General features: G+C 40.5%; 2 long non-coding RNA genes across 2 annotated transcripts; both read right to left on the bottom strand.

The window, feature by feature from the left end:
• Positions 1–25,258: 25,258 nt before the first annotated feature.
• On the bottom strand, positions 25,259–36,148 carry LOC117947870. The gene is made up of 3 exons (XR_004657343.1): positions 36,138–36,148; positions 33,191–33,196; positions 25,259–25,358 (listed from the first exon to the last, which is right to left on the bottom strand). It is a non-coding gene; the product is annotated as an uncharacterized LOC117947870 (long non-coding RNA).
• Positions 36,149–48,304: 12,156 nt separating this feature from the next.
• On the bottom strand, positions 48,305–56,278 carry LOC117947949. Its single transcript, XR_004657367.1, has 3 exons — positions 56,268–56,278; positions 53,312–53,430; positions 48,305–48,316 (listed from the first exon to the last, which is right to left on the bottom strand). It is a non-coding gene; the product is annotated as an uncharacterized LOC117947949 (long non-coding RNA).
• Between the last annotated feature and the right edge of the window lie 15,811 nt (positions 56,279–72,089).

Below are 72,089 nucleotides of genomic sequence, written 5' to 3'. Positions count from 1 at the left end.
GATGCGTTTCATGCTTTTCCTGGAGGAAAAACATAAGGCTTCATCAATTTAGTCATGTGCACCTTTTACAGTGGGGAGAACAAGTATTTGGTACACTGCTGATTTTGCAGGTTTTCCTACTTACAAAGCATGTAGAGGTCTGTTATTTTTGTCATAGGTCCACTTCAACAGTGAGAGACAAAAATCCAGAAAATCCAATTGTATGATTTTAAATAATTAATTTGCATTTTATTGCGTGACATAAGTATTTGATACATCAGAAAAGCAGAAGTTAATATTTGGTAAAGAAACCTTTGTTTGCAATTACAGAGATGATATGTTTCAGTTTCCTATAGTTCTTAAACAGCTTATTTACTGATCTGCCAACACTCTAGTGCAGTCAACATCCTGTGCTACAGTATTAAACTCTCCAGATGGATGAATGCCCTTTTTTTTTTCCAGATGATCACCTGTCGTGGCATAGTTCAGTTTGACACTGACAGGCTTTACCTTCATTGCCCTTCTAACGCTCCAGGAGTATTGTGCTGATGTTGTCCCAGGAGACTGCAGTTGTAGGAAGTCAACATGTTAAATATTTGTGAGGTTCTATATCTATAAGGTCAAAAAGACTTTGAAGAAAGAAAAAAAAAACATCATTATTCACAGCTGTGGTTGCAGGGCCATGCTATCAAGGAGCAATGAGTTGAAAGCAGCCATGTGAAAAGTAAGGACTCTTCACATTTACATCTATACCCCCCTATTTTCCAGGCCCAATGAGGAATTCATGCCCTGCGAGCAATTGAACATATCTGTACAAATGTGAAGAGACTTTGCGTTGCACTACCAGCAAGGTTATGTAAAAAGCAGAGGGTGGGTAATGCAGACACAATTTGTTACTGATGTGCCACATTTACGAGCAACGTCAAGATAATGAAGAAGCCCCCCACCCTCACATATGCGCGCGCGCACACACACACACACACACACACACACACACACACACACACACACACACACACACACACGTCTAATACAGCATGTCAACGCTCGAGCTGTCATGAATGTAGACAGCCAGGCAGTGGCATCCATTCACAATCAATTCAAAAATGTCCCTGCCACGTTTATTGAATTTCCCATCAACAGAAGGGACAATTAAGATGAGTTTTGGTGGGCGGACAGTTAAAGAAAACCATGCCCACCAGGCAAACTGTCCCTCTACAGTGTGCAATGCCTGATGGGAAGGGCTGTGTGGGATTGCATTCGTAGGTGGTATAAACAGTAGCGCTGTGCAAAAAATGAGATTATTTACTTTTAAGATTTTTTGGGGCATTTTTAGGCCTTTATCGAAGACATGAAAGAGCAGAAGAGGGAGAATGACATGCAACAAAGGTCCGCAGGCCGGAATCAAACCCGTAGCCGCAGTGGCAAGGATTGAGCCTCTGTACTTGGGGCACGGACTCAATGAGGTAAGCTGCCCAGGCGCCAACAAACAATCAAATTTTGATCGTGATTGTGGCTCAACCGCCCCCCTCCCAAAAAAAAAACACTGTTTCCACTGTTAAACGGTTTTTGAAGTTCAATAAAATATATTTCCAAAAGTCAATGAGTAATTGTGTTCAATGATTGTGATTTCAACATTAAAAAAAAATGTTTTGCGATTGTTTTTTTCCCATAAGCGAGCAGCCCAATGGACAGTGTACTGTCCAATATAGATGCTTATGTTGTTGCCTCACAGTGAAAGTGTGAGCCCGATCAGGTGGTGTGTATTGATCGTTTTAAAGGAGACTAGTCCTGTGTGAAGAAGAGACCCTTGTCCCTTTCTGTGAATAACAAGAACTGATGGCAGCACAAAAACAGAAGAAAACTAAAACAAGTGCTATGAGACTTTTAACTGGCGCACCTAAATATGAGCACATTACCCCCGTTTTAGCTTCGCTCCACTGGCTGCCCGTATATTTTAGGATCCACTTTCAAATGAACTTACTTGTGTTTAAATCCCTAAATGGTCTTGCCCCATCCTACCTGTCCGAGCTGCTTCACCCCTACACAGCGACCTGCTCACTCAGGCCAGCCGAACAACTGCGCCTGAGTGTCCTTAATAACGAAGCGGAGCCTTAAAGGGGATCGGGCCGTTGCTGTGGCAGCTCCAAAAATATGGAATGACCTACTTCTGCCTATTAGACAGGCTTCCTCACAAGCTGAGTTTCCATCCACTTCGGTTAAAAAATACTCGTGAACAAAGCTGGTGAAAGAGCTTTTTGTGTTTTTCTATCGGCTTTAAAGGCAATAAAAACATGTGCGTATTGACGTCACAGCCACACATAATGTTTTGTGATCAAATTGGTGTATATCAAATTTATTTGAGACATTTTAAGATATTTCCAGTTTTTCTAGACAAAACGGAATGCGCCGTCTACTAACACATGATCAATAATGGACAAGTTATCGTGCCTATGTGCCAGCTGATAGGACATATCAAGCTATAAATAGAATCCTACGAGAAAATCAACATTCCTTAAATTGTCCCTCCGGCACCGCTGCAAGAGTAACTCTTTTTTGAGACATGTCTCCCTGTTTGAGCGTCTTCCATTTACCCACTCTGTCCCACGGCTTTTCCTAACCTTTGCTGGCCATTTGCTTCGCGAGTTCATGATAAATTAAATTAAAAAAGTCTCATCTCCTCGTCCGTCCACTTATTTCTGTCTTTGTTGACACCCGCTAGGTGTGCAGACAAAGCGGAAAAACTGGGTGGAAATTAACTAAAACTTCTTCTTTTGTAGCAGGTTGCAATCACAAAATGACAACCGCAATTCATTATTTATAATTTTCATTACTTATCAGTTTATTGCATAAAAATCCGATGAGTCCGAACGTATTTCCTTTGAGTCGATATTAATGAAATTCCATCAAATTTTACTGTTTCCATAAGGCTTTTTTAAATTTGACATCACTTAATTTGGAAAGAAACGTGTGGATGGAAACATAGCTAGTGTCTAATTTTAAATTTCTTCTTAAAACCCTCCTTTTCCTTACTGAGGGTGACATTTTTTGTGCAATTTGTTTTTACTGTGATACTATTTCATGTTTTAAATGTTTTAAATGTTCTAGTTTGTTCTGTACAGTACCTTGTGCAACGTTGGTTGCTATTAAAGTGATTTCTAAATACATTTTGATTGATTGACTGATGTTGAGACCTGAAACAAAGCTACTTATCTGTGATGGGATTTCACTTCATCATTCCACAGACTTGAACTATTGTGCAGAACATTTACACAACAGCAGCAATTTCACCACTATTTTCTTTCCACTCTGCCTGTATGCGCTTTGTTCTTCGTGTTGAAATGTTTTGTGAAAAAATCCAACAGGGAGAGTAACATTTTGCAAACATTTGCATAATATTGTGCACGCCTTCTGTGGCGCAATTAAAAAATATGCATCCACAACAAAAATAAGAAGGGAATACATGCGTGGGAAATGAGAGCTAGGGAAACTGGCAGTGTGGAAAAGAGACAGCTGTCAATTTACAGGGAGATGAAAACAAAGTCAAAGTCCACTTTGATCATAGCTGTACATAATAAAACAACATGAATGCACTGTTCTTCAAGCGGATTACAGTAGTTTAAACCCACTGCCTGTAACATTGACCTTTCAATAAATCAAAACCCTTATTGGACAACAAACACTCATCTAGTGCAGATCTCTAAGAATACATTAGATTGGAGTAGGGCGCTTCAATAGCAGAGTTACACTTATATCATGTTTCAACTGGTTGTTATGTCAACGAGGAAAATGGAGGACACAGGGAGGCAGCCAACAAATGCAGTGACACAAACATAAAGTGCTAGTCTTGCTTTTATGGTTCGCCCATGAATAGCCGGAGAAAATGGCAACGTAAGAGGCAGTTAAGTGACTTCTCTCTCTCTGCAAGCCTGGGGCAGAGACACAGCGGCAGAACAGTGAAAAACAAAGTTCTTATCCTGAAACGTGGATGTCTGTGGCCAAAGGACAACTCCTGGCCTCAGGGCCTTGATTTTACTCCATTAGGTGAAGTGACCTGGACAAGATCGGGGCAAACATGCTGAAGAAATGCTCTGAGAAAGACAGAGGAGAAAAGAAAAAGAAAGTGCAATCCCCTACACAAAGGCTGCTGGCCGATGGGCTGGTCCAAAGGGAAAACATTGTGTATGTGTGTATATGCGTGTGATTATTTCTGTCTTTTGAGGCTTGTTGTCAGAGATGTGTGACAGAGCTTGAAATGCCCCCCGCCCCTCCAAAAAAAAAGCAAAGGCCATGTTGGACATGACAAACAGAGATAAAAAAAACAACAAAGTGGAACATACTTTGTACAACAAAGATCTTGTCTCTGTGGCACATGACAGTGATCTTTTTTTCACGTTGCTGTGTTTGTTGTGCCATGCATGTGCAGGACACACATGTGTGCGGTTGTAAATAGATTCTAATCACTGTTGCATCCTCTTTGTGCACTCTGTGGTTGAGTGGCCGAGTGTGACAGACACAGCTGCGAGGGTGTCAGTGGGTGTCTTGGACGAGTGTGAAGCAGGAGGACAGGGCAGCTAAGGGGCCTGCTTAATACACAGCACTGGGATGATATCTCCCCCCCCCCCCTCCACTTCTGTCTCTCCCATTTGCTAGCCAAGCCTCTAGCCTTTTCACCCCGCTCAGATTAATGAGTCTCGTCAGGTACCGTCCGTTGGCACTCACACCAATTAAGACATTACGCATTTCCACATGGCATCCTGCTCTTAAACAAACAGCAGGACCGCCGGGTCCATCCTCTCTCTCTTGCTCTCGGCAGGCACAACGTCTCTCGCCCAATCAGTGTCCTGCTGACCCAGCGGGAGCCACTCTTGTCCTCATTGGGGAGGACAGGCAGAGAAACGGATTTGAACTGGGCCTGTTAGCCTCCGACAGTGGAACCCGGTGCAGGAAAAAAAATGGAGCAATCAAAGCCGAGTGTCAAACAATCCCTGTGTGACAGACAACCCTCCACAGAGATCTCTTCCTGCACTCTGCAGGACGCCCCTGCAGGACAACGACGGGTCTGAACCAAAGTCTTAATTGGATCGACCACTAACTGGCTTACGAGTGCAACACGGGGGGAAGGCAAAGTACTTGTCGGACCACCAATTGAAAGTTAATTGTCTCTGACCCTCTGCAGACCATGTCAAGAAACTCTCCAAACCTTGATTGAATACATTATCCTCCCTCTGAAGTGGACAATGAAGCGTTGTCCTTGACGATGGAGTGTCTTGTGTTTGTGTAATCAAGGCTAATACCTCGTCAGTGCAGCTTCCATGCAAACCTGTCCCCTGCTCTGTGACATACCCTGATGAGATTAGCCATGGATATTGGCTCGTCATGTTATTAAGTACTGGAGAGAGGGACAAAGATGAGCTCTTAATGTGCAGTGATTCGTTCTGTGTGTCCAAGCGGGTTTCTGTGTGTCGAGGCCGGGGCTGCACGCCTGCGGTCTTTATGTTTCTTTGCCTGTGGTGTTTGTAGCAATCGCCTCACGTTAGAATGCCAGTCAATCAAATGGCGGCGGGGGGGGGGGGGCCTGTCTCTCATCAAGGTGCCATGCGTGATTGCCAATGCTTGGATGCGCAGAAATTTGCACCTCCCCGGAGAGAGTCCCCGCTGAGAGGGAAAAGGACTCATCTGTCACGCAGACCGCCGTACCAATCCACAATGACAGATGTGCAGGCTGACTCAAACGGATGACAGCACAGTACAGGAGGCTAAACAGTGAATATATGCGGGGACACTGACATACATCTGGCATGTCATGTTGGTCTACATGTATGGTGATCATACATAATCAGGATACACAAAGTGGAACACTGAGGTATGTATAGTGATTCATTTATATTTGCCATTTTGTGTTTAAAAGTAGATTAATGATCGTTTTCAAATCATAATGAATGAAAATTAGCATTTTATTCACAATAATCAAGTAGGGAACAGTGCAGGTATTCTGCAAAGCAGTGCAGAAGAAAAAAAGGCTTTTCACCTTGATCCGAACCAAAACGGCAGGTGAAACTTCTCACAGACCACAGTTCAGACCAAGCAGCCGAAATTTGGGCCAGCCAAAAGAGGTAGTCTCGGTCAGGATCAAACTGAACCGTGGTCCGGTTCATTTTTTTTGGAAGGTTCGGACTTTCGGACCAAATACAGGAAGTTCTGGCAGGCGTGACAAGGCCCTAGCTTTCTTTTAGAGCTTGCATGACACGTGCAAAACAGCTACAGTTTTACGCATTATATTTTCAGAAAAATATACTGGCTGCTATTTATCTTCCCTGTCTGTTACAATTTACCTTTGTTAAAACCAGTCACATTTCCATCCATTTTGTTAGCGCCATAAGGCTTTTGGAACTTTGTCAAGTCTTTTGACCTGTAACAGAATGAAGAGGCGGAAGGCAGTCAATGCAGCACTTAGGACCAGGAAAATTAGCAGACAGAGGGAGGGAGCGGGAAATGGAAGGAGGGATAGAGCGATGGAGGAAAGAAGGGGGGAGGAGGAGGAAGGGGGTGGGGGGAGGGGGATGGTCTAGGTCACCGCAGTCCCATATTGTCCCCAGAAAATGTCACTCTGCCCTTGGGAGGCGGCGCTGCGAGGCGAGGCTCATCTGTCTGAGCGCATTTACCGAGATGTTCTGTGGCCACATCCAGAGGAGGCTGGGAGGCGTCCCACTGCACTTTGTCTGCCCACCAACACCCCTCACACTGATTGTTTGCCACATAACTTACAACAGAGCCTTTAATAGTATTTCTTTTGGAACTATATCATGTATTTTAAATCATTTATATTTCTAGGCACAACAGCAGGAAACCATAGATGTACACTTATTGGGAAAGTCAAAAGTGTGTTGTACATCTAAAATACCGGTTTTTAAAGGCACCCAGATAGCTCAGTGAGTAGAGCGGGTGCCCATATACAGAGGTTTGCTCCTTGACGCAGCGGGCCAGGGTTCGAATCCAGCCTGCGGCCCTTTGCTGCATGTCTCTCCCCCTTTCACATCTTGGGATGTCCTCTCTGACCAATAAAGGGACAAAACCCTGAAAAAATAACTTTAAAATACCAGTTTGTAAAAGGGGAAAGAAAGGAAAAGAAACAATGAACATATGATGAGAAGGCTGTCAAAACTATTTGACTAAAGTCTAAATGTAAATTTCATGCACTGTAATACCTTTCTCAACTGAAGTTAGCCTGTATATGTGGGGTTTTAAATGCTGGTAAACCTGCTGAAAAATAGCCAATAAACTCTTTCCAATCTCGTCAGTGGACAAGTATGCCTTTCTGATTTGTTTTCTGGTGTGTCACGTTCGACGTCACCTTGTCTCAAATGCACCAGAAAGCAGGGTTAGTAAACCGTAGAAAGCAGCAGGAAGCCTATTTACATGCTAAGGTGGTTGTTTTTTTATATCAGTCACTATTCAGTTTATCTTTCAAACTTGAAGTGAAGACTAATTTGGAACGTTGCACAAGCTTTGCAGATGCGACAGAAGTAATTGACGAAGGCGGCGTGTGCGCCATAGAATTGTGCCATAAAAAGAGCCAAAAATTAGCATGTCCACCCGGGTGTCATGTTCCCATCATTGCTGATGGGAACTGGAGCCGATAAACACCCGTGAATACTGCAAAGATATTTGTCCTTTGGATGAATACAGAATGTAACATTTCCCAATAACGACAAAAGACAGATGTTAGTGGGTGTTAGAGCTGAGTTTTTTTGGCAATTGGGAAAGGGGTATAATTTTCTGTCACTCATTTACAATAAGTACTTTTCAAATATTTATTTGCTCTGGTCCAGTCCGTGTGCGTCTGTGTAATGACATGCAAATATAAGCCTGTATCCAAAGTTAGCTCAACTGTGCAACAATTATGGTTTCACCAAATGTTTGAGATGGGGGAGGGTTTTACTTCTTGGCTTCTAATCACATAAGCAGACAGGATGTGCATACATATGTACTGCTTTTCACCATACTTGGCTAGTTTAGGTATTTTAAAGACTCGTAGAAGGGATGAATGTGTATCTGTATTGCCGTTTTATTTTATTGAGTGAGTGAGTGAGTGAGTGAGTGAGTGAGTGAGTGAATAAGCCACAACCCGTTTGCAGCAGGCCTACCAGCAACTATTTGGAGATTAATTCCTCCGCTGTGAATGTAATGACAATGCATCATATTTTAATTGTGATAATTTGTGGGTAAAAACTGAATTTGCAACGTAGCCCGTAACAATTCTGCCAGGTAAATAGTAACAGTATCAGTAGTATGGCAGTAATCTCCCAGTCAACTAGTCGATTTATTAGTCGATACGTTCTGGCTCGACCAAAATTCTGATTGGTCGATTTTTTGCCGTATTATGTCATCAGGTGGAAGCATAGACCGTTACGGTCTATGGGTGGAAAGCACTAATTGCTAATGGGGGTGTTTTAAGAGCATCCCTGTTTCACAGGTAACAGCCTGTCTTCAGAACACTACCCTTGTTTTCACTTGTTTTGGATTAGCCCAACCCACTGGGGACAGATTGAAGAAAGAAATAGAAAGCCTTGTTTTAGTGGTTTGATGAATATTTATTTAATTGTGAGTGTTTAATTTCCAGTCAGTCCTCCTCCACCATGTCGAAGACATCGCCAGTGTGGCAGCATTTTGCAAAAATAGATAACGGAAAAAAGTCGAATGCAAAGTTTGCAAGCAACAGTTTGCATATTGCTCGACACAAAGATGGCATTTCACCTAAAAACAGTAAGCTAACTTTTCTGCGTTAAGTTGCCCTGTCTGTTTTGAGTAGATTATATGAACAATAAATTGGAATATTTCATAGTCTGACAATCGTTTTATAAGTACCGACGCACCATCCCGCAACCACTGTAGCGTTCCCCAGACCCCCCCAGACCACGCTGGATGTTAAGCCTCTACCATCCAAACGCAAAAATAATATCACGGAAGGAATTGTCGACTTTATTGCTCAGGATATGAGGCCCATTGCTGTTGTGGAGGGCTGAGGTTTTAAGAACTTGTTAACTTGTAAATTGTTGCCAACAGACGAGTGTCATTTCAGTGCAAAATAATTAGGTAAAATAAATTGTTTAACAAAAATGAAACTATTTAATATACTGCAAATAGCCAACAAGGACAAGTCCTGCAGGACAGTACAAGTAATTAATTTAGTTAACGGATTTGTTTCCGCCCCAAAGTCGATTTTTAGTCGAAATTTCATGACTTTAGTCGACCAAGATTTTCTTTGGTTGATTACAGCCCTAAAGAGTAGTACAATGCTTTCTCTGATGTAGAAGTACACAGTAAAACGGTAGTGTATACTGTATAGTTGGGTTGCATATTAAGTGCTTTGGGAGCCTTCTGTGAGTTATTTCGGGGTACAACAGTTCTGGAGAAAGTTACAAGAAGCAATACAAGAGGCCAAGCAATCGGCCCATTCCAAAACAGCCACTGCACTGGTTTGAACAAATACAATAAACATGAGAAGCTAGAGCTGCTAATAATCCCAAAGGGACAAATCACCCATATAACCAATGTCAATTTGTGCGACACAAGCTTTTGATATGAACACTAAAACTGACAATATGCATTCTCTTGCATTGGATTCCTTGAACGCCTTGTGTTCATAAATTAGAACATGAATGCATAAATGTGAGTAATCCCCTAATCTAGTACATTTTTGTAATGCCGAAAGGCAAGCTGCGTTCACAGCTAAGGATTAAAGCTCCTCATTAAAGAGAGACATCCATGATTGAAATAGGCCAAGAGCTCTTTTCTCTGAACCAAATGGAAGACAAAGGAGCTCAAGGAAATGAATTGTTTATCAGGCCTGGGCAGAACCCTCGTCTTGTCTACCATAAGCCCCGGACACGACATCAGCCGCATCGACTCGGCTGAGCACCGAGATTAAATGGCTTATTGACTGCGACAGGACAGAGGAATAAAAAAATGGAGACTTGTAGAGAGAGTCACCTTCAGATGTCATCAAACCAACAGAATGTTTTCTATGTCAACATTTTTGTGTCCAGTCAAAAAGTGAGTTCAAACAGAGCTGCCACAAGTCTCATTATGCACTTTGATTTGGCATCTTCAATATTTACTTCAAGGTGAATCAGGTTTTCAAGAAGCAAAGGAGACCATATTTAAAATGTCAGTCTACAGCACAATATAAAGAACCAGCATTACACTTGAGGAATGGCACTTTATTAAATGTTAAAATGCCATCTTTTCCCTTCTTTTCTCCTCTGAAAGATTCATAAAGGCCAGCACAGTGACTGTGTCACCTCTGAGAGCGGGTGGACTTAGCTGGAAATGTGATATGGAAACAGTGGCTTGTCTTTGCAACAACAGATCCCTCAAGATCAAATCACTGACATTAGCTCCTCAACTATATAAGTTTCTGCCCATACTTCAGTTGCTGTTGGAGCTTATGTAAGTTATAGGGACTCAGGGCCCAATGGGAAAATACATTTTTCAAATGCAGTTTATCTGGCACTTGCAGCTGGGGGCCTCTTAAAGGTGTATTCTGCAGCTTGTCAATATGCTTTGCCCGTATAGGCTGTGACATTAAACTAAATAGGTTATTGACTGGCAGGTGAGATGGCAATGAGGCTGCTAGAATGCACACTCACTAGCTCACTGACCCAACCTGCTATGGATCAGTGGTCCATAAATCAGAGCATAATAGATCTAGATCTTTGCCGTCTCTTTCCAGCCGCATCCTTTATTTGTTTTTAATTTGTACCGACGGTGATGCCAGGGCTCGGCTTATATATACACAGAAGCAATAACATTGGAAATGCCACTGCGTCTCCCACTGCGTTTGTCACCGGCTCACTGTGTGCATGTCTTTTCACAGTGTAGAGTGGGCATGTTAGTGGAAGAACACCTAGACTAATAATGCATTTGTTGATTTCTCCTTGATTGGTAACAAGATAGCTTCCGCTCAATTAGAGACAAGGTGGAAATTAATATTGGACCAAATAGCTACAAGGCGTGGTCTGCACCAATGAGTAATCAATCATGTTAAATAATTGTGCTTTTATTAATGACCAAAATATTATTTTTTTCCTCTTCATAATCGATGTAGCCCTACTAAAAGCCCATCCACTACCCTAATCTCCATAACGTACTATCCGCCTCCTCTAATATACTCTGACACGAGATGGCATTGGATATAAAAGGTGAGGTGCAGATTTATCCAGTACGGAGTGGACATAATTGCCAGGGGTACTGGGCTCAGAATAAGTTATTGTCACATTGATGGATAAGGGGTTGTGGACGCCAATGTATAACCCAGTCTTACTTTGTGTCGCTGTTCTTGGCTCTCAAAACCTTGGAAATTAGCCAGTGCCTTGGACACCACAGTGAATTAAAAAAATAATTTTAAAAAGCCAGATAAAAAGATATGAGCAAACCCTGGACCTTTTCTTCATGTATCCAGAGGCATACTTTTTCTAAAGGCTAGGTTTTATTTAGCTTTACACTATAGGTCATAGCCCCACATACAGCATATGTTAGAGCCCGACTGATATATAGGTGTGCTGATATTATCGGTAGGCAGATATTAGGCATTTCCCGATATATCTGTATCTGTATTATTTTCAATATTTATTTAAAAGGCAGAATCATTTGTTTGTTATTATAAAGGATTCCAATAAATAAATATTTAAAAAATAAAAAAGGACTGTCAACTATGTTATAAGTGTCTGCATTGCATAGTTTGTCCACCAGAGGGCTCTCTGCAACGTCCTTGTTGGCAACACTGATTTTATTTTCGTTAATGTAAAAAGTTTCAAATTTCAAGTTTTAAGTTTTATTTATCAGAACTTTGATATATTTTATTGTTCCTCTGTTCTTTTGTGACAATAAAAAAAAATTATATTATTTTAGAGAGAACTCAAATAACTATAAATAACTAATGTTAGGGAAATCTGTTTATATTTTGTAACGCGTTTCTGGATTATTTATTTTTTTAAATACATATTGGCCGATATATCAGAATATAGGATTTCTTAATTATCAAATATTCGCATCGGTCTTAAAATTCATTTATCGGTTGGGTTCTTGTATATGTATGCAGTTACTTCAGAGTCGGAGCAGATTAAACATTTGTTATACCTCTTTCACTGCTGTACCTCAACATTTACTCCTAGAGAAGACAAAACCAAAGCGAAGGTGTTAAAATAAACTTCATTTTCTCTATCCTTATGCACCCCCGTGGATAGGTGCAAAACCATCAAGCCATTCCTATGGAAATTCAGGACTGTTAGTGCAACAGAATAGTGGGAAGAGAAGCACAATCACCACAAGCAGCAGTATTTCTCATTCTGCAGAGCGATCTCGGCAGTCCTGCGTTTGATTGATGCGAGACCACCTGCCGCACCGTGAGGTGTGCTTAGGCGCTGGAACATGTTGCCAGCCAGATGTAATTTGCTTAATGTTGTGTATATATTGCCACTCTAATGATATATCAGGTTGCAGGTTTCCTCTATTGCAGCAGAGGAGTGCGGAGAGCATGCCAGGAGAGTAAAGTGAAATGGTGAAAAGTGAAATGTCCGGTTGGAAAAATACGAGCAAGGACGTTGAATGCAATAAATCAACGCTGGAAGCTAAAACTGTAGTCGCGGGGGTCATTGCACAAAAATAAAAGCAGCGTGCGTGAAGACACACACTGTTTCACCGCCACATTGACCCCGCAGCTGGGACCCCAGTGAAACCAGTCCAGATGAGGAATGACACACAGCCTACTGGTGACACCAGCTGCTGTACGGTGGCCGATGTGGCGCTCAAACAACACCGCCACTAAATGACACTTAACGTGTCCTTCTGAAAAGGTGTCAATGTAAGCGCCCAGCTTTCTAACTTTCCTATTTTGTCCTCTACCTTTCTCGAAGCAACATGACATCATGACTTCGGGTAAAAATACACGCCGACATTCTTAAGCCGAGTGGCGTTTTCTCTGCACGCATCTGTACGTGACGTGCGGGACCCAATCCCCGGTCTCCTTGGTGAAAGTCCTGTGTTTTACCCATCCACCACCCCGACCAACCCCCCTACCCAGGTGGGGGGTTACTACTCACTTTGGCAATCGCAAGGTAATGTCAGTCAATGGAGGCCAAACAGTGTTGATAAACACGCTAAAAAGCGAGGGTGCGTCTTGATAACACACCAATAATGGCAAACGAATTTGCATGTGAGACATACGCCATCATGAGATCAGTCTGCTTGAACAAACAAAGCATTGTGGCTGGATGGATTTTCTATACGTGGTAATGTATCTCCTCTTCTTCACTGCCTTTTTTTTGTATTTACTTTTAATTTGTATTGATCTTCTGCCTGCACCTCAATTTTGCTGATGTCAGAAAGGTGAGGGAGCATTACAATATACAATACTTTTCCTCTCCTCTCTTATCGTGGAGGAAATGAAAAGCAAATGGCACCTTTGTCCAGGACGTGAGATCGTCCAGGCGGAAGGGCTTTGAAGCGCGGGGTGAAATTGAAAAGGTTGCAGGTTCACATCCCTGGACAATGACAGCCTCCTCTGCCTCCACTCTTGCAGCTCATAAGAGATTAGAAGAACGAGAGAGATAAGGAGTGGCATTGGCTAAATGTTTTTTTCTTTTTCTGAGCCGGACAGATCGAAAAAGCTGAAGTGCTCCAGGTAGCCAGAAGACAGACAAATAGAGAGACTGGCAGAGCGAGGACACAAGGTAAATCATTCAGAACTAACCTTGACTTGATTGTTGCGCGTAAACTGGTCTGCCGGTTGAAAGATAAAAAGAAAAGCACCCAAGATCAATAATAAAAGTAAATCAAAGAGCAGATTAAAAAAAATCATATGTCATATACGTTATATGGTCAGAGAAGTAGCACAAGTGAAGATGTCTGAGGTAGTAACACCGTCCTTATTCCATACCAAATGCTCAAGTTCTAACTGTACTTGTAAATATTATGCATATGGTACTCTACATACAACTAGGGCTGTCCAAATAATTTAATTTTGATCGCAATTAGGGATGTCGGCTACAATGTATTCAAGAAAAACGATTATTTTGCAACATTACGTTTTTAAGTTAACTATTAAATAACTATTTTGTCTTGTGTGACAAATTTATGACAAATGTATTTTGTTTCCGACCCATTTTCATAACAATGTAAAAGTGCACTATAACAGTTGATCTTTTTGTGTTTATTATTTAATACCAATTAAACAGTTGAATGTATTTTTTTACATTTATTTTCAAGGTCCAATGAACTGATGCTGTTTTGATATAGACCTTAGTGGTCCCCTAATACTGTATCTGAAGTCTCTTTTACATAGACCTTAGTGGTCCCCTAATACTGTATCTGAAATCTCTTAGATATAGATCTTAGTGGTCCCCTAATACTGTATCTGAAGTCTCTTTTGAATAGACCTTAGTGGTCCTCTAATACTGTGTCTGAAGTCTCTTTTATATAGGCCTTAGTGGTCCCCTAATACTGTATCTGAAGTCACTTTGACATAGACCTTAGTGGTCCACTAGAACCTTATCTAAAGTCTCTTTCCCTAAATCCAGCCTTAGTGCAGAATTACAGCCACTAGAGCCAGTACCACAATGAGCTTTCCTTAGTATGTGCCATTTCTGAGTCTGTAGCTCATGAGGATGAGGGGGGGCAAGGTGTAGGCTGGGGGTGTGGCCTTGACCAACTGCCACTTTGCTCGTTTGAAAGCCACAATGTCTCTCTCATGGGTGGGCCAAATTCTCTGGGCGGGCAAAGCAGAGAACTGGGAGGTAATCTTTCCCCTTATGACCTCATAAGGGGCAAGAATCCAGATCGACCCATCTGAGCTTTCATTTTCTCAAAGGCAGAGCAGGATACCCAGGGTTCAGTTGACACCTATCACAATTTCTAGCCACGGGGGGCCATAGGCAGGCTGGGGGAACGCATATTAAATATACACTGTTTTAAGTTCAACAAATGCAACACCTTTCCAGTCTGGTGGTCGGGTTAAAAATTGTGACTTCAATATTGACCAAAACTTATGATTTTTTCCCTGGAGCGTCACACACACACGTACACGTACACACACACACACACACACACACACACACACACACACACACACACACACACAGACCTTCTTTGAGCAGTTCAACTTTTTCGTGCTTTTCATGACCCACATAAAATATGATAATGTATGCAGTCAGCCTGCAAATAGGTGAGGCTTTAGGGAAATGATGAAGGAGCACAGTGCAGCGAAGGCCACCACGCACACTGCTGCTTAGCAGGCATCCTGCTGCTGCCCTGAGATACACACTGTCCTCCCCACTCACTCAGCGGGCCACTCAGCCCCCAAATTAAAAACTAAATGAGCCAATATTGTTGTTGCATCTGTAATGCGGTGTAAATTCACAGTATGTCCTCAAGATTTAGCTTCAAATGTTTGTCTCTCCTCATCCGAATGGCTAAGCCTTGAGAAAGTAATATTGTTCAATTTATGTTGACTGGCAAGACTTTCAGAAAAAAATGTAAATGTTCGTTTATACTGAAATATTTTCTTTGAGTAATTCAAATTGAAGGTGCTTACTGCACATATACTAAGAATTCCATCTTTCCAAGGCTACAGGCTTATGCCACACGATGAGCACATTTCTTGCCAGACACAGCTTCAACACAGATCTCATCATTCTACCATCCAGACGTGCAGTACACTTCGTACTATAGCTGGGCGAAAAATGTCCACACACATTTCATCTCTCAAGCAACCAGTCAATTTCACTGAGGGTTTAGAGCGAGAGCGAGATAGGATCTACATAAAGGGAAAGGAGCTGCACTAAACATACAGTACCTGCACTTTTATTTGCCTTAAAAGAGAATTATTCAAATTTAGCTTTTGGCGAGAGTGTGGTCTGTCCATTGGTCTGTCAGGACTTTGTTCTCTTTACTACCAGCGTCTCCTGTGGGTTCAGACCCACCTGATGTTTGAATTAGATGGTTTAAATGACAGGGCCGCCTCGCAGAGACGCCCACAGGCCCTGCTCTCCCAGGGTTTCAAAGGCCCAGCGACCCCGTTGCTGTCGGCTGTCAGGGAGGAGATGGGAACGTGTGGCGGCGAGATAACCTGTACAGGACAGAGCCCAGAGTTGTGTGCCTCTTTGACAGGCTTATTAACGGGAAAGCGCCGAGGAAAAAGCCCCTATCGGCACAGGGATCAGGGGAGAAGAAACCTTCCCTTATCACCAGGACACCAGGGATTAAAGCATGGCCTGCTCTGATAAATTAATTATTCTCTCTTATCTGTCATGTTTAAAGACTGTCAGACAAACCCACCTAGAGCCACAGCGCTAGACAACCTATGCTACAATGACAGAGAAAGAAACACCAGGCAATCAGACTAGGCTATGTGTGCACATATAGTTCATTCTGGATGCTCCTTTGTCCAGTCTGCTAGCTAAAACCAAACAGAGACGTCTTTTAAGTAAACAACATTCTGTTTTATATGAAAAGGGAAAAGTTAGGAAAAATTTAAATTGCAAGAAGACACATGACTATTCTCTAATTCATCATAATATTCTGTGCAACCTGATAGCATAGGTCTAATCCAAACTGGCCAGTGTGCTTCCCCCAATATAAATTAATAATAATTGTCTTTACATACTTAAAACACAGTTGCTCCATAACTTAATGCAGAAAAGTCAAAAATTGTTGTGGAGATCTGAAAATGTTTTTTGTTCCTTTTGTGCGGTTGTTATTGACTTACTTTATTTTATTGTTGGAAATGAATTTGTACATTCTAAGGAGCATGCCATGGAGAACACCGGGAGACTATAAAGAACTGGGGACAGACCCCATTAGGGTCCGTTTTGGTCTTATTATTGATTGTACTGATATCGATTTGTATGAGTTGGTTGTAGTTTTCTTTGTGATGGTACTCGCTGCTCAGATTTTATTAGGTTGGTTTTTATAGAGGTCTGTGTTATCATGATTGCATTAGCACTTTATGATGGAATAACTAGCACCCTAATTATGGATTATGGGACCTTAATTACTTTAAATGATGTGATTTATGTATTCCATTTGGTTATTCCAGTGCTCAACTTAAATGTGGATTTCCTTTAGTTGTTTTTTATTGTGCTGTGTCTGATTGGCTTACAGTACATTTCTCCTGCCTTGCTGCACCACAAATTACCAGAAGATATCAATAAAAGTTGATTGAACCTCTACTCACTACCAGAGCTTCTCCATATGCTGTCGGGAAATAATGTACTGTAAAAGTAAAAGTGACATTCTGCAACCCGGAGTATACCATTTCTACCCATTGTAACACCTCTGGGACAGTGTGGAGCTTATGCTAGAGGACAGCTGATGATGATTGCTGGTCTACAATCAAAAACGGAGAGATCAGGGACATTTCAAACTAAATTCGTATCAACCGAAATCATCTGTCCTCTGAACACAGTTTACCTTGAAACAAGGAAGTCCTAAATGCAGAGACGTGAGCTGCCTATGTCATAACCTGCCCTTTAATGCTCTTGAGGGAGCTGCTTGAAGTCTGTCAGCGGCGCTCACCTCCAGCCTGACCGGGGCAGAGAGGCAGCGGCGTACCTGGAGGGTGATTGACAGACTGGGCCAGTCACGGGCTCTACTAGCACCTCTGCAATAAAAGCAAAATGTGAATGCTGGGAATATTAATGTCCTTCATATTTTAATTAATTCTGAATCCATGGGATATCAGCGTGGTGCTTTATGAAAAGAAAACATCAATCCTGCAGAGGTAATGACCGCCGGAGTAATTTCGGGGGTAAGGGAGGGAGACAGGGAGGAGGAGAAGGAGGGGTAATGGGAACCCCTCTAGTTATGTACTGAGGGAGATGGAGAAAACTAATATTTGGCCCATCCGCTGTTGGGTATATAGTCCATTTAATGACTGTTCTCCAGGGAAGAAACGCTGCATACAGGCTTTTGCTTGAGGTGTCTTATCCAGCTAAACAGGACAATTTTTGTTTGACACCCCACCCCTCTCAATTTTTACATATCCTGTGTGTCTGCACATGATTGCAAGACTGTACGCATGGGCGTGTACTGTATGTAAAATTCTGCTTGTGTGTGCAGGTCTGCCTTTCTGTGTGTGTGTGTGTGTGTGTGTGTGTGATTGAAGCGTGGGGGCTTTATTGTTCACAAAGCTTGTCACATATTTTAAAGCGTCAAATTGACACGAAAGCGCACCGACGGCATTAAGAGTGACACGTGGTTCCATAAAAGCATGCATATGGAACAGTAGGAAAATGCTTTCAAGGTCAAGAAAAAAAGAAAGAAAAAAAAAACGGGATGCAGCGCGTCAGACACATATGCCGAGGCATTTTCAGACCAGCTGGCTGAAAGATCCCATAAGTCAAAGCGTGGGTTTGATGATTTACAAAGGACTTGTCATTATTTGTTTGCGTCTCAATGGAACATCACTTAAAAGCTGATCACTGGTGTGATGGTCGGGCCCCGTGGAATTGAGCTGTTGCTTGATTCAAGACAAACAATGGAACGTCTGGTAATCATGGCCAAAACTTCTACTGTGGTGTCTCAAACCGGCAGACGCCTATAGCGTTAGTGTGAGTAGGTGGTTGTCTGTGTGTTATTGTTCGAGGACGGGCCAATCGATGGGATTGTGTGATGTGGACAGATGGACGTAAGAATAACAGCAACTGCCACCTACCACTACCATTCACTCTCATTTTCTTGTATTCAGGATTTCAAGACTTGATTTTACATATGGTGTGCAGGCCTTTCTAATTACAAGATAGATGTTAAGTATTCTCTGGGGCAGTACATTGTTCTCAAATGGCTGCAAATAGACAGTTTAATAGTTGCTGGCTACAACCTCAGTTGCCATTTCAAGAAGGCCATTATGTCTAATCATAAAACCATCTGGAACATTTCAGAGTCCGTCTCTCTGTCGCAGCCATTAGGGGTCCAATGTCTCAGACTTCCTCCTCTGTGTTTATTTGGATGGCCTGAGGCTGAATAGCAAACCAAATACTTGAGACTAATACAAAATGATGAATTATTTCTTGGTGATTTGATGAAAGTTTCAGCTCTTTTTCTCTGCGATAATAAATCATATTCTGAAATGATGCCTTAAGCCCATTCACAGTCCACACAAGTCAGCCACTGTCCCTCACCAATAAAATGTCATCCTCTTTCATCTGAACAAAAGCACCCCCCTCGTCATTGGTATTCTCCTTGCATCTAAAATACCACAACCTCCATATGTGAAACATTTAAATTACATTCAACAACAACGAAAAAGCTTTGCAGTCCATTAGTGGCTCTGACCCATACCAGCTTTCAGATGAAGTTTAAGTTGCGTGGTTATATTTTACACGCTAAATGACATGGGCACCTCAGGGTAGCAGCAGCACAGACCCAGCTACGGGGCCTGGAAGTAACGCTGCAATGATTATGGCGTGCCTTCAAAAGGTCACTGTGATAAAGGGATTTAAGCCCTTGTCATCTTACTGGAGACCGTCACAGTGGTGTGTGCCAAGGTGCTATCTGCCCTGTAGCGCTGTCAACCCGCCACTCTCAAAGAAAGTTTCAGGTACATTAGCAAGCTCAAAGGAAGCTAACAGAATAGTAGCTACAAGCTCAAAACATTTTAGTGAGATAGAAGAGGAAGGGCGAAGCATAGGTGAATTGAGGAATGGTTGACATTTCATTAAAAATAATGTCAACATAATTTGGAAAGTCTCTAAATCTCCTAAAATTACCTTAACATTTGTCTAACATTTTACAGTTTAAAAAGTGTGAGTAACTTCATTATCCTTTTTAGTAAATTGAAACTATGTTAGCAGGTTAAAAAACAAATACAAGATAAAAATGAACAGAACTCTTTTCAGTTTTCTTTTCTTTTTTGGCTTTAAAGCTGCTCTAAACAATGTCACGCGTGTTTTAGGCTAGAACACACTGTGAAATAAGTGCGGCCTCTGTAGACCGCCCAGGGTCCACAAACAGCAACAAAAACTAAATGTGCCAACCTTCACCATGAAGCATACACAAACACTAGCTATGTTTCCATCTATGTATCTATGTTTTTATCAAAATGAATGGATACCGAATAACAAGTTCCTTATGGAAATAGTAAAATTAGATGGAATTTCATGAATATTGACTCAAAATAATTACGTTCGGCCTCATCTGATTTTTTCTTGACCTATATACGGCTTATGCAAAAACGTCATTTGCTGAATAAATAATGAATTGCGATTACATTTTACGTCATTTTAAGGTTGCAACCCGACACAAAACAAACACAAAGTTTTTGTTAATTTTTCCCCAGTATTTCCGCTTTGTTTGCACACATGGCGGGCGTCATCAAAAACAGATGGAAGTGGAAGGACGAGGAGACGAGACATTTTGGAAATGGAAATGTCAAAAATAAATAAATAAAAATTAATTGAACATTCGAAAACTATTATAAACAGTGTTGGGCAGTAACGCATTACTTAGTGTACAATTTACAATTTCAAAAATCCAATTAACACTGCTATACCCGAATGTGATTTGTTTTATTAACCCAGGTCGGTTTTCTTATATAATGAGCTTGACGTGTCCGCTTGTCGTAATTTAGCGCACAGGCCAGCCAGGGCAGGGCACGTCAGCTACAAAAATACTTTCAACAGCGGGAAGTATTGTCTTTATATAAAGGCTTTGATTAAAGTGGGACCATAGACAACATCCAACATGTCGCTGTGAGCAGAGCAGAGCCCCTCTCCTCTCTCCTCTCTCGCTTTGTGCACACAGGCAGAGCGAGTTACTATGGGGACGGGATTCTACGTCGCCGCGTCCTTTTCATAATGTAAGCCTGTGAAACTCGACAAAAAAAAACTTAATAGGTCTATGTAAGTGGAGGGGGGAGATAAAGAATATTGTATTATAACAAGTAACATAACTTATTACTTTTCATACTGAGTAATAAGTAAAGTAATAGTAATAATTTGAATGAGTAAAGAGTAAAATATTAAACTTCCTGAGTACCTTGCCAAACACTGATTATAACCTTGCTCGGGACACAATCACCATCCCCATCCTTGCAGTAATTTCTCCTGTCAACGCAGGTCCCAGCTTCTGAAAGCAGCACCTTGCCCCTGCCACCAGCACTGAGACCAGAGGACCCATAGAAGCAGAGCTGGATGTCTGTGAAAGTATTGGTCTCATCTTTTGAAATAATCTTCTAAAACTGCTGTAACTATTATTCTATTCTAGGGTTTCAAGTAGGGCTGGGCCATATATTGATTACCAGACTGTTCTAGCAGTAATTCTATTATTTGCCTTTGCCCACTTATACATTATATCCACATCACTGATGATTGTTCATCAAAAATCAGTGTGTTAAAAATGTTGTTAAAGCATCAAGCTTACAATATTGCGGAAATATCACTAGATGTATTTGGTCAAAAATATTCTGATATTGGGGCGCCTGGTTAGCTCACCTGGCGCCCATATAGTGAGGTTTGCTCCTCGACGCCGCATCGGACTCAAACCCGCGGCCCTTTGCTGCATGTTAATCCTCCTCTCTCTCCTTTCATGTCTAAGCTGTCCTATAGAAATAAAGGGCTAAAATGGACAAAAAAATAAGCTTCAAAATGTATAATGTATATACTTTTGCTCAGCTGTAGTTTTAGGTAATCAATTAACAATCAAACAATTTACAGTAACAATTTAAAGCTTTGGTGCCCGACTTTTGATATTAATTAACGTCCGTTACATTCAAGCCGTTGCCAAATGAGTTGCTACAAAGCTAATGAAAACTGTCACACACCTCTCTCTGGATTTCTCAGTATAATTATGTTCAGAAGATTGTGGCGTCCGGTAACTTTCTGGCACAGAAACTCGAGTGAAGATAATTACCTCCATTGTGTTTTTTAGTCCTCCTTGGTTGCTAGCAACTGCAAGGGGGAGGGGTGGGGGCGTGTGGGTGATCACGGATGGTTTGTATCGGGCAGTGTACTTAGTATTCCTCATGGGGAGGGGGGGAGACAGGAACTACGCACTATAGCTTTTACAAAATGTTTTAATAAACAGTGTTTTTTTTTTTATCAGCCCTCAAATTTAATCCTGTATCCCTTCCATTGAACACACCTTGGAGTTAGGGCAGACCCTGGGGGGGAGAGCCTGGGAATAGTTCAAATGGGCTAAACTGCATGCTGAATAATTTAAGATTCTATTAAAATTAAAATTTGACATTGACTTGACACAGTCAGGCCTCTGGTAAGTGACAAGAAATAGCGAGGTAGTGAAGGAAAAGCTGTGCCGAGGTAATTGTCCAGATGGCTTTTCATGTCAATTTTTATTTTTTCTCCGACTTTGTGGTGTACCTGTTAAGAGACATTTCCTTCATGTGGATATTGATGCCCAAGTTCTCAAAGTCTGATTTCATGTCCCTGCAACCCTCATGAGCTCACCAGAAATAACCTTTTAGAAGGCCAACGGAAGAGTGAAAGTAAACCAAACGGAGTGTGTGTGTGTGTGAGATCACAAATCAATAGCTTGGGGTCATCTTCTCCAGACAATCGTAACTCTGCAGATAAAGCAGCACAGGCCAGGCAACCCCATCGCCTTTTAAAGATCTGTTTACACAGAGACAAAGACTGGGACGAGAGACCTTTTAATAGGACAGACCTGCCACTTGCATTGAGGTCATTTACTTTAGAACTTGCATTTACTGGACAGATGCCTTGTTAGTTCAGGACTGCTTTGGGTTGTTTTGGTACTTTGATGTGAACCAGCTCTGTTATGTCTGGATATTATAATGTATGAATGTAGCATCGTCTCGCTACCTCTTTAGATCCTGTATTCGAGTCGTGATTAAAACAGATTCCAAAAGATGCAGTCATTAGCATTCAGACAGTCTCTCTGGCATTTTACCTTGTAGAATACAAAATAGATTGGAGTGGCTATACCCAAACCCAGGTTTGGTAAATATACAAACTGTTCCTACAGACAACTTATATTAAAATCATTCATTAATACAGCTCATCTCAGTCATATTAACAAAGACCACCTGGGTACAAGAAAGGATGCAATACTCCACTTACTATTCAGTTTCTTACAAAGCAGTCTTTTCCTATAGAATAACACTGCAGAAGAAGCTGTTTGGCTTCAGGTTCCTAATACCTGGTGCCATTCTCCCCCTGTTGTTTGGCTTTAAGCCAGAAGGCCAGTTGGATAATTGTATCTGTGGAGTAAGCCTGCAGTGCTATTACTGGCGAGAGGAGGTTTCATCAGAAGCAGATGAAATTACTTTTGTTTTCTGGGTTATGAACAATGAACAATGTTTGTCAAATGGGACCGACAGTATTGACTTGGGAGATTACTTTTCCTTTTTTGGGGGGGGGAAAGCAGAAAAAAAAGAAAACGGAGGCTTCAAAACTGCATCCTCAAATATAATTTTAAAAAACCTTTGCAGAAGACCAGAAGCAGTGGTGTAGTCTATGTGATATTGATTAATGATTCATATGTTGTCTTTCCATCTTTGTTACTAGAGCACATTTAGCGTAAACCACTTTAACGATAATGCTATCCAGAGAGAGCCGTCTCCCATGCATTTAAAGCCACCTATTCAAGACCTGCATGACCCTCTCCTTTGGGGAGGAGAGTGGTGGAGACAGATGAAGCGCTACCCTTAGCGTCGTGCACTGCTCGGAACTGCCGCCGAGCGCCGTGTTTGTAGTTTGTATTATTGGAACTTTTACCTTGTTTACGTTGATCAGTTAAAGGCGCTACAAAGGCCAGAAGCAGCGATGACGTATACCTGCGCTGCACTTTGCCTCTGTGCCCAACTGTACCTCGCGGCCAAACTGAACACCAGTACCGTATGTTTAACATCATTGACTTTGAAGAATAGAAAACGTATTTTCAAATAGAAAACATCATAATGTTTTGTATCCCTAACTCCATTGTAGTAAATTAGCTCCAAGTATCACTGTACACCAACAGTAGTAGCAGTTACCTAATGTAAGTCGCTCTATGGCTGATTGAAGTGAATTCTCCAAAGGTCTGTTTGGATTCAGCAATACACTTGTTGTACAATGACAATAAATATATCTGGAACTCTGCAGTTTAAAGTATAAATAATTACATAATTATTTAAAAAAAAAAATGGTTTTAAGGAGAAATCTATTCTATTTAAATAGATTTTTTTTTAAATCTATTCAAATAAATGAAATCACTTTACTTGTAAATCTCTCCAAGTATTCCTTTAATTTAAAAAAAGGAGTATTTTATATACTTTTATTGTGGCCCTAAAATTCTTCATGCGCTCCGAAATGTCTCAACTTCGGAAAAAAGTTAGCGTTGAGCCCAGGAGTCTCCAGGTTGGGAATAGCTCAAGAATTTTTTTAACGCTAGTCAGAAATCTCAGCTTTTGACTTACATAAGGCAATACTTTACTTGGGTAGTGCAATACTTTAATGTTTCAGGGCCTGAGCAATAGGGTCTTATTCTTTGCTCTAGGACTGGGCGATAGGGAGTAAATCAGATATGATATTCTTAACCAAATACCTCGATATCGGTATTGCGGTGATAATGTAGGGTTGACAATTGGTGCTTGAACAAAATGTCTTCACACTTAGGTTTTAGATAACTAATCATCAGTAATGTGGACATAATGTCTAAGTGGGGAAAAGGCAAATAATAGAGCAGCTAGAACAGTCTGGTAAGTTCAGAAAATGATATCACTTTACTGTAATGCAACATTTAAAACCAGGAAAAGACTAATGTCATATCACAATATTAAGATTTCCAAAATCTAAGACCATATCTAGTCTCATATCTCGATATCAATACAATATCAATTTATTGCCCAGCCCTACTTTGCTCGCCCATTAGCATGCTGTTATGTACCTAATGTTTGTAAATGTATGGTGTATGTGTGTGTGTGATGCGGTTTCCAGTGCTATTCTTTGCCCAAGACAAATTTCCCTCGGGACAATAAAGTTTCTAATGACTGAACTCTGCTCTGCAGTAGAGCTGGGCAATATATTGATATTATATTGATATTCTAATATGAGACTAGATATCGTCTTAGATTTTGGATATTGTAATAGGACATAAGTGGTATCTTTTCCTGGTTATAAGCTGCATCACAGTAAAGTGATGTCATTTTCTGAACTTACCAGACTCTTCTAGCTGCTTTATTTGTTTGCCTTTTCCCCACTTAGACATTATTTCTACATTACTGTTGATTATTTATCTAAAACCTAAGTGTGAAGATATTTTGTTAAAGCAGCATTTGTCAACCCCAGAATATCGCTGCAATATCAATCGAGTTATTTGGTCAAGCATATCGTGATATCTGATTTTCTCCCCATCGCCCAGCCCTACTCCACAGGCACATCCACACCAGTATTATAGTTTGAATATGGGAATGAAGGAACCACAATCCCAAAAGAGTTCATAATTCCAGCTGAAGATTGCAAACAAAGCACCTTTTTTTGATGATACTTAGAATGATGATATCATTTTAAAAGCTGAAGGGAATAATTCTGCAAACTCACCTAAACGTGAAACAAATGGCTGCTGTGAAAGTACCATATTTATCCCCCATCTCAATCTCACACTTCTACCTTGAATAAACCATTGGCAAAAAGGTTCAAAATTAAAGTCAAACTTTGAAAAGTATTAGCAGAGCAAATTGTGAGTAATAATGGGGAGAAATTGAAAAAAAAAAAAAGGCTCGGCCAGTGCTGCAGACTACTGCCTCTTGTTGGGAGCGGGCAGCTTTAGGTTTACATGGTTAACAGTGTGAAAAACCAAACACTGGGTTTGGTCAATTTACAGGCAAATATAAAATTGGATTATCTATAAAAGGGTTGTTTTTATTATTTTCTGCCCACATCTTGAACATAATTTATGTAAGGGTCAAGTAAAAGATTAACTGCCACGTTGCATTGTCACACCTACGCTGGATCCACATATTCAAGTTTTCGGATATTTGTCGTTTAGATAGGTATTAAATTTCCAATTTTGGGATTTGAATACTTTGTGCTTTTTTTTCTTATTCATTTAATAATGCAAATACAGAGTCATCAACTGATGAAAAAAGCAATTATATAAAATAATTTGTAAAAAAAATGTGCATGCGGGCGGAAATTCACCGCTATGTTTTGTCAGGATTAGGCAGCTAATCTCTGATAGCCGTTGGCTATAACATATACAGCACTATCCTGTCTCTTCATCTCTGCCGAGAACGGAGACATGTTGAGTTATCTGGTGAGGTCACTGGCAAATCAGAAACCTTGAATATTCAATATTGATTAGTACTGAAGCTTTGAAGCACAAAAAAAAATGGTATCCGGGACAGCCCTAATCTACTTAAGTCATTTGAAAAGGACCATTGCCTGGAGTTATTAAGTGACAATGGAGAAAAGAGAGAATGGTAATGAAATGCCATCCAGTCTTATGTTTCAAACTCCACTTTTGTACTTTTCGACACTTGTAATGGCTAACAGAGTAATCGCCAAGGAAAATAGTTGATAGCTGCAGCCCCAGTCACAGCCATGGTGCTCCAGCACAGCTGATGCTGACATGTTCCTGTAATTATGTTTGATTCTGCAGTAATATCTTGTCAGTGTGGTGTGAACAGCCAACAGCAGATCTCCCTTCTCTCAGAGGACATGAGTGGCCAGGCAAAGCTCATTACAGGGTATACCATGCACTGAAGAAAGAGCGAGCAGAAATACCTTTATCCTGCTAAGGTGGGTCCCTGTTGGGACTCGGCAGCTGTCATTCACCATCAACTCCAGCTGTGCTAATTCCAAATAAACCTCTGCTTGCAGCAGACTGCAGGGTCTCCTGAGGACCTGGACTGTGACAACCATCAGTCAGGCCTTAAAATGGGGGCATATTAAAGATAGGGTTAATCCACCATAGCCAGAGGATGTCCCAAAATCCCTGTTGTCATAGATAATGTGGGCCCCTGCAGCACATGGGCTAGTATTTAACCACAAAGCAAACACTAGGGCTGTAACTAACAATTATTGTCATTGTCAATTAATCTTTTGATTACTGTTTTGATTAAATCAATGAGTTGTTCGGTCTATAAGATGCTGAAAAATGTTGATCAGTGTTTTATCCTGTCATCAAATGTCTTGTTTGGTCCAAAACTCAAAAGATATTTAGTTTACTGTCACAGACGAGAGAAGAAACTAGAAAATATTCCCATGATGAAGCTGGAGTGAGAGATTTTTGACTTTCTTTTCTTAAAAAAATTACTCAAAACGATTAACATAATCAAAATAAATAATTAATTAGTTGACAGCTAATCAATTCATTGAATAATCTTTGCAGCTCTAGTAAAAACAGACTTTAGACATCCCAGTAGTCCGGCCTGTTGAGGCAACCCAATCCGTATACTGTGTACTAGAAAGATCCGGTGTGTTAAATCTACAGTAAATGCAGGTTGAAGAACAGCTCAGCTCGCCTATCCAGGAGATGTGATTGTGTTATTGTCACCGCAATGGTAAAAGAATAATCAAAGACAGTTCACAGAATAGCCCCTAACTTTCCCGTTTATCTCAAAATCTTCCACAACACATTACAATGAGAGAGAGATAGGAGTGAAGTGAACGGGTTCATGCAATGACCTTTGTTGCACCGGAGTGATAAAATGCCATGGCATCTGTGTTTTTAATCCATCAAACAACCCTGTTCCTTCAACAAAAAACAAAAAAAAACTCAATCATGACGTGACCACTGTGGCGCATCATAATGTGCCCTAAAATGAAGATGACATCATACAAGGGATATCAGAGCGAGCTGCATACATTCATCAGAAAGGAGACGAGAGAGTAGCTCTTCTTTTTTTTTGGCATCAAACTATAATATAGCCGACATATGTTAACAAGGAAATATGGGCAGCAATGTGAAACTCTACTATGAATACATTATGAGGTGACGACCAAATAAAACTCACACTGTCACTTTTATGAGGTTACTATGTATCTATGCAGTCATCCAGCAGATGAAAGCCGTTTTATGCATCCATGTCCAGAAACTACCCTGTCTGCAGATTTCCACTCAGGGCTGAAAATAGTTAGACATATTTTCTCAATATAACATATTGAGAGAGGTGGATGCTATTATGTGCGGAGGGAGCATGCATTAGCAAATAAAACTGCAAATTTCAGTGCACCATGGCGCTTCTGAATTAGATTAGTCAATTCACTTATTGCAAACATTTAGTCAGAGCAAGCAACCTGGAGCACAATAAAAATAAAAGATGGATGGCCTGATGTAGTTCTACATTGTAAAAAAATAAACAAAATAACACAGGCATCATTTAGCTTTTCTCTCTAAAAGGTTCCATGGTATTGTTGCTTTTATATGATGCATTATAGTGATGTATCAGTGTTTTCTTCCAAGATTTACTATAATGATGAGTGAGACTGTTTCTTAGTAAATGAAAATGTTACAAGCATGCAGTAATGCCACTGTAGCTGATATCGTGGGACATATCAACAGCAACACTAAGATCGGTATAAAGTTGACAGAGGACACACTCGACTCAACTTTTAGCTTATGAAATAATCAATGGAGCTGCGCAGTTGGCTACAGCCTAGTATTTATAGTCTAGAGAATACTGTTGTCATTAAAAATGTATTTCTTTCGACTACCCGCTACCATCTACCCATTATAACATTGAATATGTAGCTTAGATCCGTAAGCTTAAAGCATTCTGCTTAACCTGCATTCATTTAAAAATTATTTTCATACAATCATCCTAATCGGGATTCATGTGGGTAAAGATTTGTAGGAAGGAGCCTACAGCCCATGTTTTATAATAACTAAACAACATGCATTGAGGGCCTCACGTGAAACGACATTATCAATGCAAAATAAATAGGGGGACAAATGGTGACATTTTGTTTGCCACCGGGTTAACCACGTTCATTAAGCCTGCATGAAACAACATTGTGAGAACGCACAGGGCGAAGTATCCATATGCGCTGGCAGAGCCACGTCAACAACATCTGCCGTCGCATAACAGTCGAGCGTCAGGGCGGTCAGATTCTCCTCCCACCGTGGTTGTGTTTACCCAATTTCTTTTGAATTCTCCTTCACATCTTTACTTGACCTCATGACGTGTACCATCGGGGTTAAGGAAAAGTGGTTAGGAAAAGGACTTGGGTCATTTATTGCCTTTTCGACCACAGCCCAGGCCTCACCGACTGGGAGTTGTCCATTAGACAGGTGACAGGGTGTCTGTAATCACCACCTCAGCAAAGTTCAGACAGACTATTACCTAGACCTAGACACACACACACACACACACACTTTTACAATCAGTGTGGCTGGCCACACTTCCCTCATCATTACCCCTGGAGACAGGAGATAGAAAAATCCCACCAATACCATATCTCCTTGCTGTGGCGGATGGCTAATGGCAGAAGTATGGTGAGATTTTTTTTTTAATCTATTTTTTCCACTCTACACAAGGTTGGGTACCCACATAGCACTCCATCACTGTTAGTTACCCGCACCGCCCCAAAAACCTGCCCTGAGGAGGAATAATTTTGCATACGAGGTAGTGGAAGTGATCACTGAATGAATCATTGTGAAGCAAATGTCATTTGTCCCTGTACCGCTACTGGACAACTCCGTGTGATGGATGAAACACAGGGTCAAATCTGTGAGTAGAGTTAAAATAAATAAATAAATAAAATGGAGAGAAGGATGGAAGGGCAAGGATGGATGGAGGGGTAGAGGAGGGATGAAGTCTGTGTTAATGATATGGTCATATGTACACAGTGGAGCTCAGATGTGATTAAGGCAACGATATGATGGGTGGTGTCAGTGCCGAGCTTAATGACTAATGCAATGAGATGGAATTGGAGGAGACACTGGTGTCAGGCTGAAGTGGAATAATGCCTGGAGCCTGTGCAGCAGCAGACACATGGAACTGCCACAATGAGCAGGCTCATAAGCACAAATCGTTACGGTAGCTGGAGACATGCATAATTAGCCTCACTGCAGAACAATCCAAAATTGAAATTCAGTGCTTTTGACATTCTGTCAGGCAAATGACAAATAACCAGAAAAAAATAATAATGATGATTATTTCACATATTTGTCATGAATCAGTACCCATTGCTCTAAATGGATTCTCACTGGGAGAAAAATAAAAAAACAAAAATGGAAAAAAGACAGACATGTTTCAACACTGGGACAATGACTTAGTGGTGGAATGATGAGGACCCAACCATTATATACAAAAGTATTCATAAAAATGCAAACTTGAGCATCCTCGGCGGGGAAAACGAGTAGCCTTAATCTAAAAAACAAAACGTGATGCCACTGAGATACAGCTCCAGAATAAAGTGTGTATTATTTTAAAAAAAAATGGCTTTAAAAGTAAATTATAGTGTGTTCTAGACCTACTCTATCTGTAAAGTGTGCTGATATAACTCTTGTTATGAATTGATACTACATATAAAATCTTTAAAAGAAACTTCTGTTACCGCGTGGGTATACCCGTCTTTAAAGTGTGTTCAGCCCAATTGTAAGGATGCCTGCACTGGTGGAGCGGTCTATGTGTTTGTCCTTTTCTTGTGTTTCCATTTTGTTATTTTATATTTGTTGTATAGTGAAATGATAGTGTATGGTTAGTTTATGTCTTACAATTGTATGTTCACTGTTTGAGGTTGTAATGTGTATTTATTATTTGCAATTACACACTTTCAAGTGAGTTGTAAGGACCTCAGGAAGAATGGCCCCTGCAATGCAGGAGCTACTGAGGATCCTGGAAGAAATCCACACGATTCACATCACAGTCAAAAACGGAGGATGGACAAAAAAAAAAAGCTCAATCAGGATGACCACAGACATTCCACTTTAAGGAGGCTTGGCCTTTCCAAAAAGAGAACTGCTTGCCATTGCACAGCTCCAATAATATCTCTGCATATATATAAAAAAAAGAGAGGATAGGGAGGCTCACAGGAAAGCATGGATTGTTTATGGTTGCAATATAGATTTTATACAGCTCCCAGGAAAAGGGAATTACGTCTTAAATTAGAAAGATGTCTCCGTGAGTTGTCAGCAGCAGAAGTTATGCGGTCCTGGCGGCTAGTGTGGCTGTGGGGGACACTGGGGAGCTGAAGGCTCCAGAATGGGGTTTAGCAGAGCCGGCTGACCTACAGTAAGCCGAGTCAGCGCAAAATAACAAAGTTACTCAAACCCCCTGATGTAACAATGGCCCAGATGAGGCCAATGTGTAAAGTACGACAAAGCAGAGGTAGAAAAAACACACATACACACACACACACACACACACACAGTTTACTAAGCCAAGCGCAAATCCATCTGTCCTTTCAAAGCTCTGCTGCTTCCATTTCAGCAGCTGCAACAATTCAGACAATAACAGATAATTGAAAAGCAACCAGATATATCGTGCATATTTGTGTTGCTTATCAAACAATAATGAAGGCGATAATAGTAAAGACATCATTAGGATGGCTCTTGAGTAAATTATTGGCTGCGCTTTTTGTTTTTAAAGCAGACTGGATGGGCTACTTTTTCAAAGCTTTAACCCTTTGAACTCTGCAATAGAAATGGTCTGCCAGTGCCTTGGCGGACATTGGTGATTTTGCTTTTGATGTCATTTTTTTTATTATTTTCAAATGCGTAATATCACCACAATTAGTAGAACCTAAGCTAAAAGGTTATGTAAGTCATTAGACCATAATAATTAAAGTATTGAAATTGTGTGACGACCGTATTTGTTTTCATCCGATTTTCCAAAATAAAAAACACCAAACATGTTGATCCAAAATTGTAAATGTATAAACAACAACAAAATATGTCTTGACTCTCCAGGAGTTATTTGTACATGATTTAGTTTTTGAGATAAGAGAGGTAATATCTCAAAAGAGATAAATAGCAGAGGTAAATAGCCACTCTGGAAAAGTGCTGGTAGGAAAGTTTCTTTACTGCTGCTGTACGGGACTGTGTTCTCTATGTTTAGCCTTATCTCACAGCATTGGTGTCAGGGTCCTGATCTTAAGACAGGAGAACATTTATCACAGAGGAGGCCCATTTATAAAATGGCATTCCTAACTGGCCTGCTTCCAGCTAGGACAACCAAACACTGGCTTTACTGAACACCGTGGGTACCAGGATCTAAGCTAAAAAAGGCAGAAGGAGTGTCAAAAAGGTGAAAGACATCCTTGGATATCCTCTGGATCCTTGCTTAAATTTACCCAGTGTACCCTGGAACAAGAGGAAAGGTTGACGTAGAATATTGGTCAATAACAATCCAATTACCTCCACCGCACAGTACACAGTAATGTCCCATTGCGGAGGTCTTTATCCACAACGCGCTGCGTCAAACTCTGATCAAGTAAGTCATTCAGATGCACACAGAGTGTGACATTTACACTTACTGAGACAGTACAATATGAATTATTAATTCAAAGCATGTTAAATTATTAAAGATAGAGAATGTGATCTGAGATTATAGCGATAAGTGTAGAGTCTGCAAATCATATCAAATCATATTTTCTTCCCATGCTTAAGGGCAGCACTTAAAATGGCAAGTGAATTGGAAAAGGGTGAAGACTAAAAAAAGGCATATTGCATGGCTTCTTGTAGAGCTGGGCAATATATCAATATTGTATCGACATTGTGATATAACATTTGATATAATATTTGATTTGGGGTATTGTAATATGACATTAGTGGTGTCTTTTCCTGGTTTTAAAGGCTGCATTACAGCAAAGTGATGTCATTTTCGGAACTTACCAGACTGTTGTAACTGTTCTGTTATTTGCCCTTTCCCACATAATCATTATTTCCACATCACTGATAATTATCAAAAATCTCATTGTGTAAATATTTTGTGAAAGCACCAATAGTCAACACTACAATATCGTTGCAGTATCGACATCTAGGTAGTTGGTCAAATATATCGTGATATTTGATATGTCCATATCGCCCAGCCCTAGTTTCTTGTAATCCTGCTGTAGTTTTGGACATATGCTATGAGGAAAAAAGATTTGCACAAAGAAGAGTAGCCAGGCCAGCAGTAATTATATCCACACACTCTTCACATAAATTTCCTCTGGACTTATTTTAAGTCTGTGTCATCCAAGAAACCGGAGAGTGTAATTTGTGTAATGAGAGACAAAAAGTATCTCTGCATGTGATAAAATATGTACACGTCTGACTTGCCTAAGACCTCTAGACGCATGAGACAGGACGACCAAGCGTCGTCTTTCTATTAAGGTTAATAATTCATAGGGCAATTAGGGGGCGTGTCGTTTGGGGGAGGGGGATGCAGGACCAACGTAATATAAGAGACCCTCCCTTCCTCATCTCCCCTCTGTGCCCTATGCCTTCATGCCCTTGGTTTCAAGGCACAGCGATCAACAACGTGACAGTGACATTAACAAGCCTCCGCCAAGGGGGCCGACTTAGTGGCCCTCAAAAGCCTCTCCTTAGCCTTATTACAGGACATATGGTTTAAATCACAGCTCGAGAAGATGGATGTCGGCCTTCTTTTTTTGCCAGCAGATCCAGATCCTGGTGCCCTAAAACAAACTAGGTTCAAATGTCTCAGCAAGATTCATGATCCAATACAATTAACATACACAGAACAACATTAAAATTCCTAAGATACTGAATGATTGTTTTAACGTGTCAACCTAAAATGGCCAGCTCAACATAAAGGGGCCTTCATTGTGGGCGACAGGCGAGACATTGTGTTCACCTTATAGTAAACTTGTACAAAATATCACGGCAGTTTTGGCGTCGGGCTGACAGAGCGCAAGCATGCCATAAATATTCCTTTTGCTATATCTGGAATTTATTGCTTACTGAAATAAAAAAGTAGGGGGAGAACTGAATCAATAGCTTTATTGTCCAAGTGTCAATTTAAAGAAACAATTTTTTTAGCCCACTGGCAAGTGTAAGGGTTAAACTTCTTTACTCAAGTAAAAGTAACAAAGTAGAGGCTTTGAAATTTACTTAAAGTATAAAAGTAAAAGTAGCCTCGCGAATGACAAAGCTACCTGGACCAGACAGATGTTACTAGAGAGCACGCTGACAGTGGACATGGAGAAAAGGCTTTTTATATGCCATTGGCTACATTTTAAATGGATGTCTGCAAATAGGCATTAAACCATATAGCTTATTTATTGTGACAGAGACAGGGACTCCAGGTTGTAAGATTCTGACTCAGTAGCAAGATATGAATTCAGTTGTGATTTTGTGAGAAGTCTGTGTATATTCCCATCCAATAATATTCACTTTGGTATTGATGATGCAAAAATAAAAACTCCAGTGAAATTATTTGAAATTTAATGAGGACTAGATTAGGACTGTACTTAAAGCTGATTCCGGTTTCCAACTTTGGCCCAGGTGTGTCTGTTAAAACACCAACAGAGACAACCTCTCTCTGTTGATGCTTCATTACAATCAGTAAAAACATGGGCTCTGCTCTTGCTGTTTGTCTGGTAACAAAAGAAATAAATAACACTGTAAAGGCTACCATACACAGTGCATAGGAATCATATATGCTAGTAAATTAAAAAACGGTACTAATTATCTCTTAATGAGCAAGGACGTTCAACAACCGCCATTATATCGAATCAACAGCCAGGTGCAACCTAGCTAAAAGGTGAAGAACTCAAACAAGCCAACTTTTAAATGTGCCAGAACTATAGACCAATACAACAACAGGCTAAAATGAACTGACAACGGTTATAAAACTTACAGTTCTCAAAGACGCACACAATCTCAGCTGGTTATCCCCTGGACAGCTAGTCCCTTTTTTTTCCTCTCACTTTTTCCCCATGTGGCGTGCGTGCCCGCTCGCTGTATGAGGCGCATGTCCGCGCTATTCTCCAACATGCACTCACAACCACACCTGATAGACGACCTTTAGTACAAAACCAAAGTAACAAGCCAAATTTGTAAAATGTAAGGAGTAGAAAGTGCTGATATTCGTGTTAAAATGTCAGGGGTAAAAGTAAAAAGTCGCAAAAATAAATAAATAGTAAAGTAAAGTAAAAATATCTAAAAAATCTACTTGAGTACAGTAACCAAGTATTAGTACTTCGTTATTTCCCATCTCTACTGACCACATGTCTTGAGTATAAATGCTGAAATTGTTTCAAATATGCTGTAATAATAAAGCATTAGTGTTCATCTTGTATCTGTTTTGACAAAAGATGTGTAGCAAAGGCCAGACAGGTACATAAATGTGTTGTAGTTGCCAGAGACAACCCTCAAAACCACCGTCCTCAACATTTATCTGAACGTACCAACATGACAAAAAAACATCACGCGGCTTTACTAACAGCTCAAGAGCCACCCTTATAACTCCTCTATGTAGCTTTCTACCTTGTTTGTCTATGCAACTCTGGCCACTGCAAGTGACAGATTGATTTTCAGCACTGCTGTGCATGTGCCACACAAAATCCATAACAGAAGTGCGATATTTTTCAGTCAGAGTCGGGTCAAGAGATGTGCCAGAGATCATGTGTTGTCCACTTCATGCAACACTGAATAGCAGAGAGCTCTGGCCTAATGAGACCTCTAACCTTTGCATTCCAGACACAGCTATTTGCAGACATGGGGCGACTTAAGAAGGAAATAGAATAGGTTGTACAGCGGAGGAGGCCAAAAGAAGTGAGTCATCACTTCAGTCTTCAACTCCAGGGTTTAGCCTACCATTATAAGGCTTAGGCGCTGTACCCAAGCCATTCTGGGCTCCACCTTAGCTGAAAGAATGTAAAATCAACGTTATTATCAAAACTAACTAAATGACCTTTCTCAGATCTAATGATCATAGTCAGTCCCCAATGGACTTCTCTAGCAAGTTTTGTCGTCAAGCCTTTTTGAGTTTTATTCATTTATATCTGCTCTAACTTCCAATGTTTTAAACACCGATACTGTCTGTTTTATTTGGATCCCCATTCGCTTCAGCACAAGCTGAAAGTTATTCTTCCTGGGGTCCTACAATCTGTTCTTGTGACCATACTCTTTACCACATCTCTCTCACACACACACACACACACACACACACACACACACACACACACACACACACACACACACACTAAGTCTTACAGTTTATGCAATTAATAAAAAATAAAAATGAAGACACTACTCTGAATAGATCATATTTAAGAAATAAGATAACAAAAGGCCCTATAACAGACTAATTGTGTTTTAAATATTTAAATTCCTTTGAAGGTTGTATGTCTTAAGTGATTGTTTTAATTGATAGTCTTTGGGAGAGTTTGCCCTGTACCTAACTGAACGTTGAATTGATTTAGTTTTCACTAAAATAAAAATAAAACTACCTACTACTGAATGCCTTGTTAGATAATGATGTGTATCAATACTAAAGGATAGTTTAGTATATAAAAGTAAAAGGTGTTTTGTTATAACATTCTGTAAAAAAAACTAAAACATTAGCGAATACACAAATCTATTTTTAACTTTAAACCATGATAGGCTTTCATGCATTTTATCAACATTTAATGGAAACCCACACATGGTTTTAATAAGGATCCAAAATGATGTGAAGATGAAAATTGTATTCATTTGAAAAGGGTAAACGTTTTATTGATAAAATGAAATAAAAGCAGTAGTATACTTTATGTTAAACATTAATAATTAGTTTGTGGTGGACAGCTCACCTGAGCCTGTACCTCATATACTCGGAACGAGCTGTAAAACACAATCCCACTTTACTTTCATGAGTTTTAATCTATTTTCACATTAACCCTTTGCTCGGAAACTTGACCTGCAAGGTTTCCAACATAACGCCACGGCGTCAACAGATAGATTCATGTGTCAGCTGGCATCAGTGAAGCGTAGCAGGGCAATATTGTTGATGTGATGTGACTCTTGCGGCCAGGGGAGATGGGCACGGCCAGGCCAAAGGGCTCCTAGCTGGGTGATTAATCACGATGATGACAGGAATAGCGGCGTTTACATTAGGAGCCGCCCAACACATATAGTGCATGTGCAGACAACTCAACAACCAGTAATACACAGCATTACACTAACACACAATTTCACTTTGCACTGTAACAATTGATGTACCATTGGTCACAGGGAGGTTCCTTTATTAATATCATCCTAATGACAAGTCACCATCATTCATCAGCTTCGTTTGTTATTGTGTATGCTAGTTTCATCTGTTATGTCAATTTAAAGACAAAAGCCTGATAATTGATAAGAATTTCATCACGCCACCATTACTAATGTTGCAATATGTGATCGGTGTCATGATTGATATTGCACACAAAACTAATCAATAAGCCCAAGCACTGCATTCCCTAAGACACCTCATCTAATCAAAACTATCAATCTTGCATGTCTGGCCTGGTCTGTAGTCATTACCTGCCTGAAGAGCTCGAGGCTATTAGCACCGGAGCTACCTAGTGAGCTGAGCAGAGTACCCTGAACATTAGTGTGGTCAAACACCCTCAGCACAGCAGGATGAATGAATGGCAGAGTTGTGGAGCCAGAAAGCATGATGCTACTAATGGGTCATGGTAAATGGTCCAGCTATGGGTAGAATAGGCTGACTGGCCTGCTCTGTGATCCAGAGCCGTGCCCATTTCACGGTGTCTGCCTGGGACCTTGCGGCACTTACTCACCTAGATGGAGAGCTTCATGCAGGGGCCCAAATTCCAAGGGTTTGTCTGAGGTGCCGCAACAATCACTGGAAGACAAAAAAAAAAGGAAGACATTTGTACCGGTTAAGTTATGAGACGACTGACACAGCTTTGTAAAGGGAAATCTGTCGTCACTGAGTCTCAAACACTTCGGCCCATCTCACCGCCTTCTCCTCATATAGCAATTGATAGCTTGGTTGCCACCACCCATTTCACCCTTTATTCGCCAAATTTGATTACAACAAAAGGAATTAAATGCACATTTATACATAGTCATTTATATGAAGCATTCATATTAATGTATTTCATGGGTTTTTAATTGTTTTGGGGCAATAAGGGGGTTCAGAGGGATACACTATATCAGAGTAGATGGCCAGACAACACTGTACTTGTTAACAGGACAAACTCATTGTTGGTTTGGGCCTTTTTTAATAAATTTGTTGATAATAATAAAAAAAGATTATTATCTTTTAATTAGGTCTGAAACTAGCGATTATTTTCATTGTTGATTAATTTGTTGATTATTTTCATTGTTGATTAATTTGTTGATTATTTTCCTTGTCAATATTACTTGATTATTTTCTTGATTAATCAAATATTTTTGTCTATAAAATGTTGGAAAATCACGTCCTCGAATTTCATGTTTTGTCCACAACTCAAAGATATTCGGTTTACTGTCACAGATGAGTGAAGGAAGTAGAAACTATTCACATTTAAGAAGCTGGAATCAGATCATTTATAATTTTTTTTCATAAAAAGAAATACTAAAACCAATTAATCAATAATAGAAATTATTGGCAATTGTTAAATAGTTGACAACTAAAAGAGAATTAATAAAAATTGATAATTCTACAGCTCCATTCTGTGTGATTTTATCTTGGCAAATTAATCACTAGGCCTGTGATGACACTTAATGACAAATGCCAAACCAAAATAAAGTCTATTCATTTTGTCTAATTAAATGATTTAATGTGCCAGAGATATAAAACAGGAAAAGTAACTGCAAACGTTCGAAAGCATGAATTATAATCTGAATAACCCAACTGTCATTGATTTATTTTCTCTCCATTAATAATTTAACTGACACAATTATTAAGTTTGACTATCAACATTGTTTTCAATCGAAAAGTTTTATTTTACAGTTCCTACTATAATTGTATCAAATATAATGCAGTGTGAACTGTGGGCCTCTTCCATCAGTAAGATATTCTGTGCAGCAAGAGTTGATTTTTTCTTCCTTCATATCGCACTTGAAAATGCAAGAAAATAATGGGTGTAAATCAAGAAATGTCTCCCTGACACCTGAAGCAGGGTCTCTGATTCTAACAAACTCATGATGACACTCTCGACAGCGGACGGGTGCAGAAAGCTGAGCAAGCCTTCTTCAACTGTTAATGGCCAACAGAAGGATTCAGCTGAAGGAAAGAGGGGTCAGACGTCAGTGGCATTAAAACTGGATCATGTTGTGAAAGAAGCCTCACATAAGAACACAATGTTGCCAGGTTTTTTTCTGCCTTAATAAGGCTTATGCACAGCACCCGAGCCGTTTGGGCAGCACCTAAGCCGAATGTAAATTCAACGTGAGCATCAACAGTAATTATGTGACTTTTCACAGATCTAACAATTGCAGCCGGTCCCCATTTAGCAAGCTTTGTCTTTAAGCTTTTTGAGTTTTATTTATGTATTATCTACCCTGGCTTTTCCAACATTTTAGACACAGATATGGAAATTATATGAAATGGATTTTTTCTTTTAATTGAACAAGGTTTGGGAAAAAAAAAAAGAAGAATATATATATATATATATATATATACATATACAACCCAGGTTCTCTCTTTGGAAAGGTCTGCCTCCCCCACAATATGGAGTCAAGACAAATGGACTAGTAGAGCACTTCGGCAACCTGAGGAAAAAGCTGTATCATCCTTTATGTAATAACACAGCAGGATCCCTCATGCATGACATCCTTGTGTTAATGTCACTCCAACATAAATATATACTGTCTTTTCTGTGACATGGGGGAAAATAAAGATAAAACACTTTAGCATTAAGTAAATGACTCACAGTACAATGATCTCTTCTGATGAGCTACTGGACAATTTTGAATAACAAAAACGCATATTGTGTGAGCACCCTTCCTAATGTGTGCTAATATGCATAACGCCCCATCTATGATGATAAGAGCAGCTTTCTGCCAGAACGGTAAGCAGATTAGTCAATTACTCCTAACTGTTCTCATTGGGAAAAGGTTTGAAGTCTTGCCGTCTGATCTTTACTTTATGCTTCTGTAAAACACTGCACACTACTCCAATTTCAAATCAAAACACATAATAACTGATGTACAAGATCACAGAGGAATGCAGGGAGCAATCCTCATTAGCTGCCTTTGTAAAAGTGGAAATTGAGTGATGTTACAAACTGTATCAAATAACCAGAAAAGACACACGCAGTTGCTAACACTGTAGGGGGTCACTGCAAAAATATTTAAAAAAAAACAAAACAAAAAACAAAAACTTCTCTCTTCTGAGCACCCTGGTGCTACACCAAACAGAAGAGCCAAGTTTACTAGCTAAAGGGGGTTATAGTTCTATGTGTACACCCAAAAGTTTCAATATACCATGTCTTAGAACTGATCTGCTAAATTTAATTATTTACCAGTAGCCCACTTAACTAACGGGCCCACACGGTCACATCCAAACACACAACTAATTAACTAACTAATTTACAAATGAATGAATGAATGAAATTAATGAAAACTAAATTTTCATTTTGGCAATTTTCATAGTGCAATTTACTAAATTATGTGTATTTTATTGTATAATACAGTTTGCTATATCTTGTACACTTATCTATCTCCGTACACTTATCTATCTTTGCTCATTGCCGCCATTTCCCCACTGTGGGACAAATAAAGGTTCTTATCTTAGCTAGATACCTAGCTAACTAGCTAACTAGCCAGCTAGCTAGCGTGCTTGCTTACTTGCTTGCTTGTCCATTAAATTAAAATAAAACATTGTACGCCTGAGTCAGGCTTGGGAGCATAAACACCTAAAGACTTCACTTACTAGCGCAAGTCCAAAATAAAACACAGGTGTAATATTGGCTGGTACTCACAAATTCATGAAGTATTACCTGCGCAGCAAGGTGCAGAATGGACGAGGAATGGCGAGCAAGAGGCTGTGGATGGATGTCAGGCTGACCTCTGAACCAGTGACAGTCCAATGCGCTGCAGCAGGCGGACGGGGGGGGGGGGGGGGGGGGGGGGGGGGAGAGAGACACATCCTCCCACAAGGTCAACGGAAAGTCTCCTGGTCCTCTGTCTAAAAAGAACAAATATGTGTCTCCTTAGTCACCATTATCAACAATGTGCTATTTAACAACGAGTTCTTTTGTTAAGCTGAGCTGATATTAGTAACACATAGTAACAACATAAATTACATAGGCTGCTGCCACATAGAGCCCTCTGCCGGGGCTGCCTACTCTCACACATCGACCGCGAGTATCACACACATTTTTGTGACACTTTTCACACACTTTCATGCCACGCGTCCATTTTCTCACTCAGAGAAAAACAAAAACAGTACAGCTGATAACTTGGGCGGCCTCTGTATGACTACATGTGTGCGACATCTTGTGTGTGTGCGTGTTCATTATTATAATTAAACAGCCATTGAATTTCATGGACATAAACTCAAAAGTTTACACGGATTTTATCCTTATCGATAAACGCTGATGGCAAACGTTATTTGCCGAATAAATAACGAATTGCGATCAAGTTTTAGGTCATTTCATGGTTAAACAGAATCACCTGTTCGGGTCAAAAGTGGTGAAGACCGCGCGCCCAATGGTTTAACGTTGAAAATTAACGTTAACTGAAAAAAAGCTTTTAGTTTTCTTTTTAGCATCCGACATCACACTTTAAGTCACTATGACCACTACGGTCAAAAACATTGTGCCGAAATGTGAACAATGACGTCGCTGTCAACGGGCTTATACCTGCTAATGTTAGCTAATTAACCAGCAAATCTATGGTACCGTAGGGAGGCTACCTGAAACCAGTGATTGAACGTGACCGCTCATTTTACACACAATTTAACAACAAAACAAAACGCTGAGTGAACATTATTAGCTAACGCTACGCTTGTTCGTGTTGGTTTTGAGTTGTATGCACACCCACTAACCTGGGAACCGGTTTTTAAAACAGTAGCGTTAGCTAACGTTAACATGTCGGAGGAATACAGCGTCTCTTGCAGCGGGAAGGCAGAAGGACCGCAGCGTTCGCTAAGGCTAGCGTCTTGTCTCTTCTGGGGTCTGTTAAACAGTTAAATGTATCAAATGTATCTAATTCACTGTCCACAATGCTATGTTCCAAGAAACTGTAGCTGCGTGAGTTCAGCTTTCGTTGCCGTTGGTCACTTTGCGGTATGTTTTAGCTAAGTGTACATCAGCAAGGGAGGCTTCTGTAGCTAGCTAGTTACGTTAGAACACTGTAAAGCCGGTTGCACAAAATGTAGTCTATGTCCAAGATGTTCCACTTCCGGGATAGCTCCGGTGCCGCCGGAAATTCTACCTAATGTCCCTCTTTTCGGCCGTTATCTTCTGCTTTTTTTGTGCTGGCGTTTTAAACTGGTGGATTTCTAATGGACTATATGTTACCTGCGCCTCAGACCTCTGCAGGGTGAATCCACAGCTAGCTAGACTATCTGTCCAATCTGGGTTTTCTGTTGCATGACTAAAACAAAGCCGGGACAGTTGAAACACTTTTTAATTAAACATAATTTACAAAGCGGATGTATTTCACTGAAAGCTAACATTTTGTCACTAACAACATACACCTGTCATCTGTCAAATAAATTTGCATTTTCAGCTTTGAACAAAACCGTTCAGGAGTTAATACAGCAATAGTGGGATATGCGGGATGAAGAAAACAGCATGGGGGGGATGACTGAAACATACAGTTTAAGCCATATAAACTTTCCACAACTTAATTTTTTTCACTATATATCATGAATGCTACTTCCAAAAGCTGTTATTTTAGATAGATTGTTGCAGGGCTATACATCTTTGTGAATGTTTGTTAACAACTCATTGCCGTCATTGTGAAGCGTGTATTAGGCGGTTAAGACTACTTTTCCATGTCTCAACTCTATAAATTATTGTATAAACACAGATATTTGGGCATTTACTTATGCCATATCCATGGAGTTGAAGCCAGGCCGGGGACCCAACATATGCCATCACAGCCTGTTTTGCTTCTCATGCAAACAAGAATGCAATACGAAAGTCTGGGATTGTGGAGAATACTAAATGGTCTACTGAATAAGCATGCAGTCAAATCTTTAAATGAAAAACACTCATTAATAATCGAAAAAATGTGACTGCTAATAAAGTTTAATTTCGACCATCAAAACTCGTTTATTGGCTGTAAGTGATAAAAGGAAATAACAGGGAGATATTTGGCTGATAGAAGGAGGTTAACATGCATAATGTTTTCATCTATTATGCATGGGGCGGCTGTGGCTCAGTGGTAGATGGTTGGTGGTTCGATCCCTGCCCCTGCGGTCATTGTCGAAGTGTCCTTGGGTCAGACACTGAACCCCGAGTTGCCACAGTGTATGAATGTGTGTGAATGGTGAATGTTTCCTGTAGATGTAAAAGCGCTTTGAGCAGTTGTTAAGACTGGAAAAGCGCTATATAAATACCTGTGTATTTAGGAAGTCTGTCTGTCTATCATCATTGCACTTGGAGAAAACTGGAATGTTTCGTCCTTCCCGCGTTTTAATCGTCCCGGCTCTCCCCTACACATGTTCCACCAAAACAAGTACATTTCTGATGCTATTTTGCAGCAGTGCTTAGTGCCGCCCATGACCATTGTGATTCATTTGAAGAAATGCCAATAAACCAGAGCACGTTTTTTCTCCCATCCCGGAATGCTGTGTGGACTAGCCAGACCCTCCTCCGCAAAGCTGTGGAGGAAGGTCTGGCAATGGGAGACTACATAAAGTGTAACCAGCGGATCTGCCATGTGTGCTTTCAGATGTATAGTATTGGGGGTAGTCTGTTTGATGTGCCTGTCATGGGCAGCCCCCTACCTCTGACATCTCTCAATTTGTATAAGTCCTGTGCCTGTGTGTGTAATAGGTGAAATAACTAACAGAGTGCAAAAATGTAATTTCCCCTTGTGGCATCAATAAAGAATGTCTTAATCTCAGTATTACCTGTCATGACAGCAGAGCTTGATTTTGCCTAGCTGGAATTAATGCTATAAAAAAAGCATGTTGTAGAATAAAGTTATTACAACAATGAACTAAATTACACATCTTAGCAAATACAAACCACCAAACTCAAAGTGTGTTAGCGGTTTCAACTTGTTTTAATGAACTCAAAGTGAATAATCAGCAGCACTAAGGCTATGATAGGCATCAGGGTGATCAGCCATTCTCATTCATCATGGACTGTACTTGTTGGACAAAAAGATTGAGTGATGACAGTGATGATAGCTCAAAGTCATAATATGCACCGACTTCACTGATACCAAATCTCCCTCCAAACCATAGACTGTTAATATTAATATACAGTCTATGCTCCAAACAAAAGTTGGCAGCTCTGTTAATGTTGCTAACATGCACCATTTTTACAAACTGCAGAGAATTGGTATACTGAATATTTACTTTATGTAAGTTGAAATACATCCGTAACCAGTTTGCATCATTTTGCGTTAACCAAAATAAGTGGCGTAATCATTCTCAGCTGATATCAACAAAGTGTCTGACTGACCTGTGGCGTTGCTCTGAGGCGCATCCTGACCATTTAGCTAGATAAATACAACCCGCCTCTCACGCAGGGCCGTATTACAGTAAGAGGTTCACATAGGGCCTACTTGCCTCATGTGCACCTGTGCAATGAGAGTTCATCGGGCTGAAAGCGAACGATGACAACCAGACAGACAACAGTAGGTTATGTTTTATGGTTAGATTGTGAAAAAATAATTGTATTTGTATTAACTTTATTAAAACAGTGAACATCTTACACCTAGTGGTTTTGTTTTACACTTTAATAGGACATTTTCAAAACAATTATTTATTTAGATGTATTTATTAGGTTGTTTATTTCTGTCTACAAATGTAATTTTAGACTGGGCTACATTGGCCATGGACCAAGAAAATAAGCTTACACCAAGGATATTGATTTATTAGCACAAATTGATTCGTATTTTAGCAGATAGTGAGAAGATGTTTTTACAGTGTGTTCAGGGGACAGGCAGCTAGCAGATAGTGTGGAGATGTTTTTTACACTGTGTTCAGGGGACAGGCAGCTAGCAGATAGGGATTATATGTTTTACAGTGTGTTTTGGGGACAGGCAGCTAGCAGATAGTGAGGAGATGTTTTTCCAGTGTGTTCAGGGGACAGGCAGCTAGCAGATAGTGAGGAGATGTTTTTTACAGTGTGTTCTGGGGACAGGCAGCTAGCAGATTGTGAGGAGATGTTTTTTACAGTGTGTTCTGGGGACAGGCAGCTAGCAGATAGTGAGGAGATGTTTTTCCAGTGTGTTCAGGGGACAGGCAGCTAGCAGATAGTGTTGAGATGTGTTTTTACAGTGTGTTCAGGGGAAAGGCAGCAAGCAGATAGTGAGGAGATATTTTTACAGTGTGTTCAGGGGACAGGCAGCTAGCAGATAGTGTTGAGATGTGTTTTTACAGTGTGTTCAGGGGAAAGGCAGCTAGCAGATAGTGAGGAGATATTTTTACAGTGTGTTCTGATGACAGGCAGCTAGCAGATAGCGTGGAGATGTTTTTACAGTGTGTTCAGGGGACAGGCAGCTAGCAGATAGCGTGGAGATGTTTTTACAGTGTGTTCAGGGGACAGGCAGCTAGCAGATAGTGAGGCGGTGTTTTTTTTTTTACAGTGTGTTCCGGGGACAGGCAGCTAGCAGATAGTGAGGAGATGTTTGCTGTACGTGACAACAAATGTGCCGTAAAAAACATGTGACATCGCTTAGAGCACCTTTAAGCACAGAAATGTGAAAATTCCACTTAAGAATTAAGTATTCATACTTTTTACATTACATTGCACTGGCTTCATTAAAGATCAGTTGTTCACATCATCTTAACCTTTCGAGTGTACCTGGATATTGACACCAGGCCACTCATACCTCCCAGTGACAAGCCTGAGGGATTGTGAGCTAATCAACTTAGGAAGCAAACACTATGTGTAGGAGTGAAAAGGCCAATCTCTGAACCCTGTAAATGACAAATATCAATGTAGGGAAAATGAATGCTCACAGAAACACTAAGTTATTGTGCCGTGAAGTCCATAAATCTATCAGAAAGGTCAGAGGGGCTTTTAGCTGGCATTAATCAAAGTGAGAGGCAGATAAAAATACAAGGAAAAGGGTGACAGTGGAAAAAAAAGTGTCCTCTTCTCCCTCTGTCTGTCTGTCTTCTGACTGAGTCTCTGAAATTGCACATTTGTCCATGTTACTCCCAAAAATACTCCTCAGAGGGGATGTCTTTCACAGGGTCTAGCTCTTGCTCACACGGTAAATCAAGGTGTTATTTTTCCATTTTCTGTGTGGGAGCTTTGATTACTTTTCCCCAGTGATATGTGCCTCTTGTTTGAGGCCAGTTCTTGTTGTTTTTTGCATGACATGTAGCCATTAAAGTGACATTTTCCTCAGTTTTGTCCATCTTGCAAACTTATCATGTAATCTACTTCTTTAAATAAATCTGTTTCACACAGGGTTTTGTTGATATATACTTGTTAAAAAGTATATTTCCCACTTCTCCCCAAATTATGAACACATACAGACTCAAGATAATATTATACCAAATGCTTCGCTGTGTGTTTGCTGTTTAACGCATATACTTCAAGGTGGAGCTTTTAATACAATGCTGGGTAGTTAATGCATCCTATTTTAATTTAATATTTTGTGATTAGAATTTAAACCTGTAACGTTCTCTCACTGTTAAATGTATACACGTCCACATGCTTGCTGCTGGGACCTTATTCTTTATCAGTCTCAAACAACAACCCTTTAAATGGCATCTGATTCATAACTCTTTCACAGAACCCCTTCATAACTCCCATTTCCCAAATTATTACTGTTACTATCAAACTTCACTGTTCATAAGCTCTAAAACAAGCTTGGTAGAGGACTGAGTTTGTGTATTTCTTTGGTGAAGCTTTGTGCGTGGCTGCAAGTGCTCAGATTGGCTCTTAAGGAGGTGTTATAAAAAAAAAAAATAGAAACCAAGCCAATTACAGCAGCACAAGTGTTGCAAGATGAGACTAGTATGGAAGGGAGACTGGTGCCGTAAGATTGAACTGAGAATTGGAAGGGACAAAAGAACCATAACAAAATTGAAAAATCTGGCTGCACTCAAACAAGACAGACACTGAATCATAAAATAAAAAAGCACAGCAGAATTCTCCTGTTTATAACCGTATTCTCAAAGCACATCAACACTGTATACTGCACAGCAAAATCCCAAAGGCATTTGAATTTAGTTTCAAAAAACCCCTCCCCCTTAGAGTTGGGCCTCTTATCATTGATTAGTTTTGTGGTTATGCTAGAGGAAGAATATGGCAGGATAAGGGCATGGGAGGGGGTGTCACGCTCAGGTAAAGGCCATGGTCTCCTATCAGAAATGCTATCCATAATTTATCAACTAAACAAATGATGCACCTTGGCTCTCCCATTGTTTTTCTGCCCTTATCTTTTCCTGGCTGCAAGAAGGTGGAACAAGAGGGTTTGAAAACAAATCCAGCAGAGAGAAGCCCAAGCAGACCAGATGGTAATGATCCAGACAATCCATACACATCATGGATTTCTGCATTTCCAGCCATACACTTATCTAACCTAATTACTTTCTCACAATTAGTGTGTTTATTACAGGAAAAAAAGGTATTCAAAAACAGAAAAGCATTCACAATATATAATGAATATTTCAAATATTGTAAAGCTGCAAAAAAGGTTACCTAATAAGTAGCAACATGTGATGCATGTTGCATGGAAACCTGCAACCACATGCTGTAGCTGCAGAGTTATGTTATGTAATGCATCACCTGCTTTCTCATGTTTTTGACATGGAAATCATATTCATCAAAAGGCCACCATCCATCTTGCGTTCTATTTAGCTTGGAGCTAATCTAGATCCCAGAATGCATTTGGCATTACGGGCAGTATTAATCTTTTCTTGCTACAAAGACTGGCTCGTCTCATTTGAAAGCGCATGTGATGCGGGTGCTCTTTATCCTTGCTTTTTTAATATTCCTATCAAGTCGCTATAACTGTTTTGCTGTCACATCGTTAGATTTTTTTTAATACATGAATACACTTCAGAATTATTTCACCTACAAAACAAAAAAAAATACAGGTTGCCAAAACATGACAGCTAAATTACAGTTAGCGGTGTTTATGGACCAGCACAATGCAAAATGAGCAAAATGTGTGATATATACAGATGTGACCTTTGAAAAGGTTCTCTTTTCATCAATCATGCACCTCCTTCACAATCCAGCGGTACGGCCGAATAGTGGACAGGACAGACTATAACTGGAATCCCATTACTCTGTGTCTAGCAGTTATTTGCAATGCCATAGCTAAATAAGATAAATAATTTAGCATCCTTGTGTTAGGGAGTGGAATAAAGCTGATGTCTTCATACAGCGGGAATCTGGCTAGCTGTGCAGTTTCTAAGTGAGATGGATGAGCCAAAGCCTAAACTGCTGAGGGGTGAAGTGAATTAGGCTCACATTAGGGTTTACGCTTTACCATTACAATAAAATGGAGGAAAGTGGGCGACCATTATCCCTGTGCAGAGCAACTCAGCGGGAATAACATAAATACTTTGAGTGAAACTAAGAGCAATTAAAAACTTACGAGAATGTGAAGCGTTATCTAAAATATGTTACCTGAAATATTTGTGCGTGCATTTGTATGCACGTGCGTAATATTTGGTACACTATGAGTGTGTAATCTGATATGAAACGTACAAATGACTAATTATGATAATGTAATGTGCTGACTGCACATATTTGACAATTATGTTATCAACCTTAACATAAATGAAACATCTTGTGAACATGGCAGTTGTTTTTTCAAGCTCGCCGAGAATGGCATTGTCTCTCTGGGTCTGTATCGTTAACTCTTAAATAAAGCACAGTCAATTGGATTCATATCTAATAAATCCATCACCAACTGCAGAAATTAAAAAGTACATTCAGAATATGAACACAAGCTGAATCTACATTAAAACTTCAGACAGGCAAAATAAAGGCAGAATCCCAAAAGCAAGAATAACAAAAATACCAGGAACACCGAAACCAACGGGGTAAACTACACACACAAAAAATACACACACACACACACACACACACACACACACACACACACACAGAATACAATCCAATGACCTGACACAAGACAAGGGCAACACAAAGACTTGATACACAAGGTAACAAGGTAACAAGAGGCAGGTGACACTAGGGCTGTGAAACAGGTGAAAGACATCAGACAATCACAAAACCAAAATAAAGGAAGTTCAACAAAACAAGACAGAAAACCAGACTACCAAAATAAAACAGGAAACAGAAACATACACAACCATAATATTATCGCGTTAATTTCTCACAGTGAAATACTCTAAGATGCTCACACATGCAAATTAATTTTGAGCTCTCAACACCAAGGTTTACACTTAACGAGACAAAGGACGGTGAGAGAGGACGAGTTTTCTGACAGGCTTTCACCTTGGTTATAAAATGTCAGAATGGCAAGGCTTTCTCCTTGGCCCTATGTGCAAAGGCCTCATTTGATACCCAATAAGTGTATGACGGGTCAGCCGAGCAGTCAGGAAAAGGCCGGGGTCGCATTTTAAAAACATGTCCTGACCTTTTCCACGGTGAAGGTAATTGCTAATGCCAGACAAGAAGCGAATGTTAGTTTCTTATGAGACACAACGCAGAGAACGGACACGGTGACGTTGGGAGCGAGCTTCGGAAAGAAATACACTGCAAGTCACAATTTGAAGTAAAAACTAATCTCGTGGACTTCACCATGCTCCAAGAACAAACCTGCTCCCCCCCCCCCACTCCCCCCCCCACTCCACATATACCTCTGCTGATATAATGAAACTAAACTCCGCATCATATCCTTTTGAAAAGACACAATACTTTCGGTCTCAGAGGGATCCGGGTTTAATTTTCTTTACCTTACTCTCGGTGTCAAGGTGCTGAAAGTTGATGGCGATGTGACAAGAAATCCATTCCTCCTATTTCATTCCTGCAACGCTCAGCCCAATGCTGTGGAAGAGGCGGATCAGAGATGAAATTAGAGAGACATAAAGATGACTCAAACGCTGAAGAAAAGAAAAACACTTGAACTGAAGAAACGGCTTCACTCCGGAGCACAGTTAGGAAACTTCCTTCGCCAGTGAGCGTGTCAAAAGGAATGAATCACTGGGAGTAAAAAATAAAGCTCCTCTTTATATTGAGTTATAAAAGACTTCAGTCTTCCTGCAGCGCTTATTCTTGCTGATAAAATACAGCATCTAGTTCATATTATATCTAAATAAATAAAGGTCCAGAGCTCTGTCTAAGACGATGTTTTTTTTTTATGTGATGGAAACGCTTCAGTTTTCCTGTAGAATTCTCTCATGCATTCATAAGTAGTACATTAATGGTTTGTTAGAAAGAACGATGACTTGGTCATTGAACACTACACATTTCCCTAGCTGTGGTCAGTAAGAGCATAATATAACAGTGACAGGTGTGCATATAATAAGTAGATCGATGTGCATGCTAAAGTATAACTTTGTAGCTGTATGGTTCTCAGCAGCCCCTCTGGTCATCAAAGCGGGGGCATTAATCTCATCACCTGGGACCATTGTTGATCACACTAATCACAACCGGAGGAGACATTGGATAGAATGGAAATATATGTGTTCATGGGGCCTGGAACAGTACTTTGGCAGGTGTTTGGTTTCTGTGCCATCGCCGGGCGCCAGTGCTCACCCACCGCCCATTCCTATTACAGCCTTCAGCCAAAGAGACAGCTTGCGAGGCGCTGGCCCCTGATCCCAGCACATTAGTTTAATGCCTAGATCTGTGGAACTGTTCACAACTCCCTCTCCAGCCTGGCACAGCAACCAGCCAGCCAGACACACACACACACACACAGGCCTCAGCATACTGCAGCTCAGAAATGCAAAGTAGCATCTTTAGAAAGCTGCTTGCTTCTACTTCCTGTACTGTAGTTTCTAACTGGCATCAAGTGTGACCAGCTGTGTCATGTGGGAGGGACGTCAAGCATCCCAGCATGTTGTAAAAATACAGCGCTAAAATGGCCCAACAATGTCTTTGTGTGCACTGCCGTGTATTTTTTTTGTTTCGACACGAGTGCAACTATGCACAAACAGGATTTATTTATTTGGCATCTGCCGTAAGCACGGCATGTGCTCATGATTAGAAGTTATTTACCTAGAGTAAACACGATCGATTCAAGTACATGACTAATTAAATACACAGCTGGATGACCAGTTGTACCTTATACAATAAGCCCATCCATCCTCGTAGACGCCATCAGATGGAGACCAAGGGAGCAACCGGCAACACATCTGTCTGCATGTGTCAGCGCCCATGTCAGCTCTAAGGAGACAAAATCTGTTCAAGATGAGCTGTCACAGGAAGAGATCTAATAAACATCTGCATGTATATTTACACGGTATATCCCGGCATCCGCCCTGATGAGTGTGAGGCGCATTGGTTGAGGATCTGGATTTGATTCTGTGCCAGCCTTAAAGCGCGTCATCTGCTGAGAGGTTCTCTTCAGTTCGTCTGTCTTTTTCTTGGTTTCACCTGGACTCAGAGACACGTTGACAGCTTCAGAAGTCCCTGGAGTGAAGATCTACAAGGAAACATATGGGTTGTCAGTAGAACGGGAGAGACAAACTCCGTTTTTTTTTAATTCGTCCAAAAGTTGGTGGGGATGGACTTTTCTTTTCTTCTGAAGGTTGACGGAAAGTTGTCTGTCTTTGACGATTAAGCCAAATCATCATGGGGTATTCATTAATTCAATTCATTAATTAAACAAAACTGATGAGACATATGCACAATCTCCCACCTAGCTCACACCCACACAAACAAAGAGCACCCGTGTGTAGTGATTTAAACAAATGCAGTGTCAATTTTAATTTCCACACTGGGGATCAATTAAAAGTAGGGGGGGGAATAGAAAAAAGATGTGAACATCTCTGCAGGGAAATACACACATATAGCTGGACTATCCGTCTAAACTGAGGTTTCTCAGCACTGCCCAAGACGATTCTGATTGGTTTAACCCTGTCTTACCATTGACCATTGTTTTTCTGGGTATGAATTTGAAATTAAAACTGTTTGTCTGTCTTTTCCCAACACCATTGTCACTTTCCTGATGATTTTGTCACTTTTTCTGATGTTTTTACCCATTTATTTCTGCGCTTTTTGATGTCTTTGTTGTTTTTTCCCCAAATTTTTTAAGCTTTGTCGGACAATTTCCCACTTTTTTTTAGCGTTCTTTTATAATTTTTCCCAATGCTACAAAATTGTAATGAAAGTACTGTACTGATTGTTAATTTTACTTGTTATGACCATTGTAGGGAACCATCCTCGTTATTTTTTTTATATTTGACAATTTGGTTGAACAAAACCCAAATTTGTGATGTAGAAACCTTTTAAAAAATAGGCCAAATGTGACCGTAGGACAGCAGGAGGGTTATAGAATTGCCATTAAACCAGAGCACATTTCCCTCTATGCCACGAATGCTGTAAGGAGTGGCCAGTCGCTCCTCCAGCGCGCTTTGGAGGAGGATCTGGCAAAGCAAGACTATCGCCCTGATTAGGATCTAAACCAGCGGGCATTTAAAACCATCTGTGTGTCAAATTTATAAGGGCTTTTTTCTTTTCTTTTTTAAACAAAAAGTTTGTCTTTGCTCTGCAAAAGATTGCTTAAAGAGCATTTCTTATATGTTACTATCAAGAAAACAGAAAAATTACCTTGGAAATTGCACTTTTAGTCATCTCAGAATTTTCCTGAAACAAGACTCCCTAGACTTTCTTTAAATTATTTAAAAAATAAAATGCAGGCTCTATGTCAAATGAGATTGATTTTTGCACACGGTACACACAAACAAACAATGTTGCCGAAGCTTTGTCAACACTGACCACCATCACAGCCCCTTCCCGTGATGTCTGACGTGGCAAGAACATCGGCACGTGTTTGAACAGCCCATCAATTAGAAGCTGCAAATGTTTGCACAGTTTAACCTTGTGTAGGTAAGGCTGATTGAGGAACAAAGAAGCCCAGCCATGTGTGTGAGAGCTTGTGCGAGTGTTAGTGTGTGTGCGTGTGCAGAGAAACAGACTACTACTAACTATATGTCCTTTTAGCACAGCCTTCTCATCACAACCATCCTCTATGGTAAATGCAATCCTAAGATTTTAAAACCTTAATTCTTACATATTTTGCTGCTGTAGTGTATTTTGAATTGCAATGATATATGCAGTCTGGCCATCACCAGACAAAGTTCAATCTTTTAAGATTTGAGATTGAGCATTGGTTTGGCAAAATCAAATTGCCTTAAGAGTGGGCGGGGTTTACCCAGTCCAACAGAGCTCAAAAGTCCCGCCCACAGCGGGTTCTGGAAGTAAAAATACAATGCAATTTCTCCATTGACAATTGGAGTATAAGCTATAAAATTGTAACCGTCAACGGTAGACTTAAAACCAGCTACCACGTGAAAAGGTTTTTTTTTTTTGGAAGAAGATGCTAGATGAGTATCCTGTTTCACAAGGATTTACGACACTGCACAAATCAGTACAACGCTTCTGCCGTTAACCTTGGCCGATGAGCTAACGTTAGTTTAGCTAACAGCTAATCCGGCTAACCGCTAGCGGACAGCTTGATTCAGTCTAAAAAAGAATAATAACTCAAAACTCAACACTGGGCAGGCTATGACTGATGAAACAATTGTTATATACTTTAACTGTTATTTTACAGTTAGTGATTACATGCTGTCTCAGCTAGCGGTTAGCCGAATTAGCTGTTAGCTAAACAAACTTTAGCTTCCTTCATTCAGTGGTGGGTTGTGGTTTATAGGATGAGTAGTTCCTTTGTTTGCGGAAAATATGGAAATATACGGAAAATATGGAAATATGTCTTGTAAGGGAGAGCCGGGACAGTTGAAACACTTTTTAATTAAAAATAATTTACAAAGCGGTCGTATCACACTGAAAGCTGATATTTTGTCACTAGCAACCTACACGTGTCATCTGTCAGATACAGCTGCATTTTCAGCTGTATCTTTTTCAGCTGTATCTTTCAGGGACGTGCGTAATGTCTCATCTGTCCCTCCTGGACGGGATGAATGAAACAGCATGCGGGGATGAATGAAACATACAGTTTAAGCCATATAAACTTCCAACAACTTTAATATTTTATTGTATATCATGGATGGTACTTCCAAAAGGTGTTACTATAAATAGATTGTTGCAGGACTATGCGTCTTTGTGAATGTCTGTTAACAACTAATCGCCGTCATCCTGAAGCGCAGATGAAGTGGTTATTGAAATATCATGCACTGTGGATGTTTATGCTATTTTTATAGCTAGAACAGTACGTTTTTCTATTTATATCATGTTTCTATTGTAGAAAATGTAATTTCACTAGGTTTTTACATGGGTTATACCACTGGACATCCAAAAAACGCCCCCAAACCCGTCAGTCTCCATTTGATAACATGGGAAAACTTGACCCCCCCTACCTGGCGGGCTCAAATATATTTTCATCTTTCTAAAACTACTTTTCCATGTCTCACCTCCATAAATAATTGTATGAACACAAATATTTGTGCATTTACTTAAAATCCATGGAGTTCCAGCCAGGTCGGGGACAGTTGAAACAGCTGTTTCAACCGTCCCAACATGGACACATGCCATTACAGCCTGTTTTGCTTCTCATGTAAACAAGCATGAAATATGAAAGTCTGGGATTGTGGAGAACACTAAATGGTCTACCGAATAAGCATGTAGTCAAACCTTTAAATGAAAAAACCTCGTTAATAATCGACAAGATGTGACCGCTAATGAAGTTTACTTCGGCTGTAACTCCGCAATAAAAGGAAATAACAGGAAGATATTTGGCTGATGGGAGGAGGATAACATGCTCTATGGTCAGACCTAAGGACGTCTGTCTATCATCATTGCACTCGGAGAAAACTGTAACGTTTCATCCGTCGCGTTTCAATTGTCCCGGCTCTACCCTACCTTTGGCTTTTTTTGTGGACTTCCTTTCAAAATGATATGTTGTATGTTTATGAGACACGTAGGTGCTGGTTAGCTTAAGGCATGGTCTCTTTATATGCAGATTTTTCCAGAAGTCAATGGGAGAAATGAAAGGTAATTTACTTCGGGAACCCAAGGTCTTTTCGGAGGAGGGGTGGGACTGTTAAGCTCTAAATGCAGTGGTATGACAAAAATAAAAAAAATGTCAGATCTATTTCATAGAAAGTTTTTAGATCACCTGCTTGTGTTACTGCATAGTGTAGTCTTGTCTGGAGGAAAACACTAGCAGTGTGTTTAACACACATATTTCAATGCCATCGGAATTTCTAGCGGTCCTAGAGTTTTGACAAGCTTCAGAGCATAAAGTTTAGTTTCCCCTAAATAAATAGTAATTAATATTTTTGTGTTCTTTTTTCTTCTTTTTCATTTTTTGAAATATCACCTCCCCTGATCCATTGTGGCACTACTGCTTATGGTTGAAAAGAAGTTGACAGGGCTTTCAGTTTAGTTTGAGAAGTTGCCTTCAGGGTCCCAACAAGGACAGCCGGCTTCACGCACCACCTGCCAATAATGTTAACAAGGACCCAGAGCCCAAAAGCCGATGTGGCCTGTTCCAGCACTGGAGGGATTGCTAGCAGTAATGGCCATGTCTTTGCCACATGGTCTCCAGCTCTCAGGAATCCTCCCTGCAGCATGCAGTGCAGCACGGCCTCCATACAGCCGCAGGAAACAACACACATTCGTTGTGTAGTGCAAAGAACAGCAACTCACCGGAATGAACAGAGCACTTGCACATATTGCAGATAGAACCACAGCTGTCATGACTAATGCTGCGTTATAGAGCTGGATGGTATAGAAAACACAACTTGGGTCCATTTAGTGAGGGACCCAGAATAACCCGAGTTTGCTAAGCCTTGTAAGCTTGGCTTTGTCCTTCTGGTTTATTTTGTTTTAATTGGTAATTGGGATGTTGATGGTTTAGTAGTGGCTATATGTTTGATCCCATCACTCTTCATGGCCTGCGTTTACAAGATTCATTCACTGATACTGTGATAATAAAATGTAATTTTTTTTGCATAGCAGTCTCTGGTTCCCGTTAATACTTCATCTGTGCGTTTGAGATTTATTTGTAACCACTGTTTTCATACTTTTAAATTTACCAACCAAAAACAAGAGTCAAAAATTCAATCGTCGATGCAGAAATATGAGTCATCGGTGTTATTGCTCCACAATATTTCTGCCTGAATATACACATTTAAAGATAGGTGATACAGAGAAACAAACCATGCAACATGCTTGAACAGAACATTTGTGAGGCAGAACAACTGGCTCGTTGTGTATCAGTATTATCATTTCACGCTGCTCAGGCGAATTTAAACGCAGCCACTTCTCTTCCCCAACTGTTATGGCATGCATAATAAAGAGGTGGTGAAATCATTTGTCAAGCTTTGATGGAAGCTGTTTAATACGCGGGGGATGGAATTTTCCCTTCCACAGACTATGATGAGGCTGTTTGTTCACTCAACTCAAAATGCCCCAACATTTAATACTTAGAACTAAATTATAATCAAAGCACTTTGTGGACACAGGCCTTCCCCCACATGAGAGCTAATCAGTTTTAATAGGTATGTGTGCTGTAATCGTAGTGCAAAGCCAGTCCCAAGGCTCGGGGCCTATTACACTCTGTAAAATATGAATGACTCTTCAGTTAAAAACATTTAAAAGATGTCCCAGAAGAGATGGGAGCCCAAACATCTCCCCCCCCCTACTGAGCACACCAGACAGCTCAGCTGTCTCCTGCTCTAAAAACCAACCTTGGTAAGCGTCTCTTTGCGATTCCTAAAAATACAGGTATGGACTAAATAAAAGCTAAGTCACTGAGAACAGACTTTTAAGAAGATGAAGCCTAAATAAGATTAGGAAATGTCATGTATAAGGTATCGTAATGCCAAGCCACTGAATGAACACATGCTTTTAAATGGAGGACTAAATTGCATCATTTGGAAATGAATGGGCTTCCACATTGTTCTATTGAGTTTAGGCGGGATCCAGCCAGCTGTGACGGGCGCTCAGCGTGAGCAGTTGAGGATACCAGCTATTCTGAGGCTTGTTCTGGACGCCAAGCTTGGGCTACAGCTCAAACATTGTGGTGGTAAGATCCTCCCTGCCCTTAAACACACAAAAGGAAATGAGTGTGATGTCTTTCCACTTGTGCTCATTATACATCATCACGGCACAGCAGCGGCCAAGCCATTAGCCCATTTGCCAGCTTCGTGGAAATCCTCCATCTTGTGAACAAAACCCGACTGAGCAAATACTAGACATGAGAATCAGAATAACTCAAAGGCATAAAAGTGGAATGATTGATTCTGAGGGAGATGAGCGGTGGAAAGCTCATTCAGGGACAAAGAAAACACCATGAAACACCTTGTCCTGATAATCAGAGATTATTCTTATTTTTTTTTGCATTAACATTTATTGAAAATGTTCAGCATTTTTGAAACTGAACAGAAAATAAACAAAGAAGCAGATGAGGCTTGCGGAAGCAGATGGTAAGTGATGCAGCAGATACAGCACCTGGACTCCACTTAGATCATAAAACAGGTTCAATCTCCTGTTGTCATTTAGAACACTAGAGGGGAGACAGTTATTGTTCAGACAAGTGTATCTGCACTGTAATGTGCCATAAGCACATCATAGGGGCACAATCTTCAATATGGCAGTGGTAACAGCCCATGACATATTGGTAAGAAGTAGAAGAAGAACTGGTAATTGGTCTATTATTTGAGAAAGAGTGCAGTGTTGCAGTGTCCCGCGTGGCACAGGAATAGTTTGAGGAATGTCTTCACTCACATTATTCATGCGTGGATGACTGCAGAGAGTTAGGCCAAATTATCTGTACCATCATTCAAGTTGGGACCTGTGAAGGCCTTTAAACCATGTTGTAATTACAAGGGATTTTTTTTCTAATTAATTTTGGGCTTCGTGTTCCATTAGCTTGCGGTTATGCGGGTTACAGCTAATTGAAAATGTTATTAAGCTAATATTGTTTACTTTGTCTTGTGTGGGTTGGACCCGGTGCTGCTAAAGTGCATCTCGTCCCTCTCTCCCTTTCATTTCGACGAGCTGTTTGCTTATTGTAATTGAAGAGAAGATGGGAGTTTTTTTTTGCCTCCAGGTCTACCTCAGTGCCCTAATCCATATTGACATGGCGTCTCCAGGAGATGGGCAGAATGTTAACCTGCAGTGCTGCTGTGTCCCATCATTACGCGGTGGCAGTGACCTATCGACACAGGCTGGGAAAGTGACTGCCTCCCCCCGTCCCGCTGAAAACAATCACGTGACTGATCGTGTTTCCGTTATGTCACTATCTAATAAAGGAACTAGTTTATCCATGTGTTAAAAAACACAAAGCGTGCGTCCACACTGAAGTGCCTGAAGTAACATCATGACACATTTGTATGAATGATTAGGGCTTTACTTTCCTGGACATATTATGCTGTATAACATTAGGGGACAAACAAAACACCCTTTTCTGTAATATTCAGCTTATATCCGCCGTGTTTTTATGATCACATAATGCATTAAAAGTGTGAGCTTGCTTTTTGTGCTGATCTTTGTTATCCAGTGTAATGTTGCTGCAACCGTGAACATGTCCTCAATCTAATTTTCCGCCAATATTACTATATATTGGCTATATAAAATCTATATACTAACGGGGGCGTAACTAATAAAACCAACTATTAGCACATTTTTTAAATGGTTTGAAAACAAGATATTGCATGCTGTAAATGTCTTATTTGTTGTAGTTAGAATCAGATAACCTCATGATGTAATTAAACCTTAGAAATAAAACTATTTTGTTTTGGAAAATATAACTCCAGTGTGCTAAACCATCTCTTACCTTGGATCCTTAAAATTAATGTAGGTTTTACTGTCCTTTGGGTAGAAAAATGTAATTTTTAATATGTGCAACGCATTCAAAGAAACATGCTACAACACATTTTTTTAGAATAATATCCGCTCAATGATGTTGTGAACATCCAAACTGAAAAGGCAGCACACAGCGTGTTATTATAAAATACTCCAACTGATGGCAAAACTCTTGGGCCATGTCAATTTAATTGGTACGTGTGAGCTTAATCAGAATAGCATGACAGGACAGCGTCCTAGTACCAAATAAACAACCGCACTGACTTACATTTTCTAATTTTAGTAACACAGAAACATTGGACGTCCTTGCCTTTGTTAAAACGATTATTCTCTCCATTCTTCTTCCACGCAAGGCAACAGCACAGACATCTCGTGAACAGAGTCACTTTTATCGTTTGGTTCACAAGCTGGAATAATGATTTAGTCTCCAAATTTAGCCTACAATGCGAGTCACTTGCTTGAAAATGTACTTATACGGCATATTTATTATTTCAGGCTTTCACAGGTTTGGGTTTCCTAGAATGGCAGTTGACTGATGCAAACCTGTGCCCAGGCTACTTAACCTCTCGGTGTTCTCACCTTGTTCCTGCCTTTTCAACAGCCCCGCTGTAGACTGGAGGGAGCCAATTCCCCATCAGTCTGTTAAAGCTAGATTTGCATTAATGAGGTTTTAAGCCTGAGGAAAGGGGGGGGGGGGGGGGGGCTTTTGGTCAAATCACCAGCTCCTGCAAAATATGCCACAAACTTTTACTGACGCAAGCATTTAGCCCGACTGAGCACAGGAGGGTCTGAGGAAGAGGACGTTTGAAGGAGAGTGTCTCGATGACTGTCTAGTATTATCAGTAAATGTTCCAGACTTAGTATGAGGGGGGAAGCATGTGACGCATATTTTAGAGGTTTTTAGGAGCAGACAAAAATCACGTAACGTTCAACTTTCTTTTTTGATTCGCAAAACTCCATAAGATAAAGATTTTTACTTTTTTAGCAAACTAAGACATCCTCAGTTGCTCGATGAATGAGCTTCTGGGGCAGTTAAAAACAGGACTGTAACGGCTGGACTTCAAAATACTCTGACCTCAAGTAAGTCCAGGGTAGGGCCAATCACAGAGCCAGCCTTTCTGATCACCTTAGGCCTTGGTCGGACTGCTAGCCCAAATCCAGATTGTATTCAGATTGAAAAACAGATTTTTACGTGTCTTTTGAGTCACTCGTGTGGCTGAGGGTTATGAATTGTTCCGTATAATGCAGATAAGAAAATAAAACCACAGCCAAGCTAGCGTTATCAAAGACGTCTTTATCTCACTTTGTCAGCGGTAGTGTAGCTTTCATTTTTTTCCTATTTTACCAAGCCCAACTTAAATTCATTGCGAGCATTACTCTAAGAAGCAACGCAACAATATGCTTAACCTTACTCTCAATGCAACAAGTTACTCTAATGTGATGTAAGTGATGAGCAAATAATGCAAAATGAGGGACCATTTCACAAGCTTCCTTGTTGGGAAGCCGCATCGCCGGCGACGCTACACTGACGCAGCCTACGTTGTTACCATAGCAACCTCTACATGGTGATGCATGGACACACAAATCTGATCAGATCACTTGCAAATAATGCAGACAGTCTGTTTAAAAGATTGGATTTGTTTCTTGAATCGGATTTGCCTGCAGTCTAAATGTAGCCTTATTGATCCTGTCTTTATTAACCCACCCCCCCCACACACACACACACACACACACACACACACCCAGCAGAGCGCAACATAAAGGAGGACAATAGACTTAGACTTGGACTTAGACTTCTCTTTATTGATCCTTTTGGAACGTCTCCCCCGGGGAAATTGCATTTCCAGCTGCAGATTTCAGCTTACAAAACACTTGAATAGAAAGTAATGACGTAAAGAAAATACAGTATAGAAAGAAAACATTAACATTAAACTTTAAAAACTAGCTATAAAAAAGCCCCCAAAAAATAAACTAGTGAAGATTGACTCATAAAAAAAATATGGAGAAGCTTCTTGCTGATATGAAAGGATCTAAGCTTCCTCAAGAAGAATAGTTTAGACGTAGCCTTCTTGAATACAACATGAGTGTTCTTAAACATGTCCACATTTAGCCTTCCTTTAAACCGCGTCTTCTTGGAGAGACCCTGCAGGACAGCTGACGTTAACAGACTGTACTAATCGTCTTTAACATATAGCAGACTGTTCCCGTCCCGAGGATGCTGTGTCGGCCACAGGGAGCTCAGACTTCGTATTGAAGGCCCAGAAAGCTCTCAGCAGTAGTTCTCACCTCATACAAAAATGCTAAGATGCTCTCCTGGTGCTTCATAGGCCCAGTATGAATAATCCTTGTGAAAATGCTTTGTGGCTGCTGTCAAGCTGTTTCAAGTTGATGGAAAAACATAATTGATTTGGAACAATTTCAAATTGCTTATGAACCCTGAATTTGTATAAAATCCTTTTGTTGAGTGCTATCCACACAGATATGTGTGGGACATCATTATTCCTCACCGCACGCATTTCCCTTCAGAGCCTTCCAGTGATCAATCCACAATCACGTTATTATTACGGAGCCATTTCCTACAATGAAAGTGAGATTGAAGCTCCGGTGACTTGTTGAATGAAACCCCGACGCGTAGCTGTGTGTGCCACAGAGACTGATTAATTAGACCTTCATCATGAGCTCTAAAGCCTCTCCTTTCCATCTCATTACAACAAAAGCCCCCACATCTTGGCTACAATACTTATTATCCTTTCGGACTAGTGGAAACTGATATTCTCTGCATGCACAATTGCCTGGTGATAAGATTTGAGTGCACTGTGTTGCCACCATTGGATAGAAATGACATTTTGTTTCACTTCCCGCTGCACATCCTCCAACTGTGTTTTCTCTCAACCTCAGCCCCCTCTGATTATTAGTGATCTGATATTCTACCAGTGAGAGCAAGGACAGTATGTCTGACAGCCCAGCGGTTCGCAACAGCAGTAGGTGATCATGATAATAGTCAATACACACAAATGGAAATGCCTAAACAACACACGATTCACTCAGAGTATGACTCTACTGTGCAATATTTAACTTCTTGAAAATCCTAAATGAGACCTATTATTGTTACGGTGTAAGGTGTCTTGCATTGTCAGACCTATGTCAACGGCTGGCTACACCCCACATGCATTCTGGGATAGTAAAGAGAGAAATTGATCTGGGTTGTTTTCATTTTTTCAAGCCAATCCCAATCGTCTTGGCGGCGCTAAGCTCTATGCGCTAAGCGTTTTGCTCCACACAAAAGAAAACTCAACATATAATATCGCATGAAGTTAACTTTTCACATAATACAGTAACGTGAGCCAGGGGCAGAGTGGCGTTGGGGACAATCGGGACTTTTCCCGGTTGGCCGGCAAAAGAAGCCTCGATGCCCAGCTTACATATTGTTCCAACAGGGGCAAGATATCAGGAATCACCCATATACCTTTAAAATAGTTATATTGCTTACTTTCCACAACATCAGTATAAATTAGAAGTCCAACCAAATATATACCGCTTGATCACTCTCTATATCTCAGTCATTGTTACTCTGCACGTTCATTTCTTCCATCAGATATTTACTGATATTTATGTAGCCTTTCCCATTAATCTAGCCTATCTTAATCAATTATCCTTATTCCGGTGTTGCAGAAATTCCATGGTCACAAATACAAATAAAACAATTTTATTTGTTAATTAACATAGAATGGAGCAAAGTCTCATGGGAATGGGAAATGTGTTTATCCAATGAACCGCAGGTCAAGTCTATTTACGGAAATGAAGGGAGATAAATAAGCGCCCCTTCGTCTAGTGGCATGACCCAAAAACATGTATGTCAGACAGAGAGAAAGCAACAAAGTTCGAGGAAGGTAGAGAAATTTGCTGACAGTCGTGATCAGCGTGGTTTCTTGCTGTTTTAATGTTACCCATGGATGGCAAGAAGAGAACGGAGAACGGAGGGGCCGAAAAGACCAGAATGAAGAAGAAGAGGATGCTGGAGGTATCAAAGTGCTCAAAAATGACAGATTTATTGCAAAATCAGGCTTTAACGAGTGCTGCAGGGGAATTGACTGAAAAACGGGTAAGATAGCCTATTTGGTAGTAATTATCTCCTCATTGCAAGTAACAGCATCTCAAATGAGCTCCATTTTAAGACTTAGGTTTGAAATACCTTGTTGATACAAAACATTTATGACCAGTTTTATCTAAATGAGTGGCAGTATTTCTATGTGTAATGTCTTTTATTTGTCATTTAGCTATTTGCAATGCTAAAACTGATCTGAACGCAGGTATAACAGTATTGTTATGAGGTACCTGTTGCTATGGTAACGACTTATTACTGGGTAGGCCAAACATTTTGTTGGGAGGTTGAGTGCATTTTGTGCCCCCTTCCACAAAGCCTAAACCATCAGGAGAAAACGCAATTCTCATTATGCTGTAAAAAGTTGAATTTGTTTGTGCGCCTGTTCCGTTTTTTCCACACAGTCTCAGAATCCAGTCCGACAATGCTAGGGGAAGTCCTAACTACAAGTATATGATGTTATATTCAGCATCTGTTTATTAGTAGAAAACCATAACTTGAACGTACACTTTATAGTCAATACAGTGCATTTGTCTAGTGCCATCTAGTGGTCAGGTTTCATATAACATGCCATCATTTGGGATTTGGTAAATGGGGGGTTGGGCTGATGCTGTCAGAATTTTCCCGGTTGACTTTCATGCCCCACTCCGCCCCTGACGTGAGCTATTTAGCTCAACTGATACATAGTTAAATGTAATTTTCTCTTACCAGTGTATCTCTGTGTGTACTTCCTCCACAGCAACACCACCAATTAGTCCCAGTTAGAGAGGAAATAAATTCTTTGTAAATCTTTACAATTATTCCCAGAAAAAACCAAGCAGGCCCTCATTGTTTTTAGCGTGTAGCAAGCTCGCTCGAAGTTGGTAGTTGTTTCCCAAAGCGAAAAAACGGCAACACATATCGCCGGGCACCGGATGTTCCTTCGATTATCCTGGAAGTGAGCGGTTGTCGATTCAGACTACCGTGTAAGCAATCAAAGGGCTGTTTTAGTTGTGCAGTCATGCTGGAGTATAAATGGCTCTTTTATGAAATGGATACCTGAGTTTATCTACTACACAAACTGGAGTATCATTAGAGTGTGTGTCACATAAAGAAAAGCTCACTTAGTCACTCATTTGGTATTGAATCTTGGAACCGAGAGGCTGATCAGGGGGAAAACCTCACCTCGCTACGCTCATAAATTAACAGTGAAATTGACAATTTTCACGAGTGCCAAGACAAAGCATTTTTTGTTGGTGGTTCACGCATGCCCCTGACATGCCCATGCAAAATGCCATGGTAAAATCTATGTAATCTCAAAAATGCACCACCGTTGTCCATTCTGTGTCAACGTGCATTTAATGGATGCAGTCTGGCAGTAAAATAGTTTGCTGGCATGATGCCTGACTGGACCAGAAACATCTGTTCACATTATTAATGAATCAATTATATGTCACACATGTGCCAGGCCTGCAGGGGCAGAAGGGGAGGTGTGCAGAGGGGAGGAGAGAGGAAAGCAGAGTCTGGTTATGCTGAGGGTTTCAGCTCCCCCATAGGGCCATGGCCCTCAGCCGCTGCCACTGCTCCAGTTTCTCTCACACAGATTACTCATATAGAAACTGTCAGGACTGCCAGTCAGTAGCCTATACAGATAAAACTAAAGAAACATTAGAAAACCTGTGGATATAATAAATAATGGAAAGTGGGGAAGAAGTGAAAAGAGTGACATTTTATCAAAAACAGCACGCATTAAACCTCATTTGCACTATTGCACTGTCACTCAGTTGAAAAGGTGCCACACAAATACAGCAAACAATATTACGGCATGACTTACTACTAGCTGCTGTATGAAAAAATATGAGCTGTTACCACATGTCCGTGGGCGCTCACATACATGTAATTGTACGTCAACAGTGAGACAGGTAATACTTACTGTTTACCCGGTCCGTGTGATTCATCATGCAAGCTGTGTGCGGGGATGCTGTCATTTAACATTTACATCATTAGAGAGGAAGTGAGGCCACATTCCCCGTGCTTAACATGGTGGCCATTGACTCTTAATGGGCTCCAGCATGTTTCATACCCCCTGAGAGAAAGCTGCCTGCCAGGGCAGGCAAACTGTACATCCCCGTGCTTTCTACAGGGCAGCGGCTGGGGAAGGGTTCGTTCTTTAAATCAAACATGGGAAAAAAAATATGAGCGAGGAACATGCCTCTCCACTTAAAATCGTACTTGCAAATAATGAAGACAGTCTGTTTTAAAGATTGGATTTGTTTCTTAAATTGGATTCGCCTGCAGTCTAAATGTAGCCTTATTGATCCTCTTTTTATCACCCCCCCCCAGCAGAGCCTACAGATTCCTACTTAATTTCACAAAGGATATTATGTCAGAAGAGTCTTATTCCACATGTTAGCATATAGAACTTTTTACTGTTAATTTTTGGATGGGAATTATTTTTTATTTTTTATTTTGAGTTGACTGGGGAGTTGTTTGTCCGCTCAGAGCAGATGTGGTTCTGGGCCAGCTTTTCAAAACTATCTGAAGTGTTATATAAACTCAGATGGGAATAGTCTTACATAAATATTGTCAAAATGTGGATTTGTGCACTCTTCGATTTACATTAACAACACTGGCAGAATCAGAATTCTAAAACGACATACTAATTATGGTGAAAAGATTTCATAACATGGGCTGTAAAAAAAAAAAAAAAGAGTACGCACAGAGGAGCAGGCAGAGCACGGCAATGTCATCAGCACGCTAAGAGAGAACAGCTCTGTTTGGACAAGTCTTTACCTCAGTGGTTTTCTGGATTCCATTTGAAATTGCTGCTCCATCCCAACCGTCAGAAGTAGTTATTTACAAAAGTGGAGGGCCTACCCTAAAGTTTTGAACTATAAAGTGCCTGTAGAAAAAAATAAAAATAATAATAATACATGTGTAATTATACATTTTTACAGTTTTTATGCTAAAGCTCATTTTGTTTATCATTAGTCGTAGTAAAAACAGATAACATTATCTTAAAATTAATTTAATAATTTATTTTTATAACTTTAAGGAATTCTTAAGCATGCTGACGTTTACTGGCACAATATCTCTTTGTTATTACAGCGTTCACTTTCATGGAATTCTTACAGTGTAATCTCTAATAAAATACAAATGTGGATTTAATTGTATGTATGCAAACATTACAGAACATGTTATTTTATATGCAGCAGATCAATTTGAGGAAAACTCAGTTCCCTACCTGCTAAAATACCTCTGCCACAGCAGAACAGAAAATAAATCAAATTGAATAAGATTCAGGTTATTCCAACCGCCTTTACCTCGCCTGGGTTTTGGATCGCTCAGCGCTTTTTCACAAAAGAACTGTCCTTTTACATTAAAATGAGTGACCCTCCTCTGTCATATAAAGTTCTACACAGACCTATATTTTTGTTGACGCGGTTAGCGGTGCTTTAGGCAAAATGACGACTTGCTTTTGACCAGAGCTGATGCCTTTTTTCCCGTTTTTGTCGAGACACAAGGGGAAAAAATTACTTCCATTTCAGTGCCCATTTGTTGCCCTTCCAGTGATGTGTGACCCTGTTTTATTTGATTTCATTTGTTCATTTTCATCACTGTTATTCCCTTTGATTTCCTGGAATGGCCATGCATGGAAGTTAGACATCTATTTGAAATGGCAGAGAGAAACCACTGTCATTAAGTAGTTATGTAGTCACTTTTTTAAACTCTCGGGAATAAAGATTCAGACATTTTCAGAACGCATATTATTGGATAGATACTGGATAACTGCTTTAAAAGGTTCTCTATCTATTCAATGAATTTGTGTAGCGTATCTCTACAAAGGCCGTTCTCATGAACCATTCATACACGTAGATACGAAAAGTGAAATACTATAGTTTGTGAGCATTTCACGTATTCTTTTCTGTATGCCCCACAATAACTGCTGCTGTATTAGAACGAGAGGGAGGAGACGCGTGCTCGTTTCTTGATAGTGTTTTGATCCAAATCGCAGTGTTTTTCCTAAAATAAACTAGCCGTTTTGGTGCCTAAAATTAACTGCCCGTCGCCACATGATGCTCACTTTTTCTCGGCTGAACTTGCCACGCCACTGACAGTCACCGTCATCCGGCGTTGCCAGTATCCAGCTCACAGCTCACAGTCCCCTAAACACATAATATGAAGGTGCTCTGTAGCGGCTAAACACAGCTAGGAGCTGCCAATTGATATGAAGGAGCTCTGTAGCGGCTAAACACAACTAGCAGCTGCCCATTGACATGAAGGAGCTCTGTAGCGGCTAAACACAACTTGCAGTTACCCATTGATATGAAGGAGCTCTGTAGCGGCTAAACACAGCTAGCAGCTGCCAATTGATATGAAGAAGCTCTGTGGCGGCTAAACACAGCTAGCAGCTGCCAATTGATATGAAGGAGCTCTGTAGCGGCTAAACACAACTAGCTGCTGCCCACTGATATGAAGGAGCTCTGTAGCGGCTAAACACAACTAGCAACTGCCAACTGATACAATGGAGCTTTGTAGCGGCTAAACACAACTAGCAACTGCCCATTGATACGATGGAGCTCTGTAGCGGCTAAACACAACTAGCAACTGCCCGTTGATATGATGGAGCTCTGTAGCGGCTAAACACAACTAGCAACTGCCCATTGATATGATTGAGCTCTGTAGCGGCTAAACACAACAAATAACTGTGGTTGATACAAAGGAGCTATGTAACCTGCGTCTCGGAACTCTGTAGCAGCTAAACACAACTAGCAACAAAAGCTGATATGCAGCTTTGTAGCGGCTAAACACAACTAGCAACTAAAGCTGATATGGAGCTCTGTAGCGGCTAAACACAACTAGCAACTGCCGCTGATACAACTGAGCTCGGTAGCGGCTAAACACACCTAGCAACTAAAGCTGATATGGACCTATGTAGCGGCTAAACACAACTAGCAACCAAAGCTGATACGGCAGAGCTCTGTAGCGGCTAAACACAACAAGCAACTGTTGCTAACACGTTGGACCTCTGCAGCTGGCGTCACATGACCAGCTGGTGGTCGCCTAGTTTCATAGGATCATACGATTTGGCCTTTTTTAATTGTATCGTACAAACCCATTTTAATTAAATTGAACATTCTGCCATTATTCCATTTCCTTTCAAATGGAAATTGGAAGTAGAGGGCTGCCAAGCAATCAGTCTCTGTGACATTGTGATTAACAGCTGAGGTAGGCGGAGGGGGGGGGCAAAGGGCAGGGCAGTTGGCATGGTCCACTGACCCTCCAGCTTACAAGCACAGGGCATAATTAGCAATTTAAGTCACCTTATAGGTTCTGTCTGCGCCCTTCACACTAAGATCCCTCTGAAAACAAGGTGGAATTGTAGCTCATGTTCCCTGACTGCTCATCAAGCAATTACTGACTGGCTCATCACCAAAAGGAAAGGGGATTAGACACAGAGGTAAAGTGAACCAAGAGAGAAGGGCAAATATGTGCGCTGAATATCAGTGTCTCTAAATTTGAGAAGATACAATATATAGCTCTCATTTATATAGCTCTCATTGACATTTTATCTTCCAAATTAATCCTGAGAGAGATTTCATTTAACAATTATAAATCCCAGCAATAATTATGATAGCCGCATAAATCCAGTTAGCTTAAAAACTGGAATTGTTGCTGCAAAATATGCTTATAATTCCTCATCTAAATGGGCTTGGAACTGAATGCATTTTCCAACCGGACATGAACCCTGAACATACATCGATATTCCGGGCGTGTTTGAAGTGCACAGGAGAGAGAAGTGGAAAGAGGGCTGGTTTTGCCTCCATTAGACCTCCAACCCACTGTGGGCAGCAACAAATCAGGAGACTTCAGAAGTCTCTGAGGTGTTCTGTTCTATGGCTGAAATAATAAAAAAACTCAAATACCGAAGAACAATCATCAACAAAAAAGTGAAAGCTGTGATTGCAAACATATCCAGTAATAATGCATTTTGCTTTCAGAAAATAGCAACTTTTTTTACTTGAGTGTATTTAGAGAAAGATTTAGTCTGAAATATGACTGAAAATGTATTTTGCTTTAACACGAAGGAGAGGAATTTGTGCTCAAAGACTATAACATACAGTATATTATAACTAACAAATACTGGTGCTGCTCCATTAATTTGTCTTCTTTGTGCTATCATCTAAAGTGGTTTTAAAAGAATTTTATTTATGGTTGGATTTTTGTACTTTTACAGAAAACAAACACATCCCATCCATTATCTTCAAAGGTGGGCGGCAGAATTTTCCTGGCAGAATGCATTGCTTGCAGAACATTATTTCTGTGTGGGTGAAAAGAAAAGAAAAAGCTTGTAGGACGGAAGACGCATTCAGATTCAGATGGATGAACAGTTGATGTAAAATGACCACCGCAATCCCAGCTAGCAATGGTTGTCAGAAATATTGGCTAGGAATGCTCGTCTGTGTTTGAGACAGGTTTAACCAGAAAACAGTAATTTAGTCTGGAATTTAGTGTCTCCGCTGGTCTGATTAGGGCCTGACTATCAGATGAGAGCAATTCACACATATGCCTGCAAGGGATGTTGATATTTGGTACTTGTGTGAAAATCAAGTATATGTGTGAAATCTGCCGTGCTAAATTTAACACAACTAAAAAAATAGTATTCATGTTGACTTATTCTAGGGAAAATGTTGACACTGTGGATTTACAGATCTAATAAAAAATAAGAACTGCAAGCAGTAATGATGGAATCCAAGCCTCCCGGGCACAAGTCACCCCCGATGACCCTCTGAGTCCGCTAAAGCGGAACCCGAAGCGTGAGACGGCAAGGCAAACGTCAGGAAGTAGCTCGATGTGCGAGCAGCAATGTCTAGAATAAATTGCAAATGCAGACTTTCCATTTGCATTGATTGAGTTGAAGGCCAAAACCTGTCTACGTTGATAATAGCGTCCCCTAAAGGCAAATCTGTGGATTTAAAGATCTAACAAAGAGTTGAATACATATCCAGCCCTTATTTTGAAATTGACAGTCTAAAAGGGTAAAAACCAATGACTTTTCGCAGTGGTAGGATGCAATAGTTAAAGAAAAATTATTATTTTAAGTGACAAATAAACATCAGTCTTCTTGCCAGCTAACTTCTGGTGACCAAACCCAGTCTAACCAATTGCAGTCAAGAGTTTTCCTCCCAAGTGAACCAGCTAAGGAACTACATTGTTACGTGAAAAAGTAAATACCCCAAAAAGGAACAGGCTATCCCCAGTGGACAGAGTGTCATCATTGGCGGAACGGTCTTGTCACTGATGCAGAGGGACACATGACCCCCAACGCCCCCATCTCAGACCACGCTGATCCGACTGTAACAGATGGGAGTGACTTTTCCCCCCACCCCTCTCTCCAGGCCCTGTCACCGACAGCTGCAGGGACAAAGCAGCAGGGAAAGCGGGGTGGGGGGTGGTGGGGTGGGGGCAGACTGGTCAACCCACAGGATATACAGATGCAGGGAGATGAGCCACCGGAGAGTGGAGTAAGACTGTGTGACCCTTGCTATTTACCTCCCGTCACTTGTCTTTTACTCCATAAATGATTTGATGTCTAGGTGCTGCAACTCTGCTGGAGGTGCCGGGGCTGTGTGCCTCGCCTCAGGCAGTCCACAGGTCGCCTATGTGGCCTTCTGCCCCTCGCCAAGGTTGTGGAAGTCACGCTCACACAAAACCTTGGAGATATTTTTCGTTCTATTTCACTCTCTTTTGCTCTCATTTGATTTCTAAGGCTTACACTAGCACTTGTGCAGTACCAGGCTGTGGATAAGGTCAAACTCCTAATGGCACTTGAGCAGGGGAGTTCATTTGTGGACTTGCCTGTGCCATGAAAAAGGCAGCAGAAGTAATTTCAGCTCCAAGCTTAATAACATTCTGGCTGCTCCAAGTAATTTTTCATACACTCTGATAAATATTAACAAATGAATCAGAGTTAATGCTTTAAATTAAATGTCGGTGGCCAGTCATTATTAATAAGTTCTATGGGGCTCGTCTCTTGCAAGCTCATTACAGTATTGTTCATAATTTATTACTGTTGACTCCCTAATGGGTTCTTAAAGGACTATTACAGAGAGCCCTTGCTATTTTTTTCTATAATAGCCACAAGTCAATCAACTTAAGAGGCTGGATTGCCAATTATAAAATGTTCTTAGAAGCCCATTTCAGACTCACTTCCTGTCAGGAAAAGAATAAAATAGCTGGACCAAGTGACAAATTCAGTGCCTGTAAAGTGAATCCAATGTGAGGTGTCTTAAACTTACATTCTATGTAATTTCCAGCAGGGGGCGACTCCACTGACTTCAAAAAGAAGACTATTTCTATGAAGACCATGTGGAAATGATCTTTCTTCCCACTTGATATATTACCTCAATAAACATCTTATGCTACTTTGAAGTCATCTTAAATACATCATGATGTTAATTTTTTTAAATTATGGTCTCGTTTATTTTAAAATAGCCCATCAAGTAGGGGTTGTTTTAGGGGCGTGGCTACACGCTGACCATTCAATCAGGACAGAGGCTTAGCAATGCTAACCAAGGCTGTGTGTACATTAAAATACCTGAATTTTTTTAGGGGGTGTTGTCCCTGTTTTCATCTTAGACCTAGGCCTTCTCATTGGGTCTTCACTTCGTCAATGCTAATTGGAACACTTTGGTTGCCTAGAAACGTCTTTTTCTGCGTTCTGTAGCTGGTAATTTAAAGCTGTAGTGCGTAGTTTCTGTCGCCCCCCTTGAGGAATTCTAAGTAATGACAACTACACTTTCGGTGTGTCCACATGATACAAGCCTTCCGTTAACGCACACACGCCCCCACCCCCACATTAATGTGTTTTGAAGATGTCCCATGTATTACACCTTTTCTATAGTACTCTGTTAATGCTGCAGTAGATCTAATTTGTATTATTAGTATAGTAACACAATCACAAGTATCTTCATACAAGACCTGTTCTTGTAACGTATACCAATTGTAAAAAGGAAAACTTCAATTTATCTTTCCCCACAATAATAACTAAGCTATAAAACTTAAAAAAGTATCTTCAGGTTGAATGTGCT

This window comes from Etheostoma cragini, chromosome 7, assembly GCF_013103735.1.
Source record: "Etheostoma cragini isolate CJK2018 chromosome 7, CSU_Ecrag_1.0, whole genome shotgun sequence".
Classification (NCBI taxonomy): domain Eukaryota; kingdom Metazoa; phylum Chordata; class Actinopteri; order Perciformes; family Percidae; genus Etheostoma; species Etheostoma cragini.
This window is presented reverse-complemented; position numbering and strand designations above follow the sequence as displayed.